The sequence below is a fragment of the Teleopsis dalmanni genome, chromosome 2 (genome assembly GCF_002237135.1).
Source record: "Teleopsis dalmanni isolate 2A chromosome 2, ASM223713v2, whole genome shotgun sequence".
In the NCBI taxonomy this organism is placed as follows: Eukaryota; Metazoa; Arthropoda; class Insecta; order Diptera; family Diopsidae; genus Teleopsis; species Teleopsis dalmanni.
In genome coordinates this window covers 77,949,854-78,021,942 of record NC_051847.1, presented here as the reverse complement: position 1 = coordinate 78,021,942, position 72,089 = coordinate 77,949,854, and the positions used below count along the sequence as shown (strand labels likewise).

Here is a 72,089-nt window from a genome sequence, read left to right as displayed (position 1 = left end):
AGGAATTAGATAATAACAAACCTAAATTGAAAACAACTTTTAGTTTCTTTGAAAGAAAAAACACCAAATTTTTATTAAATAATAGTTGTAAATTAAGAGATATGTTTTTAAATTAAAAATACTGTATAAAAAATTTTTGATCAAAAATAAAAGAAAAAGGTTATGATATAAAAACTTACAGTTGTATTCTTTAGAACTGTTTAAATTTTCTAAGTTGTCAGCTGCTCAACTGCGAGGTGATAGCTAACAAGATATCTTACAAAATGTCAAAACAGAATAGATTATAAAATCATTTTTAATTTTTCTGACAAATTTGAAATTTAACTGTCAAATTGTCAGTACTACTATTACTGATATTATTATGATTTTCAAATTTCAACTTCGAAAAACTACTCATTTACATGATATAAAACGTTTACACACTAAACTTTGTACATATATCGATCACATAAATAATGAAGTCTAAAAACTACGAGTTTAAGAATATAGCAAATTTTTTTCGCATGGATATCCAAGTAATACTAAACAAGTTATTACATCTGAAGTGAAAGCCTTTCATGATGTCAGTGCAAGTCTTTTGAACAGCTTCTGCAAGCATAACTCGTTCTGCTTCGATCTCCGAAATCAATCTCCCAAAATGTGTATGTAACACTATACCATATCAGGTTAATGCTAGAAATGATTACCTACTAAATTTTTTTTAGCGTTGATAGGTATAAACTAGAACGCTAGTTGACTCTGGGGAGATACGATACTGTACCTGGACTTTGTCATCGATTATAAAAATGTCAATGGTAAAATAGTAAGATGGTAAAAATTGACCCACCTGAAAAATTTCATTGCATAATGTATAATTGCGCCATGACTCTTTAGATTGATTTTAAAGGCCACCACCAACTCAAGAGGATCAACATTTTAATAACTTTTTTATTAATGTTATAAAAAATAATAAACATTTCAACAATAATGGCTTGCTCACGTACAACTTCATTTAATAAAATTGTTTTTTGATACTGATAGAAAAATGGGTTGTTGATTCAAAAAATTTTCGTTATATTTCTACAAATATAAAAGAAATTTCAAGCTAATTCTCTTTTTATTTTAAAAGATATTATATACAAAAAGAGGGCCCCCACGAATTAATGCGAAAGTGGTTATGTGGAGGAATAAGTATCACCGAAGAGGGGATGTTTTAATCCGTGTAGTACATATTAATGTTAAGTATTCGAACAAACCTTTCCAACGACTGTCGGTTTGATGGTGCATAAGGAATTGCACCTCCGTACCATTAAAAAAAAAATTATATTCAAAATGATTGCATATGAAAGAATTTCTATAATATTTGTAATACACAAACATTACATAAAATTGATAAAAATAAAAACTGTGCAGAATAAATTCAGGATATTTAATTTTCAATTAAATTAAATTCAGACTAGTTAAGTCTGTGCATTTGAGCACTCTTACTCTCTATTAACTGCGAACTTTCTTTATTATCCCTCTCTACGACTTGACTGGATTATTGTTTATTGTTTACTTCATCAGATTAAGCAATTGTTTATTGTTTATTGTTTACTTCATCAGATTAAGCAATAACTGATCTCAGATCTGCATACCTCCCCGAGGAGCCTGTAACCTTTCTGAGATTCGATAAAGCGGAGTTGGTAAGCCTGGCAGTAATGTTTTGAAATATTTAAGCCTATTAATTTTAATAGAAAGAATATTCTACCATTTTGTTTTTAAAAATGAATCTGCATTGTGACTTTTAAAAGTTTTGAAAAAAAATGTTGAGCATATAAATTATAATATAACTAATGTAAAAAAAAACGCTTCATTTAGTGCAGTGTGAACAGTTGGTTAAGTTAATCAAGACAAATAAATATTATAGAAGAGAGAAAATATTGTGAAAAATCGTTGATTTATACCTTTAGAATTTAAGGCATACTAATTTGTTTTTAAATACATCAAATAAAATATACTAATATATGAAATTTTTTTTATTCGTTTTATCATTTAAATAAAATTACTTGAATATTTGAGTTATTGTAAGTTAAATTCATTTATAACTAACACGCGATGTAACAAAATAAAAAAAAGATTCTATGAAAATTTAATAATTATTATATAAAGTAGTTTGACTAGGAAAACAATTATATAAATTCTAGAAAATATTAACAAAAACAACCCATAAAGATTATTTTAAATTATAACAAACAAAAATTGTGTAGATAAAACAAAAGCTATTAATTTTTCATTAGGAAAAAATCATTTTCTCAACAGAATTTTTACATCTTAATTTTCCTTATAGCTTTCAGACTATAAATGACTGTAAATGATAATTACAGTCGCCCTTTAAATACGAAATATACTGAAATCATTAACTTTGTAAAAAAATATGAACATTTATTTGCTAATTATATTTCAATTTTCAAATAAAAGTTAAATTTAACTCAAATTATGTCTTAAATTCACAAACAAAAGACAACAAAACGATTCTATAAGCGTTTAATTAACTTAAAATTAAAAATATTATTAAGAATTATTTCTAAACAAACTAAATATGAAGTAAACAAACAAATGATGAATTTCGATTAATTAGTGTTCCTTAAAAAAATTAAAATTATATTAAAATATTTTTCTGCACGCGAATTCAATTAACGTGAAAAAAATACTTTACGAACTCCAAAATCTGCTAACAGTTTTAATAGTAAAAAATGGATTGACTGTAGGTCGTCATAACCATTCCATTTTTAATGTTTTGCACAAGCGTAACTTTTGTTGATTTCCTGAAGGCATCAGAATTTATAACAGTTCGAATTACATGAATGATATGCGATTCTCTATATTGCCATTATACAGAAGTATCTTCTCTAATGATACGAAACGTACATATGACGAAACTGCGGTTCATCATTACTCGCATTGTTAACTGAAATAAATTATTTATTTTTATCTTCGATGGGAACAACTTCGAAGCATTGAAGAAGAAACCTAATGAATTTAAACCGAAAATGGTTTTTTGAGTTATTTACGCTTCATTTAAAACTTAAACCAGATAAAGCGCGAAAAAAAACTATAAAAAACAATTAAACGTAAATCAATCAAATATAAGACGATCTTCAAAAAACTTTATTTTACGAATATAAATATTTGCATAGCAATTTTGTGTATATTATTCGAAGTCGTAGTTAATATTGTGCGGAATTCCAAATACAAGTATTATTAATTTGTTCACCACAATTAAATAGTTTTTACAAAAAGATTAATTTCAATTAGAGCTTTTGATTTTACTTTTTTCTCCTAATTTATTCAACAGCAAATAAACAGAAATTTTGATTGAAGCTACACTAGTAAAAAAATTAGTAATATAAGTTAGAAGACATGATATTTGTATCCAATCAGAGATGAAAAGGAATTTCAGATACAAGTATCTTCATAAGTCTTTTAGTCATTCGAAATCGCATGCAACTCACAAGGAATACAGTAATCCCTTCCTATAATGAGATACCCTTATAACACCTTTTCATATTACACGATTTCAATTCCCCGTATAACACGAGCATTACCCTATATACAGTTCCTGAACAGGGATTTGTACAGTTCTTAATTAGCTTCGCGTTCCTTTGCACATTACGGGGTATTCGGGAATACCCCTATAACGCGGAACCAATCTACTGCGTTATAAAGGGGATCACTGTAACTTATTTTAATCGAAATGTTTATAAGATGAATAATGATTGACACTTAACCGTAAAAAAGTAAAGTGTTTCGAATGGCAACTTCAATATATATTATTATTATAGAGATATTATGATATCCCTATAATTATGTGAAAAGAATCTTTTAGTTGCGTTCTATTGTCATAACTCTCTATAACATGAAATATAAAAATTTTTGCAGGAAATTCCAACAAGCAAATCATGACTGCTAAGATTTACCCATAATCATTATGATATATTAAAGTAATAATTAAACTATTAATGAAACTATTAAAACAAAGTAATAATTATGGACACAAATTATATTTAAATTTCCCAAATTCTATTTTAATATTTTTACAAACAATTTCTTCAGATCTTCTTGACACATGGAAATAATTTCAAAATTGCTTAACATGTCAGAGAACTATTTTTATCTTCAAGATTGCGTGACAAATGTGGAAGTAAAATTGCTTCCATGTATATTATATCTCTACCAGAAATAAAAATTACAGTAAAAACATTTTAATAGTTTAAATAACAAAATTTTCAAGAAAATATTACCTAAGTGAATGAACTCAACATAAACAAAAGTAATAACATTTAATAGATCTACCTTTAAATAAATAAGCAAATATGACATAAACACAAAGTTACTTTGTAAATATAAAAATTAGGAAAATTACTTAAATTTTATTAAACAAATTTAAACATTGAATTTATTTATTTATTCAGTTGGTTAAACGTAATTCGAAAAACAATTTAAATGAAATAAGTGCAGTTAAAGCTGAGATATTAAAATTTAATAACCAATAACATATCTTCAACCATTAAATTAAATTAAATATTAAAAATGAGATATTGTATGTTAATATTATTGTTATTACTAGGAAATATGTAATTCATATTTGGAGAAAGTTTACCAATTTAAATTTATATTTACCAAAAAGATATATTTTAAATTCATGTCAGTAAATTAAATATAACATTACAAATTATTTTTTATATCTGTTATTATTTAAATCAAAAATTATTAATCTTTCAATATAAATCCAGTAAAATATAACACTATAACACTAATATAACTTTAAAAAATTTTTATTTATATTTGATTATTTATATTTGAACAACTATATGGAGTAAAAGATCAGCTACTAGAATTATCTTTAATGCTGCAACCGAGAACTGGATCTGCTTCAAATTGATCCGCTTCAGCAGTTTATCGTACAAGAAAGTCAGAATATTTAAACAAATGATTCCGAACAAGACATAGTTAAAAACAGTTATCTCAATTTATTGTAAATATAAAAAAAACATGATTAAAAATTAAGTAGGCAAATAGACATGATTAAAAATAAATAAATAAAAATCAAATAAAAATCAAATCTTTTCAGTTATCTTCATTATATATTTTAATGGAGAAAAAAATATCCACATATGCACAAAATGTAGGGACTGTTTTGTAGCGACTTTGCTAGCCAGACAGTCATGGTCACATTCAACTGTTGTGGTTTTCCAACTAAATGAAAAATATGAGAAAGAGAGACGGAAGGTAATTTCAATTAAACTTAAATCTCGATGACGAAACTTACTATACCTCGTCTTATTGGTCAAAATAGTATAGTTCAGTAATTGATTTCTTTACTTTTAGGAGTAGATCTGCACACATATGGTAATGTCTCATAATAAACTGGAATAATATTTCCCGTCATGTTTGCACTTTAGACTCTACATTTTACAAATATTTTTCTTTAATATGTGCTAAGTAAATATTGAAGATCTAAACTAACAAAACAAAATATCTTAATAAAGTTACTTAATTTACTATTCTTTAATCATTATATTTGTATGTGTAGTGGATAAGGAAATGTTGGTAACACATATTCACTATATTTATTAAAAAAATAACGCCCTCTAAAGTTCGAAGAGGATTCTTCAATACAAAGAGAAAGATTCCTCTTCCTCTTGTAAAAGGATTCCTCTTATAAACGAAAAGTTTCATAATAGAGATGATCTATTTTTTAATAATTACAAAAATCTGCTTAATTTAATTTTCTTTATTCATCATATTTGTGTAATGAGTACGTTATACTTTAAATATGATAAAAAAAAAAACAATTCGCCACGTATATTTATAAAACGGTTAAAATGAAGACATTGTTATTTTTGTTAAGCCTTTATCTTTTCTCCATCGTTAAAGTTGAAATTGGCCTTCAATTTTAAGTAATTTTCCCACCCATATGCTATGTTAAAATTTAGAAAATTAAAATAATATTTAATTACTTCATTAATGAGTCTCAAGATCATTGTAATTACATTCTATAAAATTTCAAAAATATAACGGTAGCCACTGAATTCATAAAATAATTCTCATATAAATATACAAATGCTTTATTACAATTCATTATAATTATAATATATTTTTAAATATTTCAAATTATTTTGCTTCTTATTAATCAAAAAGTTAACCATTATTCATTACAAAATTTTTATTTTAATTTTTTTGTAAAAAAATTTTGTTAATTAAATCGTCACCTTTACATTTCGCATTTATTAATTCAAATTAATATTCATTAATTTCAGCTACAAACGTCTTTCATAGCAATTAAAAAAAAAAAAAGAAACGACTCAAATATATTATTAAATTAAAATGTACGGGTGTATAAAAGCAAAAAAAAAAGAAAAAGAAACTTTTACACATTAAAGTGATTATTCATGAAATACTCTTAATTTTTGACAAAGTTAAAAAGATATAAAAATGTTTATGACCTTCGCATTTGCAAAGCAATATACATATATATATGTGCGTGTATTAAACACATAAAGTATATTAAATATATTTCATAAATATAATATATAATAAATTAAATTACACACATGAGTAGCGAGCGGTACATGTACCTGTTTAACCGAAAATGGGTTAATATCTCACTAGGCATTGTTCGTTGGCGTTGTATGCGTTATTGTTGCTAATAATAATACTGATGATGACTACCATAGATACACCTTATTCTTCAACTGCTTATTTATGTATCTAAGTTTAGATTTCTTTTGATAGCACATTAAACACACCCTTTACTTGTCATTTGTGATTTGTGGTCTAAAGGAGCCCTTATTCCAGTTTGAAAGCTTATAAGGTGTAATAGAGAAGGTGTGAAGTATATTGATTATATTGTGTTATATGTTAAACTTTCATTTCTTAAACACCGACTTAGCATATTTATGTGCTTTTAGATACAAAATATTTAGCGCAATGCAATAAATACTTTTTCCCAGTCACTTATTTGGAGCGAAAATACTCCATACTACAATTTGACCAATGTACTTAGATTTTTTAAATGCCCAATACAGTGTCAAGGCTATCGAATTGTACGATAAATCGCTTTGTACTGCTTTCTTAACTGTAAAGGAAATCATGCAGTTTGTATTTTTACTTCCCTTACCGCAATATATATTATAAGGTGGCAGGGATATAATATTTAATTTATATAAAAATATATATTTTTCACTGACCTGCTTAAATTGTACTCAGTTATTGTTAAACTGTACACCAAAATTGCACAAGTCTAAAAATATTTTGCTTATATTTTAGATTTTTTTTAAAGACAATAAAGTAAAGGGCTACTTTATACCAAAACCTCTTCATACCTCTACCAAAACTATTTTTGTATCATATGCAAAATTTTGCAACAGAAATTTAATAAAGAAATTTTAAAATACATTAATTATAGTCTATCAAATATACTATATGGGCTGTAAACTTAGTACTTAGTATTTCAGACCTTAAGTAATTTTCTATATTTTGCTGTAAAGCAGTTTGCGTGTTTAGCCGTCATGGGAAAGGCTTAATAAATTAATCTTTATTACCTTAGATATTCGCTAATTGCAGAGAATTTAAATGAAATTAGTGAAATTATTACACAATAAAGTTAAAACCTTAAATTAAAATATTTTTCACATTTTTCGAATTTTATTTGCATAAAATTTTCATATAAAATTGTAATTAGTTTAGAAATTTTTTAATTATACAAATTTAAAAATTGATTTTCATTGTATAATACAATTAAGTGTCATCGAGACTATATGATTCATTTTCATCAAATTAAAATTGATTGCCTTTAATGAAATTAAGTTTTATTGAAGCAAGTGCATTAACAATATTAAAAAAAATAATAAATTAATCACACAATTGAATTTACTTCAATTTAAATAATAATTCTAATATAAAAAAATATATATGTAATGAATAATAGTTACTGCTTTATAAGTAGTTTTCACAAAAAGATACCAATCAGTTGAAAATTAAAATGCATTATAAGGGTAGATGTAAAATATATTCGAGGCATAATATGCTTAGTCACTTCCGCCAAATCTATTACTTATTTAACATTTTTGGATGTGCTATAATTTTATTTCGTAATATATGAATATATAATTTAATTTGTAAAAAGTTGTGTTCATCAAATATACAAAGTTTATAATATATTTAAAATATTCAAGTATATATTAAAGCAGTATTAACAAAAATTTTGTATAATCTTTTTTAAGTTGTCCAAATGTAAGACAAGTACCTTATCATCGTTGTAATAGTCTTCAAATACAATAAAAATTTGAGTTTACTAATATCCAGTTTAAGGAATAACGAAATTCTATCAGTAAAGAATAGATAATCAAATAGAAATTTAATTATTTAAACTCAAATTTAGAGTCAACGGTTTAATTTATACTCTAGAAATATCAAGAAACAAACAAATTTAATTTTAATTTTAATTATTAGATATAATTAAAAAATTTTTGGATTCTCCTATATTTTTTTTTTGGCCTATATATTTTTCTAAAATGATATGCGTATATATACAACAATAAAAATTCATTTTTTATTATTTTTATTCATTGAATTTTTGGCTAACCATACAAGTTGTTTCGAATACCAGCTGTTGCCAAATACCCATCATCAGTGGTCTTAGAAATATTTCATGTATTTAATTATTTGTATATAATTTTTTGAGACTGCAAGTACCAAGCGTTAAACTCGTACCCTGCTAAATTTATAGCTCAGAGTCAGCACGCCTTAACCAACTGACCCAAAGACGTACTTGACTTTTATGTTCGCACATAATATTAATATTATATTAAAATTAATTTAAATTAATATTAAATTGAAATACTTTTTTAATACTATATTAAAAGATTTGTTTAATTGAAAGTGAAATAAATATTATATATTGAAAGATTTCCTAAACAAACGCCACGTAGTAAGGCTAATGCAACATTCCCTTTACTAAAACATAAGTTACTTTGTATGAAAAATGAAATGTATGGATTGGAAGCATTGCATGTTTAAGAGACAATAATGTTCGATAAACGATACTCGTTTATGAGAACCTCCATTTAACAAAGATTTCACTGTGTAAATTTTAAAAAGCATTCAATTATAAAAATTACATTTTTAGAAAATACTCGTTTTATTAGAACATTTAATGAATTTAACTTCATTTTATGAATTATAATAAGTATGACTAGTATTTGTCGAGTTAATTATAGTTTATGTTACTAACACAATGAATATATTATAATAGCCTAGTTCCTGACTACCACATAAGCCCCCTAATTTATCGCTACTACTATTCTCTTCTGATAGTAGAGATTTAATAAACTTTTGAAAAAATTAAAATAAGAATATATGTACTGTGCATATCAGTAGACAGACTATGTCATAATAATAATGTGAGAAACATCTGACAGTCTACGCAGATAAGATAAGATATTTTTATAATTTAAACGATGTCAGTAAAATTTTATATGCTTCATAAAAATTTTTATGTCAAAATTTTAACACTTAACACTTTTGTAGTTAATAAAAAGAAATGATTTTATTACCATAAAGTCATGTGTTATAAAGAGGATGGGCTAATGGGATGAAAACTTTTAGAAAATCATAATTTATCGACTGTTTTCACTAAGCAAAAATGAAAGAAAAGTAAAATAATAATTTTAAAGTATTTCAGTGACTTAACAAATTAAATACTGACCAAATTCGCTTTAAGAAAAAAACATTTTAAAAAAATTAAATAAAATTTTCAACTTCACTTGATTGGAATGGTGAAATGGCCTAGAACACGTATGCCACAAAGTAAAAAGTCATAAATTATATGGTTTTTTTGGACTGACCAAAACAGAGGAGCTCTTGGCAGTTCAATGCTGTTGGCTTTAAATTTTGCTATATCATTTCGGTGAAACTCAGTACAACTTGCGATTTTATTTTGCTACTGTGTGTAGTACAATAAGATTTCCATAAAGTTGATGGCAATAAAAGATATTGTACAAAAAACACTATCAAATAATTTATCCATGACCTTGGCAATAGAAATTCAAATTCAAACTAAAGAAAATTACGATTTGAATTAATATAAGAATAATTTCTTTATACTAAACAATATCGCCGAATCTATAGAATCCACTAAAAACTTCATGTTCTTTTGTAATTTAAATATTTCATTGTGTTTTTACTGATGAGAATCTACTTTAAGAATTCCGAAAAAGTGGGTTAACAATACCGATGTAAATAAAGTACAATTTTTTTGCGCTTTTGGTAGAATTGTGTTAATGTTTATAAATACGTGATAAGAATCTTAAGTAGTGGCTTAATTTTATGTATAAAAAAATAAATAAAAAAAATTTTTATATTTTTTAAATTCAAAAGGTGATGAAAACATCAGATTAAGAAACTTTTTGTGAGAAAGTAATAGTTTAAGTTCTAATAAGAACTTTAATAATAATTACAGTAAAGTACAAGTTCCAGTGCCAAAGGAATTTCAATTTACTTTACCTGAATATACTTGAACTCGCACACGGCCTTAATAAGAATTTGAGAGTTCATGATTTAATTTTCAAAAGACAAGAAATTATAAATAATTTTGTAACAATTAAAAATTTATCTAGTCTCGGTTAGGTTTGATTCCTTTTATATGTAAAATATTAAAATCACTCGATTTAATCGCTTTAAAAAAAAAGTACTTACCCTTTTTTAATGGACCTCGAAAAATATATTAAGTTCAATTTTTTTGCACTAGCATTAAAATTTCTTCAATAGTAATAATTTGTTTATACGCTTTTTAGCAAAAAATTCATATTTTTAGAATTAATGAACAAAATCTCCAGATACCATGAGCGAAGTTCTAATAGTAGTTAAGCAAATGTTAGAACAAATCACTACGTTAATGAATGTTCTTGTCACGCTGACGACTAAATTATGTCCGACAGTGAATTAAATATAGTGCTCTGGAATGCGAATGGGCTGTCAAAACACTGTTTAGAGTTACAAGAATTTTTAAAAGATCAAAAAGTAGACATCATGCTAATATCTGAAACACGTTTTACTTCAAAACATTATTTTAAAGTACCAGGCTATGACTTTTACCACACTATGCATCCCGATGGAACGGCTCATGGGGGAAGTGGCATTTTAGTTAAAACAAATATATTACACTTTGAAATGCAACAATACCGCACTGAAGAGATTCAAACAACCAGCATATCAGTAAAAGATTGGTGTGGCTCAATCACAATAACATCAGTATACTGTCCACCAAAACACGCAACTAAGACGGCAACATATAAAAAATTCTTTAGAACCTTAGGTAACAGATTTATTGCGGGGGAGATTTTAATGCTAAACACGTTGAATGGGGCTCTCGGCTTTCAACACCCAAAGGACGACAGATGCTTGCGGCTATAAGAAGCGAAAACCTTTCAACTATCTCGTCTGGAGAACCAACTTATTGGCCCACGGATCCCAAAAAAATGCCAGACTTGTTAGACTTTTGTGTTACTAAAGGAGTGCGACAAAACGACACTTTCTGTAAATCTAGCTTTGATCTTTCATCAGATCACTCGCCAGTATTATTACGGATAAAATCGAATATACAACTTAAAGTTCAAAAATGTTATCTGCACAACAAATTAACCAACTGGGATGCCTTTAGGCATACACTTAAGGCATTACTTGATGAAAAAATGGCGCTTAAAACAGACGAAGAAATTGCGCTTGCAACTGAACATCTTATAAGGAGTATTCAACAATCAGCCTGGAGATCCACGCCTTCAAACATGCAACAATTCGCCACACCATTATGTAGTACGACTCAAGAACTTATAAGAGCCAAAAGAGCAGCCAGAAGGCGCTGGCAACAAACCAAATCTCCGAAAGATAAAAAACTTTTTAATGTGCTGATCAAAAATCTAAAAGAACATCTGAAAACAACCAGAAATTTGGAAATACAAAGAAATCTCCAAAGACTAGACGCAACTACTTCCACCAACTACTCTCTCTGGCGAGCAATCAAGAAACAGACAACAACGCACAATGCACCAGTAAAAAACGAACTTGGGCAATGGGCCCGAACAGATACAGAAAAATGTAAAGTATTTACGGACCATCTGTCCTCAGTTTTTGTTCCAAACATTAATGAAGCCCCAAATAGTATATCTGAAGAGATTAGAGAGGTATTACTGCAAACGCACCAACTGGACCTTCCAATACAAAAATTCTCCATTTTCGACATAAAATTTGAAATCAAAAAACTAAAAATAAATAAAGCACCCGGCTATGACCTAATTACTTCAAAAATATTAAAGGAATTACCGGATGAAGCAATAGTACTGCTGCGAAACATTTTTAATTCTATTGTCACAAAAGGCTTTATCCCTCCCCAATTCAAGGTGGCTCAAATCACCATGATACTCAAACCTGGAAAAACGGCAAAAGATGTTAAGTCATATAGACCAATTAGTCTTCTACCGGTTATGTCAAAGTTGTTGGAAAATTTATTTCTTACCAGATTAATGCCCATTGTCAATAGAAGGAGACTAATTCCGGAATATCAATTTGGTTTTAGAAAAAAACACAGTACAATGGAGCAAGTACACAGAGTGGTTAATGTCATACATACAGCATTTGACAAAAAGAAGTACTGCACAGCAGCATTTCTGGACATATCCCAGGCATTTGATAAAGTTTGGCATAACGGCCTATTGTTTAAGCTTAAAAAGATGCTCCCAATTAATTACTATATTTTCTTAAAATCTTACATCGAATCACGATATTTCTTTGTAAAACAGGGGGATGAAATGTCAACTTTGCAGCCAATTCAGGCTGGAGTGCCACAAGGCAGTGTCTTGGGACCAGTGTTATACTTACTCTTCACTAACGACTTGCCTACCACCGTTGGTACTGAGATTGGAACTTTTGCCGATGATACTGTGGTAATTGCTACAGACGAAAATCACCAGTTAGCATCAAACAAACTCCAGCGAGCGCTAGATAACATTTCCCAGTGGCTTAAAACCTGGAGAATAAAAGCAAATGAGACTAAGTCTTCACAAATAACCTTTACAATGAGAAGGAAAAATTGCCCTCCGGTACGACTTAACGATATCTTAATCCCTCAATCTACCCAAGTGAAATATTTAGGAATACACTTTGACACAAAACTAACTTGGAAGCACCATATTTTTACTAAAAGAAAAGCACTTGGCATCAGACTGCGGGAGCTCTACTGGATACTGAACAAAAGTTCAAAGCTTTCCGTGGAAAATAAACTTCTTATCTACAAAGCGATACTCAAACCAATCTGGACATATGGCATTGAACTCTGGGGAACTGCTGCATCTTCAAATATTGAGATTATCCAACGTTTTCAATCAAAACCCCTTAGATTAATCTTAGATGCTCCTAGATATATAACAAATGAATGTATACATCGCGATCTCAACGTTCCTGTAGTTAAGGATGTCATAAAAAGCCAAGCCAGTAAACACAAAAAACGTATGTTACATCATCCCAACCTCTTTATGAGCAGAATTATAGCAGAAGGAAGAACGTTCACACGCCTCCGCAAACAAACGCCATTGGAACTTTAATGTGTCCGACTTCAACAGACGGATGTGCTACTGAGCTCAGTCCATTCAAGCTCAAAATGGTCTTTTAAGTATTTAGTAACTTTTAAATATTGTTTATTGTCTACTCTGAATGACAGATCGCAATAAAAGAAAATAAAATTAAAAAAAAAAAAAAAAAAAAATGAACAAAATTTCTCCATTTCATATGCTATTTTAAAAATAGTACTGTAGAAATTTAAGAAAAAAAAATTTCAAAGCTTTCTTTCTTAACAGTCATAGCATATATATAAACTATACAGATGAATTTATAACACATTGGTAGGAAAAGTTGATTAAATTTAAGTATCTTATTACACACTTCACTTATATTGTGTTAAAAAGATATTTATATCTTAAATATTAAATTTATCAAATTGTTTGCTTCATATCAAATCAGTCTTTGGAAACCATACAAAGTACATCATTCTAATATAATAATATAATATAATAATATAATATAATAATATATTAGTTGGTCGGTTTGTTAGATTCTGATTAAAACAAATTGAATATAGCATATATACTTTTTGAAAGTGAATTTTGAGAATTTCTTAGAGTTATTAATATCGATTGACCATATCGCACAGCTGCAATATGAAGTAAATAATTATAGAAAATTTTTCGAATTTATTTGAGTTTTTATAATAGTTTTTATATATTTTTTAATCCGCTATAGCTCCCTTTTTGTTAAATAAAACAACGTTTAACATTTTTTATTATATAAACCGAGCTAAGAGGATCTTGTTTACTTCCATCAGTTTTTGTTTGATATTTGATATTAATAAAAATCATTAATAAAACGTTTGTTTTGATTTTCATTCACACCTTATTTTATTTGGCTATGTGTGTATGTATATGATTCTTTTCTACTGGGTGTTACCTAAAGCCTCTATTACTCGTTTAAATTATAATGTACATATTATACAAACAGACGATGTAATTTCATGAATAATTTACACCTTTTTATTTGTATTCCCTAGTTCTCTGACCGTGTAACCATAAGCTAAAAGACTTGTGAGTTTCACCTTGTTGACGGTCGAGTAATAATGATTAGATTTCTAAAAGTTTGTCCTGTCAAGCCTAATTTGCATTTCTCGTGCCACCAGATGCTCAACATTCGTCATAGGCATTGATGTACAAAAGTCTTTATTTTTGACTAGCTTCTAGTGGTTCCGCTCCATATTCTATTTTCATGAGATATCATCGACTTTATGTTTGCTTCAAATATGCGAAGTGTTGTAAGAATGGATATAAGTCTGTACTTTCATATATATTTAAGGTAAATAAAAATATATACATAGAGCGAAGATAATCGAGCCATTAACAAATCACTATTATATCCATTAAAATCGACTGTTTGGTACAGTTTACACGCTGGCAGCAAAATCGGTTCTTATTTCTTTTGAAATGAGAAAAGAGCTGCCTTTGCAGTGAGATTAGCATTTATATGATAATTTATAAAATAGTTTGCATTAAATTATCTTTCAAAATATAATAAAAAAAACTTTCATTCCAACAATATAATGTCTTGTATTATCATTTTAAGTTCTCATTTAGCTAAAAACACACTCCATATTATATCAAATATGAACCCGATTTGAATCTAACTCAATATTTTACAAATATAATAATGTGTTACAAGAATATCCTTGTTATTATTTTATAGAATTAAAAATTTTACTATTACTGCTTTTCTCATCATCATTTCCGATTTGGCTGGAATTTCTTTTGTGATCTGCTATAATAAAATTAAAAAACTCATATATAGTAAAAGAAATTTCAAATTATTTTCTTTGGAAATAAACTTTCTTTTGTTTTTTAATCAAATTAAAAAATATTTTCCTAAGTACTTTTATTATTAATAATGAAAGAGGCTATAATATTGTCTCATTGAACTTGTACTTTTACTCAACATACTAATAAAAAATTTTTATTAAACTGATATTTCAATAAAAAAAATGCTTTGTTTACCTTAGATAAAACATTATTTTCATATAATTTCGGTATAATACTAGAAATGGGTTTGCCCTCAGGTTAACTTTTACAAATAATGCTTAAAGAATACAAGAGCCGGCATATATGTGACAGATAAAATATTTTGAACTGTGACGTAAATTTTTTATTAATCAATGAAATTTCTTCCTTTCATTACTTTAATACAAATGACCGAAATGAAGAAAGTAATTTGTTATATTAACTACAATAAAAAGTAATTGGAACAGATTGCTTTTAACTGTTTTATTATAGATTGATATATAAACCGAAAGCATAATAAAATAATCATGTGTGCTAAAAATTACACAAGTCATTGATAATTCATTAAGAAATAAATATAATTGTTCTTTATATTATTTTACAATTGTTTCGTATTTTATAATGGAATATTTCAATTGACGAACATGTTCACATTTTTTAATTATAATGAAATCATGCAATTAAATGTTATAAACAAATTTTCCACTGTTGGGAGATAAATTTGTCTTTCACAACAATTATAAATGTGATTCATAAATTCATGTACTAAGCAATATCGAAAAAATTATATTTTTCATTCATGAAAAATGAAAACAACATTGTAATTGTTTAAATTATCAATTAAATTTTATTGAGTAAACTACAGAGTAATTATTTCTATTGAAATAACCACAATTATACTCCAATCATATTAAATATATTAAGTATTGATACAACTTAAAATTATAGAGAATTTACTTCTTTCATTTAATATTTGAAAATATGTTTTTATAATAAAATTTAAAAGATTAAATAAATAATATAATAAATAAATCAAATTAATTTCAAAAAATTCATTAAAAATATTATTAGTTTTAGAACCTGTTAATAAGACAATAAATAAACTCTTTTAATGTTATTTACTAAATTTATTGAAATATTACTGTCATTTAAAATATAGTCTTTTTAACGATTACTAACTTAGTGCTGCTATTATTGATTTAGTGCTGTTCATTTATTTTTTATTTTTTGATTTATGTCAGAAGTACATTTAAAAATTCTTTCTTAAACATTTTGCTTCTAGGCAATATTCGAAAGAATAGAACTAAAGAACTTAGATTCTTCTTTGGAAGTATAGTTTTTAGTGATACGAATTTTTTTGTTGTATTAGGTAAGCATATTTTTTCCTTAATTTTAATCAAACTCTATTTGTCATACCGGTACAAGTTCTTCGTTATTTTCCGCAGTCCCAACAGTGTTACTTTTAATCAACTTATAGAAGACTTTAATCTTTTTTATTAAAGAGCTATATTTTGTTCATAATAACAACCTCATTTTATACTTACTAATTTATTTATTAATTAATAAAGGTGGGAAGAGCGTATTATAATAATCTCAACCAAGGTTATCATGGAAGTCTTCAAAGGACTTAAAATTATTTTACCACTTTTAATAAAACTAAAGTTACCTTTTGAGGTGAAGTACTGCTGATGACTAATATTCTTTAGAAAATCAATAACCAATATCAAGGTGATTAGGGTAATCCAAACCAAGGTTATTATGGTAATTCTAACCAAGGTTATTATGAAAGTCCTCGAAGAACTTAAAATTATTTCAACTATTTTAATAAAACTGAAGTTACCTTTTAAGTAGAAGGTGGATCCTCAAACGTGTTTTGTAGGTGTATGCGCCATTTTTAATCTCTTCTTTCTCTGCACAGACTTTAAGTTCTCTATGTAACTGTGTATTAGTAATATACCATAGTGCACTAAGTTACTCAAATGAGCACAACAACAACTAAGCTATCATGCTTTATTAGTTTTAGCCAAGATAACGTTATACATTATCTTATTAAATGCAATATTGCTTTAGCTTGCAAAATACTTAATTTTTCACGAAATTTTATTATGAACAACCGCTGTAGTTAAAGCCAATGATACCATTTAACTCAAGAATTAAGATGCTCTTTTATCTGCAAGCCTGTGTTTAAGTTTGGCGAATAGAACTTATCAATTATAAATTGTAATAGTAATTTTTTATATTCACCTTTTATAGCAGCACTTTTATATAGAAAAGTCTGCTACATTTCTTCTTGTTTTTATTTTTATATCTCTATTTATTAACGTTTTTAATTTAATAAACTTGGTTTAAAGTCTATTCACACAGCACAACAAACCGTAATCTTGTTTGTAATTTTACTCGTTAGGTTTGCTTCGCTAAAAACGTGTTCACACTGCAAATTTTAATTTTGTTAATTTTATGTTTTTTTTTTTTTATAACTGAGCTTTTAAATGAAAATAACGAACATTACAGTAGTATTTTGTTTTGTTTTACTTAAGTTTATGACAATAATATAAAATATCCGTGTCTATGTATAATGTTTTGAAATTAAATTTATGTAATTTCAACTTGTAAAATTGTAATTTGTACAAAAAATTTCAATTATGTCTTCCGGATTTTTGTTTGGAATTGGATTGCAATATGAAATAGATTTTAAAACAAATCGAACCAAATCTTAAAAATTACGATTACTTTTACTATATAAATGAGCTTCTTTATCAATATTTGAACTGTCGGATTTTAGTTTAAAATTGGATTCTAATTTCAAATAGATTTTAAAATGAAACGATCCTAATTAACAAATTAACTATTACTTGTACTGTGTAAATCATATCTTATATCTTTTTTTGTTGTACGGTAGATTCATTAAAGATAAGTTGAAGTATGGAGCATGTAAGTCTCCGTTGTATTAAAATTATTTAGCGTTTATGCTGCATCAGTTTGTGATTAAAAACGATCATAATTAAAGTTTGAAACCTCAAAAACCTCCAAAAGTTCATAATATTTTTAGTTTCATCTAGACTTCTTCTAGATATATACAAATATCTTAATATTATGAATAACATAGTCATCGCAATTGCAAATACATTTCATATATGAATAATATGTAATACTCGTATATTAGATTTTTAAAAAAGATGATTAACCTTACTTTATGTTATGAGATATATGCATATATAATAATATATTTCAGTAGTAAAATCAATTATACAAATAGTTATGGTTCCTAAAGTGTTACGCAGTCACTAAAATTTTTTAGTTGACTCAGTCACTATCTCCTTTGTAACTACCGCATTCAAGATAAAATCTGTTTAATCATAAATCTCATTTGAAGAGACTCTGTAATTTTAAATATGACTCTACAAATGCTTTTTCCCTATACAAAAAAAATAAACTAATATATTTTTAAGTAGTTTTTGCTTATGAATCATAATGAAATAAATCAAACATATGTCACACCTCAGTTTAAGAACTAAGTTTAATCAGTGCGTATGTGCATGTAATAGATAGCACCTTTCATTATATAGAAGACATAATTTATTGCTAAATTTTTAAATTATATTAATTATTGCCTAAATGTAAAATATTTTTAGTTATGACACTCAGTAGTGTAAACTTTTCTCGGAACTTCTGTAATAGGCTGCATACTACAATAGCATACATCTTTGTCAAAAACATTTTCGATACATATTTAAAACCTATCGATTAGAATTTTTAAATTTCAATTCCAAATAAATTGTACAAATTTAGCAGATAACAAATATTAATTAGAACAATGATATGTGTATATTTCAAAAAACAAAAAGAAAAAGAATCAGACCCTCATCATTCATTGTAGTCTTAAACAGTTAATAACATGAAAGCCTTTGTATTTATTTAATAAGAATTTCTAATGCTTCTCCAAATCCTTTATTTCCAGAAACATATAATGACAAGTGTAATTCAATAAAAGTAAACTACGTAGTACTAGTATTTTCTGCGACTTAAAATATTTACCAGACGAAGAAGGTGTATCAACATAAGTAATATAATATTTTAAGTGATTGCCTTGAAGTAATTAAATACATTTTTAATGCTGCTATTAGAATCAAATGGAAATATATTAAAATATTGAAGAACCTTCTTAAAAATTAATTAGCAGAGTGCATACGTTCAGATAATTCTTAACTTGTGAAACGTGATTCTCACATTATGTTCGCTACTGCGAAAAAAAAACTGTTAAGTTATGCAGTCAATTTTATGAGGAATGTAAATGTTAGAAGATAAAAACTTTTATGTATTCATGCACATAATTGAAACATTGATAAAAATAATTATTTCTCACCTTTGGGTAGCGTATAAGTGACTAAAGGTGAAGTTCAAGTAACGCCTTCAGACGTGCTTCCGTTGCAATTAAGAGCGCGTTGAAAAGCTTGGAATTAAAATGCATGATGCATTTAAAATTATCCGCAACGGCAACAAGGCGTTGCTAGTCGAATGTATCTGACCGCCATCGGCAAATTTGCTGCCAGCATGTGTGATGATAGCATTGAACTTGAACATGGTTTCGAGGCGGTAATTTCGATAATGCCAATTATTACTCTGAAATAAGTTATTGCAATAATTCAACAGCCAATAAACATATTAAGATAAATTGTTTTGCTTTCAACAGAGTCAAAGATTACCCGGTCACCTAATAACCATAGATTAAGTTAATTATTTTTGCTATTTATTTTTCATATTGTTAATACATATTTATATAATAATACATTTTATTAAGCATTAGTAAAATATTGAAATGATTACATTTGTATTCATTTGTCATAAAACAAAATATTTAGTTTAAAAAACATTTGCTTCATTTCCTAACTATGTAATTTTAGTAGTTCTGAAATGTTTTCAATATGATATAAAACATTCCGACAAAGACGTAGATAAGTCGAACTAATTCCTTAAATTTATTTTAATGACTTTTTAACTATTGTTAAGTTTACTTATGCTAAAAATGTGTATTCACTATTACTATTGAAATTCGTCAATTAAATTTATAATATTCCCTTTACTTTCAACTTCACTGAAAAAATCCTTTAAATCTTATAGTATAAAATTGTTTGAAATAACATATTTTAATAGAGTTAAAACCCTAAAAAACTTTCTTGTAGACCTATTTGGTTTCGATACATATTCTGTCATTTTGACAATTTTTTAACAGCAAATCTAATAAGTTTGTATTTTTTTTCTCCAATATTTACTAAAATAGGATGTGTTTAAACTTTGTATTTATATTTAAAAAAAAGCATTTTGCGAAAAAATCCCAATTCCAATAGCTTAACTTTTATATCAATTTTAACTATTAAGAATCATTTAATTTGATGCTTTCAATATCTTCTGAAGTAATGATACATGGCTTCTGAAGTATTGGTGTTTCCAAAATGATATGTTTGAAGACTTCTTTATTATATTTGAGATAAACCTTACTTTTCCCAAAAGTTTTAGTTAATTTTTTATTTATTTTTTATTTATAAGTACATTTTTATCATACAAAAATATTTTGTGAAAACTTTTTTTCTATTATACACCTTTTTCCTCACATCATCTCTTGAAATACAATCATCCAATTACCAAAAAGTAATTGGTTATGCACTTCAGAGAACGATTATGGATAAACCGTTTTTTGAGGTATTTAGGGGTTTTTGATTCATACACATCTTCAAATCTATTTCTGTCTTGATTATTAAGATAGTGACACGAAATAAATAATTTGAACTCTTATAATAAACGTAATAACTTAAAGGCTAAATCATTAACTAAAGTTTTTAATTAGTGGCAAATGTACTATCAGGTTTAGATTCTTAATGAATTTTTAACTATTGTATTAGAATAATATATACTATACAATATATATGTATATAACTATTGAATTAAGATAACATACAATATCTAAATATTCAATAATTTTTTACCAATAAAATATAGAAGTTAATTAATAATTAAAATATTCTTACAATTCAAAAAATAAGCAAATCGATATATTTTTCATCTCAGCATATGTTCTAAAATAAATAATGGCTTTGGGTCAGTTCGTTAAAATGCTCTGACTCTGAGCTTCAAATTTGGCAGGACACGAGTTTGATTCCTGGTACTTGCAGTCTCAAAAAATTATTTACGAATAATTAAATACAAGAATCATTTCCAAGACCACTGGTGATGGGTATTTAGTAATACTCAAAATAACTGTATGATCAGCCAAATTAATTAAAATAATATATGAATTTTTGTTGTTATAGTTCATCACTGTTCGAAAAACCTCTTAATAAATAAATATATAATATAATAACTTCTAAAAAGTGCACAAGCCTTAACTCAAATCTGTATTAAAATAAATAATTTGAACATGTAATAACCGTAATTCAAAAAAGTATATATACTTAACGTAATGCTTAAGTAATTTTAAAGTCATTTTATATAAAATATAATGAAATTACGCATACGTCATGTAGCTCTCATGTTTGTTGATTTAGTAGACGCGCAGATTCGTTAATTATGTATGAGAACTCAGTTAAGTAATTTATATGATATAAAATGAAAACTTTATTTGATTTAGAATCCGTTAAAGAAATAAATCACATATATAAAACGTTTTGCTTCCTAAACGTGACTTGTTTATTTTTAGTAATTTATTTGTATAATTTTGATTTGATTTGAGCAGTTCTGTTTGATTTTCACATCATTAAAAATCATCTTATTTACATATACAAATTATTTTATTAACATTTAAAAATACAATTAAAAAAATTGTAAAAAAAGTTAAACATAAAAAAGTTAAAATTTATATTTTTATGCAAATTAGTTGCACATCAGTCATTCTTAATCAATCTTTTTGAAATCTAGTAAGCAAAATGTTCAAATCAACCCACACCAAACAAGCCGCTAAGATATATGGTAGCTGGCATAAATGGCTTTGCACAATTTATTTCCTTATTTTATTTAATATTTAAAATAATTATTCTAATTAAATAAATTTACTGCCATGTATATAAATTCAATATCTTTAGAATCATCGCTAATTTTTTAATTATTATTATTAATTTCCCTGTGCATTATCAGTATAAAATGCTTTGATATAATTAATACACCTTTTTTTGGGATTTAACTAGAATTATATTTATATTGGAATGTGGAATAATTATCACATAATGATCAGAAACAATTCCGCAAATAAATATTTTATAAATTTAAGTGATTCTGGCGTAGAGATATGGTAAGCACATGGCGCTATTTAATCTTGATTTTGAGTGTTTTGACATCTGTTAAACGGTTTTTTTTGCCTGTTTATTATCTTTTCCTTAATTGACTGATTACAAAATAAATAAATATATAAAATAATATATTATTTTGGTTGAAATACGAACACTTCGTAGTGTGATATTTCACATGAAAATGCCAAAAGCGTCATTGATAAATTAACTACTATAAAAATTTTTAAAATAAAACTTTATTTAATGTATATAAAAAGAAATAAAAATTGTTTAAATGAATACTATACATATAAATAGAAATTGTTTTAGGCATTAAATATTTTTATGATATCTAAAATTAATAATAAAAAAAAACGTAATTGATTACTTAGTTCATTCACTTTATGAATAACAGCGAATTACTTAACAAATATTTAAGAAATACTTTAAACTATAATAAAAAATGTAAACAAAAAAAAATAAAAAAGTTTCTAGAAATTATTTTTAATTAATAAATCACTATCAACTTAGAGTTGCTAATAATAGAATCCAAAAATAACAAAAAATTTATTTTAATAAATAATTGTGAAATTTATTTTTATAAATTTAATTTATTTATTTAATAATATGAACTGTTTTTTGGACTTAATATATTAATAATTTTTTTTAATCTAATTTTTTTTTATATATTTAATAATTTCCAATATACCGGTATAAGATAATAATGACAAGACAACTAAGGCAAATAATTTATATATATAATACATACTTAACATTATTATATACCCTAAATCCTCAAGGTTTTATAAAAACAAATATTAATATAGTTAATAATTAATTAGTAATAAGCATTTACATTAATTTGTTTTATTAATACTCGTATATAATATATGTATATTTACAATATCATAGCACAAAATATACATATCACTAAGAATATATCTAAACGTTTTCTTTAAAAAATGTTCATTTAATTTAATTTCTGAAAATTTCTTGACAGTCCTAGTATAAACTTATATAAAACTGATAATGTAGAATACTTATTATAAAAATATGAATATGAATATCAATATGAAACGTCTTTACCATTAAAATGATATATTTGATACTAATTCATTATATGAGGACTGTTATGGTGATTGTTTTATATTGACTATTGCAGTTGTTTGAGTTTATTGTGGAGCAAAAGTATACTCACCCTACGATATTAAAAGGACAAATTGGGATTATGGCGATAAAAGGCGGGAATTAATATATCATTTTGTAAAAAAGAACAAATAAAGTTGAAAATTATTGGAGACATTATATGTTTCAAGAATAAATAAGAATTTTGTGACATCGGTTAAATGTAGCTACAAGTCAATCAATGTCAATCAAAATCATGTGATAAAAGGATGAGTCATATTATTAGGTTATAATTAGTAATTTGGTAAACTGAATTTCAAGAACAAACTACATTCGTGTAAAACGCTGATTCCTTTCCTTTGTGTTTTCTTTTTCATCCCAGGAAGCGACAAATACAACAGAGAGATTAAGTTTTACTTATTGTAAAACCATATGCAACAACATGATATTTTATACTAATTTTCTTTATTCGAACGGTAATTGTAGTTCTGTTGTTATAATGATTTTTCTGAGAATATACAGAGACATACCCAATTCACCTTATTATAATATTGTGAGTTAGTAAAGATAAATATAGTTAATGGATAGGATTTTAGATGGGAAAATAAATAAAATGGAAAATATAATCGGGGATCATAAAAATCGCATTATAAATCTAACCTGCGTCAAGTGTCTGGTGACAATAATAACACATCAACCATTGTTATATAAATATGTACAATAAGCCAATTGAACAGATAGGTGATATCCTGAGGATATAAGCAGTAGTTTGGGGAACTGATATCCTTTTTGTTGTAAGCTGAATTTCCATGCATAGCGAAACTCTTAGAATACATTATGTCAGTGTGGAGTACTGATATCCTTGAACTGTGTTTCTTTTTTCTACTCTGCGGCAGTTATCGATGAATGCAAAATATGAATGCTAAAAGTGCTGAAAACAATATAAAGAATAAATTTTAATTATTGTGATACCATTTAGATATTTATCTGTGTGGTACATGTGGAAACAATAAATAGTTTAAAGGTTAAAGCTCATCACTGATGATGAGCACTTGACAATACTCGAAACAGCATTATATGGTCAGCTAAATTTCAATAAATAAACTAAAATTTTTGTTGTTGTCTTTTCATTTTTATTCGGACCCTTCTAACTTTTAAATAGTTTCTTTTCGCCATAAGGCGCGTTACTTTCGATAAAAAAAATAACATTAATAAATTGTTTTGTTTTTAATTAAAAGCAATTTTGATTAATACGACATACGATAAATATAAAATTCAGAAAAATAAGTAATATTTTCTGTATAAAAATGTTTCCTCAAAACGTTTTAAATATGAAAAAGAAAATTAAGAAACAGTTTTAATAATAAAAGCAATATTAAAAATTATTTTTATTATTTATTTCCAATACTTAAATGTTAATATTTGATTAAAGTTAAAGAGCTTAAATTAACTATTTTATACCAAATTATCGTTATTTATTTAAATTCACATTTATTTAATGAAATTAATTAAATTAGTAAATGTTATTACTTTAACAAAGTAATAATATATTAATGATTACAATAAAGTCATTTATATATAATTAAATAATAATATTAATGTAATTAAATAGTATTAGAAGCGAAAGCAGGAAACAATCAATTGATATATATAAATTAGTACTCTTAATACATAATATAATTGATATTGTATTAATTTAGTTTTTAAATAAACTAACTAAAATAATTTTTTCTTAGTAATTTTGTATCAGAATTCAATCAATAATAAAAATTCGAGTCGGTTAATTTCTATATTAAAATTATCTTACTTTTCACATAGGAGTGTACCATATCATTTAAAACTGATATTACGTAGGCGATTTTTAAAAATAAAAAAAAATTTATATATTAATAACATTGAAGTACCACTTACCTTGTGCCATTACCATATATTACTATTGTTTTTATCAATACCTTATTTTATTTATCTTTAACTAATCCCACAACTGATAAGACGAACACTTAACATTATCACAGACCCAGAATTTAGAATTTAAATAGCGAACTTCTCAACGAAATTCCAGTAAATAAATCATTTGGTATATGTCATTATCAAAGACGCTATCAAGCAAAAAATACGTAGAGCTTTAAGTTATTGAAATACTTTAAAAGTTTATTACAAATATTACGATATATACGTAATATATACTATTTTCATTAATGCCTTTTTTTGAGTGCATTTTAACTTGTCTTAATGTCAAATGTTTTGAAGAGTGGCGTTTAATACTACTATTAGAAAAAAGTGAAAATAAAAAAAATAAATTTCTATCAATAATATCTCATTTTAAAGTTGTTACAAAGCGTCCGGAACAAATATAATAATTACTATATAAGCAACAATTAATTAACAAGTTAAACTCAACTGAATATAAATGTTTTTGGGATTTACTTTTATTGAAGTGCAAAGTTAAATATACATTAAATTTTCACACTAACTGAACAAATAAAAATCTTAAGTATCTTGTATCGAATGATAAAAATTGCATTTAGTGGACTGTTGCAGTTTATCAGTTGTATTAAAGCTCTAAACAAGTAGTGTCTGAATTTCCTATATAAAATATAATAAGAAAACTCAAAGAAAATGAAAATTGTTTTGGAAACAAGAAAGCCAAAAGTAAACGGTAATTATTTGTGTCTTTATATGCGAAATCAATTGAAAATAATTTTATATATACGTAAAAAAGTATTACTACTCTTAATACTTTTAAGCATTAAAATATAATTAAATAAGGATTTCAAATAATTTTTTTTTTTTAGTTTTTAATTATTTTTAGGCTTTGACTAACCATACAACTGTTCGGGGTATTGACAAATACCCATCATCAACAGTGTTATAAAATTTTTTTTTAGATTAAGTTGTTTATATAAAATGTTTTAAACTCCAAGTATAAAAGTATAAACTCAAACCCTGCCAAACGTGAAATACAACATACAGATATTTTAGACTACTATTTTCAATATACCTGAACCAATCGCATGTTGACTTGATTATCTACAAAGTCTATACATGTTCATTATATCTAATTTATATAAGTATTTATTCAATATTATTTACCAAGAAACCTAACTTATATTAACACAACTTATTGTCGTAAATCAAATTCATAGAAAAAAATGATGGTTTCAAGATATCATCAATTACTATAGAAATTTGATTAGACATAATGTAATGACATATTAAGTAACATTTATCAATGTACTCATATCATCTATCTTGAATTCGATTATAGTAATTTTATCTAATTGCTACTTAGAATTTGTTAAAAAATATTTGTAGATGCTTTTACTCAACATGAAATATAGGTTACTTTCAATTTTTTTCTCTTTTACTTTCTAACACTAAAATTTTTATAATATAATAGATAGGAATTATTAAAGTTTATTATTAAAGTTTATTTTGTATATGAAATGCTGATCTATTTACTTTGTATTTAGGTGTGAAACAGTTGAAAATAAAGATACAATGTAAACTTTCATCTACACTACATTACGTTATTGCTTAGCTTAAACTTTGTGAATACAAGTATTTCTCTTAAAAAGTAATGAGTGCAATATAAAAATTTTAAAATAGAATATTTTTATATAAGAAAAGCAATGAGGTTTTCATGGTTTTGAAATTTTGAAAAATCAAAAATGCGTTGACTAAAGTGTGTCCAATCAGTAAGATAGCGCGCATTCCTACCATCCAAAACACCACACCTTTTTCGTGCCTGAATATATATAATATACTCATCATGGAGACCATTTGTTCCACTTCTGTGAGTGGCATTCGTATTAGAATAGACCCCCTTGCACTGTTTTCGCTATACCTGATGATCCACAACACCAAATGTTTTCACGACTTACATTATATAGTTCCTATGACATTAACCTTTTACATACAAGCTTACATTCAACATACAACCTTAACCTTTTACATACAAGTTTTAAGTCAAATTATCAATAAAATTTCTGTGTGACAGTCAAATTTTAGGTTAAAATCAATGAGACTGAGGACGTATTAATCTGTAATTGATTTATTATATTTTTTATGACAAATCTAGCGATATTTTAAGAATTAAGAGCATCTTCATATAAAAGTAGTGTTCTTTTTTTTTACAAAAAAAAAACAATCATAAAACAAAATTGTTTTTTTAAGAAAACAAAATTGTTTTTATAAGAAAACAAAATTGTTTTTTTAAGAAAACAAAAAGGTTTTTATCGATATACAAAAAATAATTATCTGAAAGGAATAACATCTTTAATTGAAAGTCCATCTTGGGAGCTTAGAAGATTTACATAGGAAAAACTGCTTTTTCAGATATCTTTCAGCTGTTCTCTCTAGTAAAAATTTAATAACTTTATCGCCAACACTTACATTAACATGATTTACATATAATATTTAATTATATTTTTGTTATTTTGATATTATCACCTTTCTTATTGTATCTACAGCTTAACCGATTGCTAAGTTTATTAGCATTATGAATTACGACAAGTTAATTAAGTTATTTAACTGATTTTGATGATACTAAAATTAAAGAGATCATATTAGTTATCTTATTTCGAACTTATTCTGATTATTATTCTGATACAATATACCATTTATCATAATTTTTTCCCACTCATTAAGATTATCGTGCGAATCTAATTATCAGTTCGTTTTTTTCATTAACAGTTTTTGTTCATTTGTCTGGTGTAATATAAATTAAATTCTAATAAGCAAACCATAAAGTATAAATTTTAGTACGAAATCGAATATAAAACTAAGTATAGCTCATTACATACTTCACACAACTGAATAGATTTTAACATTACAGATTAATGTCCCAAATATAATATAAACATATATTATAAAGTGGTTTGTTGTCAAAATTTTAGTTGGTTTTAGAACAGAGCAATATCGTAATCGTAACATATAGTACATGAATATTTATAAAAATAATAATATCTATTTTTAATTTTTTATGTAGTACATATATTTATTAAAATTTTAGCAAAATATATATCACATAGTGGGGTGTCAATAATTGTCGTTGTCATGATTCGATGATACAGATGCGTTATATAAATTTTTTCAGATTTTTCTAAATGGTGAATATTACTAGTTTTAAAGTCTACAATCTTTTAAATGTTGTAATATTATTAAGTAATCATTAATTGTGGCATTTTTAAATAACTGATAACGAAACATTAATAAAAATATTTTTATAATATATTAATAGAGAAGTTTCGAACAATGGTGAGCTACAGCAACAAAAATTATTTTATATATTATTTTAATTAATTGAATTTTTAACTGACCATACAGCTGTTTTGAATATTACCGAGTAGCTTTCATTAATAGTCTTGGAAATATCCTTGAATTTAATTATTTGTAAATCATTTTTTGAGACTGCAAGTACCAGGAATCGAACTCGTGTCCTGCCAAATTTGAAGCTCAGAGTCAGTGTTCATTAGCCAACTAACCCAAAGCTGTATTTGACTTTTATCTTCGCAAATTTTTCTGGAGTTTCGTTAATTTGCTGCGAAAATTTTATTAACAAATTCACTTGCTGTGTTTATATTAGAAAGAAATTAAGAGCCAGCTGTAGAATAATTGAATTTATTAATTATATATTTTTATTTTTAATTGTTAAATTTTAATACTATACTGTATATTTTTGTTATATATTGATAAAATTCATACTGCTAATTATTACTTGCAGTTTATAAGCGAGATTAATTTTTATTTTACTTAAATTTTTAAGCATATGATTTGATTAAACGCTAACATAATCTGTACTTAAATTAAAAATATAAATAAAATTTTGTTCAAGAGTTAATCTTTATTGTATTGCGAACACATTTAGAAATGTTCTATGGTTAATGGCAATAACTGAAAACTAAAATAAAATCTTTCAGTTAAATTATTTATTTTTAGAAACTATTTAACTTGCCATTGTTTTTAATCCTTAAATAATTTTTAAAAGAGAAACAAATTATTTTAAAAATATTAAAAAATAAATAAAAAATGTTGCAAATTGTTTTTTTTTTTTAATATTTTAATTGCTCTTTTAACATAAATTAATATTTTTTTTTAAATGAAGCAAACAACTTTTTCAATATTTGACGCGCACAAATTACCGTGAGAAAACCATAACTAATTTACTCATCTGTCAAATGTTGATGGTGACTTTAGCTATACACTCGCATATTTAGATACATTGTATCCATAGACAATTTGTCAACATAATAAACATTAAACTTGACATTAAAATGTGTTAAATATGGTTTTGATTGATTTGCTTAAAATATTTAACTCTCAACACAACTTTGTAACTAAAAATGTAATAAAAAATAAATTTAAAGAAATACACTTGTGTTAATATTAACTTAAGTATATATATAAATATTGAATAGAAATATTTTTTATTTGGTATATAATAAAATTTGTTTTAATACAAATCAAATTTGACCTTAACTAAATAAAGTGTTTCCTTTGTTTTATCTCAATCTCTTACAGAAATGTCCAAATTCGTCGGTGTCTCCGATATAACAGAAAATAAGAAAATCTGGCGCGCACTGTTGGGTGAGCTGGTGGGCACATTTTTCTTGGTATTCATTGGCGTTGGCAGTTGTACTGGAGGAAACGGTTATACACCTTCAGTGCCACAGATTGCGTTCACCTTCGGCTTGACAGTTGCCACAATGGCACAGGTAAGCAATAATGAAATCAAACAAATCATAACAAATACCAAATGTTTGCAGAAAATAAATGGCATATGAAATCAAAGCTCATAAGTTAGTAAAATAAGAAAAAATTATCACAAATAATTTGCAGTTTCAACAACTCAAAAACAAGGTTAAAAACACATCGAAAAATTAAAAGCACATTTATGGCATATTCATCATGAGTTATGCGTTTTAACGCATTTATGAGAAGCCTTCGCACGATTTCTTACTATGAAAACTTAACCATAGAACCATTCTAATTTCATTTTAAAAATCCAGTAAATTGAAAAACAAAAAAAAGATTGAAATAACTTTTAGCTGCTAAAGTGGCGACTTGAACTCCATTTGAAATATCAGTCAACAGCCTACAATATGTGGTTAGTAAAGCAGCATATTTAGGCCTAAACTGCATACTCAAAAGACATTGGCATTTACTTTTATACTTGACAAACGAGTAAAATCATAAAACATAAACTTAAACCAATATGAGATATAAGAAAAAAAAAACTAAATATTTATACTAATCATAATGATAAATAAAATTTGTATGCGCAGAAAATCCGTGAACAAATTTACGCACATGAATTATAATCCAAAGCAAATCTTAAATATTCCAAAGTCATTGCGTGCGCATGTGCAACTTGCAGTTTGCACTTTTGCAAGTGTGAATTGCAATTTTTCATTTGTTTATTTTTTCTAATTTTTATTTTGTTTATTTGCAATTGACTGATTTACAAATTAACGCTTGAATAGAGCATATCTCAACAATCAAAGATATTCACAGTAGGATTACGCTATGCAGTGCAGACACAAAGGCGGACGGACGGACAGAACGGATGTTTAAACATTCATGCCAGTTTGATTGCGGCTTAAAATCGACTTGAATGCAATTTAAATTCACAACTTAATATAATAAACATTTGCAAAAGCAACTGAAATGCACTTCATCTAAGTCAAGTAACGCACTTTTCAGTTGTACTCCATGATTGGCTTACACTGCATCTTGTGGATAATTACTATGAGCTGAGCAATGCGTTTGAGCTATAATTAAAAGCAATCAACGCTTCAAGTTATGCAATTAGTAGTTATGTTTTTTAATTATTTGCGTGGCGTTTATGCGAATTTAATCTTTTTTCTTGCCATTTAATGGTAGTCATTTATAGAACCCCCCCAAAAAAACTGTAATGAATAACAAACATTTAGAGTTATAACAAAAATATCTCAATGAGCTATTCATTTTTGATTTTATTAATTATATCAACCTTGGTAAATTACAAGTACCTTTACTCATTTACTTAGTATGAAAATAGAAGCCTCACTAATTTGAATAAAATACATAGTTGCATCACTATGTATATTAATTATCAATATGAATCATTTGTATATAATCAACATACTATAACAAAAATATTTAACAATTAAGAAAAAACATATAGTAAGATTATTTTTATTGATAAAGAAAAAATTCGGTTTTCACATGTTCATAATTTAAGTCCTTATGAGACTACACTTTGCTAACATTACTATCATGGAAAGTAACATAATGCTAATGATTCGTAAGAGTCACATCGTACGAATAATATTAATCATTTTAACTGGCACAATTATTTCTATACAAGACTTAATTGCATAAGTTAACGTTTTATCCCTTTAAGGAAATTTTAGCACTGCCTAAGAATAAAAATTGTTGTTCTAAAATTATAAATATGGAAGCAAAAAAATGTAGTAAGGTTTTGCTTGTTAAATGTAAGCTATTCACAAAAAATTTGCTCCGAGAGATTTATCTATTCCACAATAACTACAAACCCAACTTATTTATCTGGTACATACCTCAGGTTAGATTAAAGTGGTAATTTTGTACATCAAACCACACTTGAACTGAAATAATGACCCGCTCACATACCAGGATTAATGTTGTTCGTACACAAACAAGAAGGTCCCTGAAAGGATCGTTAAAAAGCATAACTTCCCCATTTAAGTGAAAGTAAATCAACCTGATAAGTCTACAAATGTGGCTACATCACTAATTTTACAGTATAATAAGCACAGTAGATCAGTAAGAAAAGTGGTCACAAAAATTTTTAATCTTCTATTGGTCAGAGATGAGTATCAAAAACGAAGGTGAGACATGGACTTCTACTCTTCTTCAAAGCCACAGCCACCACAAAAGCCATTATACGGTAAATCAAGTATTTTACTATGTTTTATTAGTACACAGTGACCTATCAGCATTGCCAAATTAGGGCTGAGCTGATTTCGCTTCAGTTGAAACACCTGACTAGTATGTTTTTTTCTTGAGTTTGAACCAAGAAAATCTTGAAATTTGACAGAATTTTTTATTCGACCAAAATTTACTTTTACCTATATTTCAGAAAACAGATTGCTTACTCTATAGTAAGTCCAATGCCCCTGTTTGCAGATACCCATTGAGGTTGTATCGTTAAAAGAAGCCCAGCATTCTGAAACTATTAAGCATATACGTATTAATGATACATAGTTCTTTAGAGAAGTAACACACAAAGTTGTAGTAATATGTAATGTAACCCATTAGAGTTCTTAGAGCAACCCTGTTTGGCGAATTATACTTACTTGATATTCTCTTTGCTGGGATGATATATTGACTTGTTTGTCGTTGGCCTACACTATTCAGCCCATGGTCTACAAATTTATGTTTCAAATTTATATTTACAAATTTATGGTACTTTATAACAATATTATATCATTATTTCACATTATTGCTATGTAAAATTAATTACATAATATTTAAAATTAAATATATTATTGGCCATACTACCAATATCAAGCAAGATATTGGTACATATAAGTATAAAGTATAACTTCAAGAGGTTTATTTAATTTAACTTGTTTTTTATCCCTTATTTATTCTTCTTCTTTGCAAACTTATTTATGAATAATTATTCCTATCTCATCATCAATTCTAAGTCTTATCATGAATATGATATATAATTTGCATTGTTTAACTACACGCGCTGGTGGACGGTGCGCTGTCCCAACGTCCCACAATAAGTACTCGAATGTCCGTCAAAATTGAGCAAACAGATTCTTGGAAAATATTAAGATCTGAAGCATTTTCTCTTAATCTAAAATGTCGTGTATTCATAACAGTTTTCTATTAAATATTTCTTTGCAATACTTGAACACTTTGAAAAATATAAATTTTTTAATAATTCAATATATAACTTTTCAGAACTTAAGATAAACTCCTTCATTGTTAAAATCATGTTCTACTACTGAAGTTGATTGACTTAATTAGCTGCTGTAAACAAACTAATTGACAGGTTGTACTCATATTTTATGAGATAATTACATACAATGTCACCAATTTAAGATTTAAAAAAAAAAAGAAGTTTTAATAATCATTAAGATGGACCTTCTAAATTACACAAATTATGTTAAAGACAGTTGATATAAATTTAAATACAAAGCATTTTTATATGATCAATTAACATTTGGTTTACATTAGTAATGAATGTTTACATTAGTAATATGAAGCTTTTAATACAAAAATATAATTCATTGCTTTAAATATTGTTTCGAGTCTATAATTATTTTCGAGATTCGAGTCTATACTTGATTTTATTTGTTTAAAGTTGTAGTAGCAAAATATTTTCAAAACTATGCTGTAAGTATCTTAGAATAACAATAAAGCATTCAATATCATATCTTCACATACAAATTTTCTCAAAGAAAACACCCATATTGTTTGTGTAATTTCTTAGTGATTGTCGATAAACATGGATGTTTGGTCATTGCGTATTATAACACTACGCTAGCTTCAAAAAATTGACAGAGCCAAGTTGTTTATAATAAAAGTATTTTTTTCAGGCTAATTGGTCAAATTTTTTTTCAATGTTTTTAAAATTCACAATTTATTTTACAACAACTTTTATTTTATCGATATTTCGACTTTAGTGTAAAGTCTTCATCAGGAAACTAAACAGATTGCAGAAACATTAGTTTCCTAATGATGACTTAAGACTAAAGTCGAAATATCATAAAATAAAAATTATTAAAAAATAAATTGTGATTTATTTTTCTTTTATTTTTATTTTTTAATAACATTTAAAAAAAAATTTGACCAATTAGCCTGAAAAAAGACTTTTATTAAAATCGTTTGGTTACAAAATAACTAATATTTAAATTAGTTATTTATTAAAAATCCGATATAACCATTTCATTGCAAAATTATACATAGTACTATACTTCCTAAATTAAAGACATATTGGTGACTAATTTAGCGTAATTGCAATAAGATATTTTCTGCAAATTCATTACAAAACTAAAATGAAATAATATATTTTAACAATTGATGGCAATTTATTTAAAAAAAACTATTTTTACATAAAATTATGAAAATTTTTACAGATTTCTTTTATTTGGTGTGAATATTATACATCATTTTTCGTAAGCGAAAGTAATTATTGAATAATCATAAATTATTATCAGTGATAATCGGGTAAAATTACTCTTATGTTGCATTTCAGTTTGCATGCAAAAATCATCTGAAGTGAAACCTTTCGAAAGTGAAAAATTAAAAATTATTCGTGATAATGGTAAATTGCATTTTAAATTCATTTGTAGATAAAGTTTATAGATTTCATGCCAAATAATGATTGTTGCCAACAAATGATACACTAATTAATTCTGCAAACACTGATGCCAACTCAAAAATGCCGCATTTGTATGCAACATTCTGTTGCGGTTTGTCTATTTGAAAACTTCATTTCAATGCGGAAGCTAAGGTTGTTTCTCTTCTCTAATTTGTTGGATTGCAAATGGGTTTTTTTTATCGCCAAACGACGTGAGCTGCATTCTGATGATTATACTGAAGTTGACGACGACGACGACGACGACGACGACGATGACGATGACGATGGGTTTGCCATAATAACACACATAAAACATATATAAACATATATAAAACTATACTAAACAATTGCTAGATTGGCACAATTTTTTTAAGATAACCAACAATTTATAATGGAAAAATCTTAAAAAGGTTAAATATCTATCTGGCATATAATGCGAATATTGTAACCACATCAAATTAATTGCGGTTGTAGAGAATTTAAGGCATGTTTAAGGCGTGTAATCTAATAATAAATAAATTTAGTTTACTACACCTGTTACGAATGGAATAAAACGTATTTTTAATTTGATTTTTGCTAAAGTCAATGTATTGTTAATGGCTCCATAAAGGTTTTTCAAAAGGTTTCAATCAGACAAATCAAGCGGAACTAAAAACTGATACGTCGATACAAGATAAACGAGTAAGGGAAGGCATAGTATATCATAAATATAATATATAAAATACAGGGTGTTTTGTATCACAAGTGCAAGTGCACTTGAGCACTTTAACTCTCTATTAACTGCGAGGTGTCTTTAAAACCCCTCTTTACGCTTTAACTTCATCAGACTAAGCATACCTGCATACCTCCCCGAGGAGCCTGGAACCATTCTGAGCTTCAATAACGCGGTGTTGGAAAGTCTGTCAGTTTTCGTAAATAATTTCAGGGTTTTATCTATTATATACTTTTTGATCAAATTAATATTGAGGTTCCTGAGAATGTCAATCGTCCTAATGTACCATTTTCTTTGTTTATAATCTCAAGTTTCTAATATTTGCAGGTTTTGTTTAGGTTCACGAATTTTATAAATTTTAAAGTTTGAATAGGCCTTAGTAAACAAGTATATTGAATTAAAACACAAAGTTTAGATTTTATATAAATTTGATATTAACCTCAGTTATAACGGTAGTGACTCTTTTACTGAATATAAACTAATGTATATAATAGAAAGGTTTCAAACAATAGTGAATTACAACAACAAAATGTTTTTATTTTTAATTAAGTATTGCCAAATAAAAACATTTTTTCAATTGATTGATATGTTCCATTTTTTTTGACTTTTTTCTCAGGGCATATGAGTTTAAAAACTCGAACTTTTAGAAAAGTATTGGTGCTATAATTTTTTAGCTAATAAAGAAAGTATGGTGATACCAGACACATAGCCGCGTCCGGGCAGCTTAAATGCTACTGAAAACTTGCCTTCGAATATAGTGCTGCAGTAATGCACAATTTGCTTTTCACGCTCCAGCTAATTGCGTTCAAGCGCATACAGAGCTCTGCTGTAGTAAAACTATGCGAAAAGCACAAAACAGTATTGACCTTTACATACGGCACACCGGTGATTTTTAATTATCCTCAACACACTAAAGCAGAATAGACAACTCGTAATCAAATTGAGTTATTTAGTTGACCCATTTTAGGCATATATATTTTAAGGGTTCCTGACAGGGTTTTTTTATGCAGTTTATTTTGTGCATTGTAACTCGATAAACATTGAAGATTGATCCCTGCTTTTTATCCAATTTTTTCATTTCTGGGACCAAAAAATCACCTTTCCACGTTGAGACAAATTGGTACAAGATGACAATATATATAGCTTATAAATATATGTATATATATATAAATATATTACATATAAGAATGCATATATAGCATTAAAAATTTGTACCTAATTTTTTTAATTTCGAAATGTTTTCAAATTATTTATTTTGATCTATTTAGATTACGATAAAAAATTATAGTATAGTAATTTATACAGAAGCTAATTAAAATAGTAAAAAATGAACGACTTATAATTGGTTATAAATTATGAAATTTATTTAATTACATTACTATTTATGTAAATTAATTTAACAAGTAAGGTGAAACCTCCATTCGTATCAAGGTACAACGTACAAGATCAATAGGCTTCGTCTTTTACAATCACCAATCGCGGTTTGAAACCATTCAGCAATAACAGCAAGAGCGGTATTCGCATTATATGTATCTTTAATTAAACCAGAAAACTGCATACGCCTCAGAAAATGTCCAAATTGAGCTGGGCCAGATCTGACACTTAAACGAAACCACAACAGAAATGAGAGCAATAAAGTCTTTATAAGCTATATCCGTTCAACGAACTTGTTAACGACCTGCAAATAATTTGAACATATATAAAACGTAAATATATTTTTATGTAAAAAATAATGAATTTTATTTATATGCCTATATATTTGTGCAAACACATACTACATATTCGTATGAATAAAAACAAACAAGTAAAAATTTAGAAAATTCGTGTTTAGACAAAAAAAAACGTTAAAAACGAGACAATAAACCAAGTTGGTTGGACTTGAGTATTGCTCCAAAAAGCCACAAATCGCAAATCCGTAAAGTGCCATTGCCAACATTTCTGCGCATTAGAGCAGACCTAAAGTAGCCAACTTGACGCAGCATAAACCGTGCGTCTATAGTAGCTCAATTGAAAGCTGAACTAAAAAGTGCATGCGTTAATAATATATTCAAGTCTGACGGGCTGCGTTGCCAGTTGCAATTCTTTGAAATAAACAATTTGGCTTTACTGTATTATAAGTAATATATAGACATTCCTTTTACTGTTGGCGGTTTTTTTAACGCTTTAGGCAATTTTTGGTATTACACGCATTTAACAACTTCAAATGCATTTCAATTAGATTGATGGAGTAAGTGCATGACTTTTAATAGCAGCTTATTCAATGATGAATGTTTGAGATTATAACTCGATATTAATGTCTTTAAGACTGAACTATAGAAAAATTAGTATAAATAAATAAATGTTCACATTACTATTTTTTGGTTTTTACAATGCACCTTGCTCTTGCTATTCCTACATATTCATGGTTTTGTTTTCAGTCAAACTCGGCCTAAATTTCTAAATGTTCTTTTTTTTTCATAATAAAAAATTACGAAAAAAGATTTTTGCATTTCCATCCACAAAAACACCCTATATTATATCAATAGATGATATAGATCTGAGCATATATAATACAATAATGTTCCAAGAAGTATTCCTAATCATATATATTTCTATTATAATGTGATTGGTTTACTGATATATAAATTACCTGCAAAGGTATAAGGATTTTTTTGAGAATACTCTGTAAAGTTTAGAAAAAATTCCTTGGTCTAAGATGAAGTCCATTTCTTCCATATATTAAAATGCTGGGTTTTAGGAAAAGTCCTCATAAAAAACGTTCATACATCAAAAATGGTTTATTCAAATAGTTGGAGTAATATATCACTTAGTTCCTAAATATCATTTAACTTCAGATGACTTTTTCTTTAAATAGGTTATTATAGGTATAGGAGTTTAGAATGATTCAAAAATAATTTCTCTAAGAAACTTTTTAAACATCTGTATGAAAATTCTCAAGGACACTAGAACTCTAATCGACTAGGACTCTATGGCCTAAATTAGATTAGAGGACTGCTAGAGATTTTCTTGGTTTCAGCAAGCCTGCGGTTCGTTTGCTAAGTGAAGTAAAAACATGGATTATGCTATTGTGCCAATACTTCTACGTTGGCGCATTAGTGGACTATGCAGAAGTTGGCATTATAAAAAAATAGTAGTATATTTAAATCACTATTTATTGGAAGCTATTTTCTCACTAATTTGACAGAATTCCTATTCCTATGCGGCTCTATACTACTCCTAGGAGTTAAAGGAATTTATATTATTATGTTGAACCTATTTGAACCAGTGCACTTGAGCACTTTTACTCTTTATAAACTCGAGGTATCTTCAAAACCCCTCTTTACGTCTTGACTGGATTATTGTTTATCATTTCATTAGACTAGGCAATAATTGACATCAGATCTGCATATAACAGTCTACTTAACGGATCTAGATCTGGAAACCCAATTGGTTTAACAAGAATAACACATGAAACCATATGAGTTATTATATTCGTTAGTACATCACGCAACTTTAGGATTATCACAATAGGCAACAGTTGTCTTCCAGTTAGGTGTTGATGTTAGCATCAACACTCTAATTTTAAACCTAACTTAATCCATACTTAAAAATTATAAAAAAAAGTAGCTTTATTATGCTTGTAATGTAGTATCTTTTTAAATGCTGTAAATATTTTAATACTTTTTTACAATATCGGTTATTAATATATCATATATTACCACAAGCATTTAAAGTAGTGAAATGACTTCATTTAAGAAATCACTTCCATATAATCTATTCAATACACGAACAATGAATAGCAAACAATGAATTCTTTATTTTAGCCAATCAAAAATATCTATAACTACACCCTAATTTAGATTTAATTTTAATCTTAGTCATGTTTAAAATAAGTTAACTTTAAATGCGTAGATTAGAATCTTATGTTTGGACACTGGTGCCATATTATGACCATTTTTTCAAAGCCAATTTGAAGGTGGCGGTCAAACTAAACGTTCAATAAGCATTTTTGAGTAAGTCTATCTAATATACGATAACATATTTATGAACATACACAGATATATCATTGATTAAACTGGGCGGAACATACAATCACTCTGTCACTAAAATATGATACTTTTCGCTGCTGGCAAGACGAGGCTTAGGCCTAACTAATTGCCAGCCAGAGTCATGGCTACCGCAACTAATTTAAATGGCTGAAGCAAACATTTCAAATGTGATCATAGCTTTTATGTAATTTAATTAAAATAATTTTAAATTAATTAATTTTTTTTTAATATTTTTTGCACATTTAATTTAGTAGCGAATGTGCGATTGATTTAGTTTGCACTTAAAATACGCATTTGCGATTTTGCATGGTCCTAGTTTTTGTTGCATTTTAACTACTTTGACCGCGTCAAAGACCTTGTATATTGGCATTATTTTATTTTAAAATTAACACATGCGGATCACATCTTCAAATTAGAAAGACTAGAATTGTATTCCTTACTATAAAAATAATTTATTGTTTTTTTTAATCTAAGCTTGTTTAAACTTTTTTTTTTTTTGCTTTTTTTGCTTTTATAAAAAGTTGCATCTAAAAGTTGCGATGTAATGATATTTCTTAATAAATTTTATATGACTAAGATTTGTTTATGTTTTTTATGGGCTTTAATAAATAAATTTAAATATTTTTTTTTTATAACAAGTTACTAACAAAGTAAGTCTTAAGTTTATCAAATTGTTGATAAATATTCTTTGTTGAGTTAATGTGAGAAAATGAAGATTTGACGAGTTTATGCGAATTCTACTCCTCTACAACACTAAAGACTTACTTCATAAGTTTTTAATATATTATTAAACCATTGAAATTATAAGCAAATGATGAGTTAAAGAAGGTATGGTTATAAATAAGACATTATGCTAAAAATACATTCGTAATTTTTAATTTATTTTTTTTAATTTTTTTTTCTGAAATGGCATTTAAACTGTTTACCGCCTAACGCATTTACATAAAACGTTCTTTTAAAAGAAGTCAAATGCCAAGGCTATTTTACGTATACGTTCAAGTGCACAAATTTGTAAGCTCACAGTTTCGGAAATGTAAGAGGCTATGCAATCAGAATTATTTCTAAAATATTGTAATTATATAAACTTGACGATGATATCGTAATTTGAAACGCTCAAAAGCTTAAAATCAAAAAATAAATATACTAACAACAAAATATAACAATTCACAAAGATTCTTGCAATCAACCCAAAACATTAATATATATAAATTTTCATACTCAATCATTGTACCTATTAATTTAATTATTAATATTAAATTTTATTAAAATTATTTGAAAAGCATTGATTAATAAATTTTATTTTATTGCTAATAAAAATTATTGTCAATATTAATGGAATTAAGAGGAACTAATCATATTAATTTTATACCGCTCTATTGACAATATTGTTTATCGCGGTGTAACCAGTTTCAGAAAGACGTTTTATTCTGCAATTCGGAGTAGTAAACATTGACAAACATTTTCGTTAATATATTGTATATATTATAATATATCAAATGCCTTGTTACATCAGCCCTTTCTTTTTATACAGTTAGCATAACTTTGATGCAACTGCTAATCCAACTGGTAAAACCTATGCTTGAAAAAACACCTTTTCAATGGTGCAGTAAATTACTCCTAAGTCTTTTTGTGATTTCATTATTATAGAAGAAGAAGAAGAATAGATAGAATGCCTTCTTTATGACCAAAATAATCGGTTTATTAAAGTTAAAATCTAATATATATATTTATGTCTCTAATGCACTCGATTGATTATCTAGCCTTAATAATATATCTCCTAGTTGTCAATGAGCTCAAAAATTTACATATTAAATTCACAACTCCTAAATTCCAAATACGGGGTAAGCTATATTTACTCTGTAGCATATACGGTACACGATATTTTATTACCATCAGAAGTGTTTGCACATTAGGTGGCCTTCGCACCATATCTATTTATTATGGACTTAGATTAATACAGAGCTTGTGTTTTAAATAATTACAATATTAAATATATATTATCTTTAATTGAAAGGTCAACATCATTCATGGGTCAAAGGCCAAAAACATAATAATACTTCTAAGACAAAATTTTAATTAGAAAAGTAGTATATTATGAAGATTTATAAAAGTTTATGTATATATATGTATATATATTTGAGGATGTCTAAAATGGTTGTATGGTTACCTCAAGAATTTATTTGAGATCAATATTTTGTAGTTATTAATATTTCCTCATTAAATGGAAAACCATTTCAAATAAATTTTTTCTCGTAAAACAAACAGTTCTTAATCATAAATATTTTTATATAGTTGTTGCATGTATCATAAAACCTTATACTGCCAATTTTTTAATTGTCATTCTCCGTTAGAAAAGTCTCTTATATAATAAATCCCATATAATATTAGTTTGGTTTTATAACCATTCAAATAAAGCCACTTAATTTATATTTAAACTGACTTGTCTATATCCATAGCTGTCAACTTAACGCAATACTTAACTAATCTTTGCTATCCTACAGTGATAAATAAGTGCTTCTAAATCAAAACCTAACTAAACCTAATAACTAAAAGTATAGTTTAAGTGAAGGTAAATATTCCTTTGCAAGATCGGTTAGACTTCTTATCTAGCCAAACTTATATTTTATGTTGATGAGCGTATGTGATGTCAAAATTAAACATATTGAATATCGTCTGGTGCAAGATATCTTATCCACCAGACCGCGAACCGCTCCGATAATTAAAACGATGATTTTGTGCTCTAATACCTAACCTCTTTTTAGTTTTAAGGCTATAAGTAAATCAAATATATAAAGAGGTTTCTCGAACAGTAGTGAAACTACAACAACAAAAATTTCATTTTATATTATTTTAAATAATTGAATTTTTGGCTGACCATACAGCTGTTTCGAGTATTGCCAAATACCCATCATCAGTGGTCTTGGAAATAATTCTTGTATTTAATTATTCGTAAATAATTATTTTTGAGACTGCAAGTAACAGAAATTGAACTCGTGTCCTGTAAAATTTGAAGCTCAGAGTCAGCGCTCCTTAATCAACAGACCCAAAGCGGTGCTTGACTTTTATGTTCCCACATTTTTCTGGAGTTTTGTTAATTTGCTGTGAAAGTTTTATTAACAAATTCATTTGCTGTGTTTATATGTTATTAGAATAATTACCTAGTATCTTTTAGAGGTGCATTTAATCAAATATTTTTGATAAAATATATTCTTGAACTAAACTTTAATCACTTGAAATTCTTCGTTCATACCTAATTATATTCTTTAAATATATTTTCTCACAAACAATCCGAAATATTTGTACTCGTAATAAAGTTGTGGGAAATGTTTAAATTTTTTAGATAACCAATGTGCCACTCAATGATAGATGCAATAATGTTTTTAAGTATACAAAAATATGAACTCATTTATTTGAAATATTTTGCAAAATATTTAAAATGCGTTAAGTGCGCTGTCGAAAAATTTATGTCAGATACTTGCAGAATTGCGGTCCAATAGCGACGGCAACTTCAACTTCAGCTTCAAACAGCCTACAATTGATGAACTTTAAATGAATTCAAGCATGAAATTTACGTAAATCAAATATTACTAATTTTTTTATTCGCATTTGACTAATTCCAACGCATTTTAACCCAAAAACTATTTTTTTGTGAAAAAATGAAACAATCAATCTTAAACGAAGCGAGTCTAGACCTGCGCAAGCGCACCTAAAGTAGACAAATTTTGCAATTCAAATTGAATTCAAATTTATCGAAATTATGTTAGCAATTTTTTTGCTTCTTAAGTTGAAATTTGAGTGAAGTGTGCTTGTGAAATTCGCTTGATCACCATGGAAAGTGTTTGGTGTACTGTAAGTCAAAGGTGTAGGTGAACGGTAAACAACAGCGATTAAAAATTGATTTCCAAAACTGAAGCCAAGATTAATGATTTGAGACTTTATGTAAATTATTTCATTATTTTTTATTTTTTTCATTTACAGGCTTTTGGACACATTAGTGGCTGTCATATCAATCCCGCTGTTACCATTGGATTTTTGGTCGTGGGAGAGATGAGCATTCTTAAAAGCGCTTTTTATATCATCGTCCAATGTATCGGTGCTATTGCAGGTGCTGCAGTTATCAAAGTAAGTCCCTTTCAAAATAATTTACATGCATGTTAGAATTACGTTTTATTAAAGATAGAATTATAGATAATAGTCAATGGAAAAAAAAATCACACAAAAAAGATAGAATTTAAATAAAATAGATATGAATATAATTTTTTCTGCTTTAACAAAGATAATACCACAAAAAATAGCACTAATATTTAAATCTTATTAATGTTAATAATAATGCTTTATTTTAATTACTTAAAGACTTAATTTTTTAATTTAGTATATATAAATAAAATAAATTAAATAAATTATATGTAATATATATTATATAGAATTATTTATATATGTCCGCACGAGTGACATGCTAAGAGACCTCAGAATAGATCCGGTCAAAAAATACACAAGGGACAGAGTCCTGAAGCTATATGCTGCCCTACATAGTACTATCTAATCTCAGAGTAATCACTAACCGCACGGACCGGTACGCAGATGTTAGAACAGTCATTGATTAATCACGAAGCTTATGAGGAAAACACAAATTAATCAGTGAGATGGGTGGGACTCTGCAGAAACCCCCAGTTAGCTATCAAGGAGTAAAAGTGCCCTAACTCGGAAAAGCTCAACTAAAAAGAAGAAATATTTTACATTTATTTTATTTATTTAATATATATTTTTTTAATATACCAACAAATAAATTCTTTATACTTGTTGAACTGATTTTTAGCGATTTTTTGATGAAAGAAACTAAATTCTTAGTATAAACTATTTTCAATAAAGGTTTTTGTCGAACAGTAGTGAATTATGACAACAAACATTTTTATTATATTTAATTAATTAAATTTTTGGCTGACCACACAGCTGTTTCGAGTATTGCCAAATACCCATCATCATTGGTCTTGAAAGTGTTTCTTACATTTAATTATTCGTTAATAATGTTTTAAGACTGCAAGTACCAAGGGTTGAACTTATACCCTCCCAAATTTGAAGCACAGAGTCGGTGTTCATTAGCCAAGTGACACAATTTTTTTAACTTACAGAAATTATATCTCCATCCGATGATTACTTTAAAATTATATTATTATTTTCTTTAATTTCTTTATTGTTTTCTTTGAAATAAAATAACAAATGAGTTTTCATAATTTTCATTCCGTTAAGATGTAATTATTATAAAAATTTTTCAAAAGTGAAGCCATTAAAGGTAATTAGCTTTGACTCATGATTCAATGTTTTTCAAACAGATTATTTTGGTTTATCTTAAAAATGTTTATTTTTCCTGCTATACATTTTTTTCACCTGTATTTTTTAGTTTATATAACATACCATAAATAGTGCTATATGTCAGATAAACAAATTTTCGATAGTTAATTTGTATGGGTACTACCTATTTCATCCATTAAAAGATTTCATAATTCACAATACCCTTGTTAAAAGTTTTATTCCCTTAAAAAATCAATAGGGTGGTAGACTCTTTTTATTAATAGATGTTTGAACTTTAATGAACTTTAAAGATCTTTATGAGTTATTTTATTTAAATCAATCAAGGTGATAAAGTGGTTAGGAAGCTGAAACAGATTATCACCAATATGCCACGCATAAACCGATTTGTATATATATTATTATAGCGATTTGTAGTTATGGTTGAAAGAATTGGAGTGCTTTTGAGGACATGGTGTTGTATATGCAGACGAGTTCAATAGTTACATTCTTGATCCGCTCTCTTGTTTTGTATGATCTCTAAATTGGCAAAACCAAAAATATTCATAACACAGTGTTATTAGTTCCAACAATATAACATTTTCTCCTTAATATTGTCTTAAGTTAAGTACATTTTGTGGAGATGTCACTTTGAGGGTAACCAGTGTCCTCTAGGTGTGGGATCATTATTCTGTAGCCAACATATTTCATATTAAAAAATAATCAAACAATATTTTTGGTTTTCAATTGCATTTTTGATCTTATTTCTTCTACTTTCTATGTGCTCCGTTCGTCTATAGTTTACGAAAAACTCAATAATCTTTATAAAAGCACCCTCCTTAAATGTTGATAACGGAAAACAATTAATATTCTTAGTATTAGACCAGCTTCTTTACCACCTTCTTCTTATTAACCTTCATAATATTAGACTAGCTTCTTCACCAGTTTGAATAACCTTAATTATTACTGGAACTTTCTACAGATTATCAAAACCTTACGTTCGAAGTAGCTTTATCTATTTTATTGAAAATTAATTATGAATCGGAAATCGAAATTAATATAAACTACTATATTAAAACTAGAAACTAACAATTATTCAATAAAAGGTAAAAAAGGAAAATTTTATTTTATTTATTTATTTTATTTGCTTTTATTTATGTATCTTAAAATGACAGAACAAATATCATTCATAACAAATATTACTAATATATGTTAATTATTTATTATTAATATATACAATCTAAATCATAATTAAAGTGAATTTCAAAAACATTTTTTATTATGTAAAGCAATATAATATAAAAATTAAATTAAAAAGTATTTAAGTTCGAATATTAAGTTTTAAAATTCAAATTTAGAAATAATACTGCACTATATACTATATACATTGTTTAAAAAGTACTTATACCTTGACTAAAATTTAAAATCAATATTTAAAATAAAACAAAATTAAAAATTAAAATATAAAATTAAAAATTAAAAATATTATATGATTTCTCAAGGCTGCTGTTACAGAACCACTTGCAGGCCTTGGACTTGGCGTGTCATCGTACTCCGATAATTTATCTGCTGGACAAGTTGTGTTAATCGAAGCATTGATAACATTTATTTTGGTATTTGTTGTAAAAGGTGTATCTGATCCCGGACGTCAAGATATTAAAGGTTCAGCACCTTTAGCTGTTGGTTTAGCAGTTGTAGCAGGACATTTGTGCGCTGTAAGTGTTATAGACTTGAACTAAGTCTATCTTATCGCATATTAATTTAATTTCTTTATATTAGATTAAACTTACTGGTGCTAGCATGAATCCAGCACGTTCATTTGGTCCTGCTGTTGTACAAGATATGTGGCATTCACACTGGGTCTATTGGGTTGGACCAATCGCTGGTGGCATTGTTGCTGCCATTATATATCGTTTAATATTCAAAGTTCGTAAAGGCGATGATGAGGATAATTCCTACGATTTTTAAATTAATTTCGAAATTAAATTACTTATTAATTAATATGCTTAAGCTGAAACTCAAATTGGAAACGAGTTGTATTGCAAATTAATTACAATTAATTTACATACATAAAAATAGGTCAATTCTTGAATTTAATTGAATTTAAAAATAATTGCCTTATAAATATTGACAAGCTTTGAGCAAAAATTTAAGGGATATTTGTAGATTTACTAATATCCTTAACTGTTCATCACGAAATATTAAAAAATTAACACACCAAAAATATTTGTTTAACTTTAAAATTGAAAATTTTAAATTCATCTGAATTTTCTTACAAAATTTCATTTTTTATACGAATTACATTTTTATTTGTTGAAAAATAAAAATTATTGCTATTATGTTTAAATATAAAAATATTATTGTTAGCTTTTAATATTAAGTGCAATTTATTGAAAAAAATCAAAAAAAAAGTGATTGCTTCAAAAATTTATTGTTATACTTATTAAAATAGCTTTAACTTTTTTATTTAATAATTAAAAAAACATTATCTCGAAATCAATTGCTTTTTGAAATTGATATTAAATTTATATATATAAATGTATGTAATACTTGTTAAGTACAAGAATATCATATCACAAATTTTATTTAATATAATTATGTTGAGATATATTTGTATATGTGTAGTTATTATATGTCATAATTATAAATAAAAAAATCAAAATAAAAACTTTTTGTTTTAGTTATAAAATATGATTATTTTCTATTTCAGTACCTCTCACATAGGAATACTAGATTCGGTTAGGTTAGGTTGGTTTGGCGGCATTGTACACTAAAGTCCACTTCAGCATATGTAATATACAAGAGGCTTGAATAATGTACATTGTTATACTACGGATAAAACAAGAATAAACTCTGAATATTTTATATAAGGTGAGTAATTTGTGAACCAAAAATAAAATGAAAAGGATGAATATGCAATACAGTGGTTGGTTATCTTGTAAAATTATCCAGTCAGTGAAAAATTTCAAAAGGTTCGATGATTTAGACCTACGACGTAGAATTGTATACTCTAAATAATTTGCTTTAAGTAATTATAAGTATGTATTATTATTAATTTAGTGAACAATTATCTAATTACCTATAGAAATCAATTGCAATCAAATAAAATATGAATATTTTTTCTAAAATATTAAAATATACAATATAACCAAAAATAAATATATGTGGATATAATACATACTCTAACCTCGTTTTTAAAAGTTTTAGATCTACACGTTTTTCAACGTATTTTTAATAGTCTTAGGAATTCTTATTAACTTAAAACAATTTAAGTACATATATAATTTCTTCATCTAAGTATGAATGCAACCAAATAATTAAAAAAAAAAAATAAACCATCTAGTGTTGTTAAGTGAAGACCCTCATTATTCCATTTATATATTAATTGAAAATAACCATTATTGGTTATTCGTTAAAAAAAAACAAAAGATGATAAATTACTTATATATAATTCTGATTATTGCTGCAAACGATCAATAATGGAATCTAATGGAAAATAAATATACTTCATTATTGGACAGACACTATGCATATATTTATTATATATCTATATTTATACATATAACCATAATAACAGGAAAAAGAAATAATATAATTTTCTGAACCTATTTGATGACTTTGTAAGCAACCTAAGATTCTTCCAATCCCATTTAAGTGTGTGTTTAAAACAGATTTCACTATATCACAATATTCATTCACCGCGAAGTTATGACTTCATCTCGAAAATTGAAAAATTATTAAAATAATATGACATATATTTGATTTATTTTATTCAGAGTGCAATGTAAAAGTTTCAATTTTCAGCTACTAAGGAAAAAACATCAACAGCAATTTTTTACTAGATTAACAAATAAGTCCGAAACTTAAACATAGGAGAGGAGAGCAAAAATCATATGTGCGGCTGAAGTACTGGGACGACTTCCCAGGTCATAGATAAAGCAAAGCACTGATAAAACCGTACTCCTACAAAAAAATTCTTAAATTTTCAAAATATAATTTAAGGTTGATAAGAGGTTTCATTACAGGTCATTATGGCCTGAAAATACCCCTTTATAAAATACGATTATTTGCTAATTCGAAATGCAGTTTATGCCTCAAGGATAAGGAAACTACTATGCATATTCTTTGTGACTGCCCAGCTTTAACAACGCACAGAAGGAACTTGTTTCATATGAAATTTCTGTCACCAGAATAGATTAAGAGCTCTTCTGTAGATTTATTTTGGACTTTGTTCACGAAGCTTTAAAAGCTTTTGTGTAATCAATAGTAAAATTGGTACAATATGACTCTTCTAGCTTTAGTACTGGCTGTTGGGCGATTTCGCAGCAAAACTTTAATAATAAATAATAATAAGTCCGAAAATTATGAAAATTGTTATTGATACTTTAGTTATAATCAGAGGGTCTTTAGTGTAATTTTATAAATTCGAAATTAGAAAAAGAATTCTAATTTCATAAATTTTATGGAAACACTGCGAATTAACTATTAACAACATAAATCCCTTAAATCCAAAATGTTATATAGACATTTTTTATTTTTAAAAGGAAAAGTCTCTATTAATATTCCTATCCGCTAAAAAAGAATCACCACAAGTTTTCTAGAACGTGTGACTTACAAGTTAATAAATATATTTATTATTTTATTCGAGTCAAGTAAAAGTTTTTTTTAGTTACACGGTTTTTTGATCTATATAATTTTTATTAGATATTAACTATTTTTATTTAAAGATAGATTTTTTTCAATTTATATTGCGGGTGAAGTTCTTTGACTATTCCAGTTTTTGGTTTCTGGACCGCACTGATATATCGGTACTTGCGATATTTAGTTTTGAAAATCTAGTTTAATGTTGATAAGAGGTTTCATTACATTATTATTGCTAAATCCCTTTAAATACGATTATTTGCTAATTCAATGTAGTTTCGTTTCAAAAAAAATACTATTCAATTCTTTTTATGATAACAACGCAAGTATGCACTTGTTTCTTATGAAATTTCTGTACCTGAAAAAAATATGCTTCACTTATTACATAAATATTTTTATTTCATAAAGCTTAAAAGTACACAACAAATAAAAAGTATTTTAAAATTTTTAAAATATTAATTTTTTTAAAAATTGTTAAATTTTTTTTAAAAAATAAATTATTTTTTAAATGTAATTTTTTTTTTAATTTTTTTTAATTATTTTTTTTAATTTAATTTCTTTTTTAAATTATTTATTTTTTTTTAATATATAGGCCTATTAACATAATAAAAGTCATGCAGCTTTAATCAACAATGCCACTTCTTTGCTATTTAACTGTGAAAAAGATGGTTTAAATTAAATAAATTTTTATTAAATAATAAAATCGAAATAAACATTATTAATAATATTTTTATTAATAGTTCAATCCAGAAATATTGCTTACCGGGTCAAAAATATGAAGAAAAGCTATTAGTATTATTTCTTAGTAGCTTATGCAATGCTATCGCCCAAACAAAGAAAGCGGCTCGCGTAGCAGGTTGTCTTAGAGATACTATATGGCATCGGACCTACATCGACGTATGCCATTGAGACAAGAGCCGATATAAAAACCACCGATCATCGCCTAGCCAAGATTGCAATGGTAGAGAAACCTGTCGCGAGATTACTCGGTCGACAACCGTGGATATGGCTTGAATGCTGGACTTCTGAATCTACACAAACAGAATACCAATAATATTTTGATATGTCAAAATTTCACATAAATATATCCAATGCAACTGTTGTAACAAAACAGAATTTAATCCTATAATAAAGAAGAAGAGGAAGGCAGTTGTACAGAGGTGTTTAGCAGAGAGTATTACAAAAACAATATTTCAAAAAATGCTATGAACTGCCTATTTCCGCTTTAAAGGTATTGTTTTTCTTATTGCTTGATAGGAATAATATACTTCATTATCATATCACAAATGCTTTTTTTTTTTGTTTTTTTTTATAAATTTTTTTTTATAATTTTAATTTTTCTTTTGTATTTTTATTGTTGTTTTTTCTCTTGTTGTCATCATTATTATTGTATTTATTGCATGATTTTTCTTTATAATCCGCTATAAAAATGTGAACATCCTATATTTTGTGTAGTTTTCCCTGAAGATGACTATCGAAGATAGTCGAAATATCGGAAATAAAATATAAACGATTTTTAAATATAAATAATAAATTAGTTGTCTTTTTATTTATATTAAAATTTGACCAATTAACCCGGTAACAAATTATTATAACAAATGCTTTTATAAATAGTTTTCTATAAAAATCGCTTTTTATTGACACTTTTATTTCTTACTTTTTTGTCCTTTAATTCTTTCGATGTGTGCTAACGTATCAAGGTAAGTAAATGCAAAGTTAACTGTAAAATCGAATAAATCGTGTCGGATACTTCTGTTATAGTTATATTTAAGATGTTTCGAATTTATTGTATTTATAAAATAATTTATTATATTTTTAAAATAAAGAATCATATCAAAGGAAGTATTTTAGCTTTGTAATGACTAATTTTATCTTTATTTCATTAATCGTTTATGTCATTAGGCAAAAACAGAAATTAACTTCAGGGTGATGCCAGATGCGAGATGGGCAATACTTTTCTTTACCAATTTATCATGTCACCATGCATTTGTAGTAATAAGATAAATGTAAACATATAGTCCTTTGAATAATCGTGATTAAGGGGAAAAATCAATGCCCCCTTTGACTAACTGCATGACCTTCATTATGTCTGAATTTTTTGACTCCTTTCCTAAAATAAAGAAAACAGTGTTGTTGTTTAACAACAAATACACATATTTTTATCTAAAAAATTATAAATAAATATTAGTTTTGAAAACACATTTCACTTAAATCAGTACAATATATTAATAATTATTTGTGGATGAAGATACGTTAAGGGAAGTCCCTTAAATAGGAATTTTAATATTATAATAGCATTTATTGGTAAAATAGATATCTAGAGTACCACATTACATTACTTTAGCTTAAATTAATATATAAAATGAAAAATTTAAAGTACATTTATATTTTAAATACTTTTTGTGATAAGGATGGTCACCTATTTTATGTATTGATGGCGAATACCTTCAATATCAGTAATTAAGTAAACGCTTTAAAAATGTGTTTTGAGATCTACGAAGCAAAAACAACTGCAAGCTTATCAAGAAAATTTGTGATCATCGGAGAGTAAAATATTAACAATACCAGATGTAAAAATTAATTATCTCAAATAGAAAAATTGCAGTTGAAATTAATGCAAAAGTGTTTTTAATAAAATTTTTATTGAAAAGTAAGTAAGGTTTTATAAAAAAACACTTCGAAAAATAAAATGTTTCCAATAACTTTACATCTTATATAGAGTATCTTAATTGCTTGCCTGCCAATAATATGTATTAACACCTCCAGAGGACTTTACAGATTTCACATCAGCAATTTGCGGTTAAGAACTATTTTTATGAATTATAAATAAATAATTGAATTAATATATTAATATTAAATTTTATTTTTTATTATAAAATAATTAATAATTTTATAATTATTATCAAATTACCAACAAACTATTACAGAACCACAATGTAAAATTAATTACCTATAGTCGAGAAAAAATTAATTACATAAAAAATTGTCATAATAAAATTATGATTAATAAATGGGTCATGAATTAGGTAATATTTATAGTCACGACTATATAATCAACAGGTTATTGTAATAAAAGGAAATATATTTTAATATTTAAAAAGCAAATCAGTATACAAACTTATTAAAATAATCAGTCAACACTTGAGTTGACTCGTTTTTTTTTTAATTATCTAATATATATACAATAATCTTTGTGAATGCATTTAAAAAATGAAGCAGAAGTAATTTAAACGCAAATTGTTTGTATTATTAAAAAATAATAACAGATGTGTATATTTATTTATTTATGTATTTATTTAATTGGTTGAGTCAAGCAAGAATTATTTAGTTAATGGGAATTGTTGTTGAGATGTACTCGGAAGTGACATTTTATCAAGTATTACTCACTCACATTAGTCAAAGTCTACATTACCAGAGTAAAGTCTCAATAATATCTTGCAATTTTCTTAATTTTAGTATATTCTAACTAAAGCAATGCCTGAAAATATTGTAAGCTTTTAGTTAATAAAAGTGTATACGACGGTGATAAACAAGAACACAAAAATATTAATTTTAAAATTATTCCTTAAAAAGTGTAAAAATGGTAAAAGTAATGCGAATATATTATTTAAAAATGTATTTAGTAAAAATTTAATTTGTAGCTAAAAATATTTTTTAAATTAACCATTATTATCGTCGTGCTACAAATAAATTCAGCACAGGATTTTGAACCAGACTGGTTATCACCTTTTCCAGGAAGGACAACGAATAAGCCAATAATAACAACCACAAGTGCACCAACCACAAAAACTACTTATTATGATCTGAAACCAACTACACAGCCAACATGGAGAACTTCTACTTATATTCCATACTGGAGAGAACCTATGACTAAGAAAACCACTCCAAAGCCAAGATGGGGAAGTGATCCACAGTGGAACATTTTTAACTTTAACTGCGATTGTAACTCACAAAGTGGGTACAGTTTAATGAGATGGATTTGTAGTGGTATGTATTGACATAAAATATTAAAGAAATTTTTATGAGTGATTATAGTTTTTATGAATTCTGAAGACTGCTATTAACATGTGTTAAAGGTTAGGAAAGATAAGGATCAATACCCTTTTATAGTGATATAAATAAGTTATACTTTAGAAACAAAAAATATTAGTTTCGGCACGAATATTATGGCGTTTTTCTTTCTTTTCGTATTATAGTTCTTCTTTCCATTTTTTGCTTTTTTGACAGCTGTCAAATTAATTACTTATAAGTGAATATTTTATAGGGTAAAATTTGTTCATTAGTCCATTATTTTTGCTGAAGTTTCCTTTGGTGCACAAGGCTGTCACATTAACCCAATTTAACCCAATCTACAATTCTACCATAGAATAATGGAAGTATGCACTACAAGTAAATAAAGAGATTTATAATATTTGAAGTGAAGATATTCCACCACAATCAATTAGCTTAGAATTTGTTATGATCTCTGCCGTACTATTTTGCTGGTATAGAATGTACATGTTAGAATGTTTACAGCTGTATTAGTTTTTCCAGTGTTAAATCCCGGAAATTAAATGAGGTTAAATTGGGGTCATACTGAAAGTAAAAAAATTGTAATAATAAGAAAATATTTTTAACATCTGTGAAAATCCCCAACTACTTTTCGTAATCTATCAATAAATAATAAATAGGTGAGATGAGGTATAGAAACGGAAAATTTCCATGCATCTTTATAAACTTTCATATTATATATATTGTTTGTATAGAATTAATTTGTATTCTGTTTTCTTATCGCTCCCATGTGAATGAGTGATCATACGAGGGCGGTTTGATAAGTCGGCAAATAAACATTTTATTTTTCTTCATAATCACCTTTTAGCTCGATACATTTAGTCCAGTGTTTTTCTCATTATCTTATTCTCTCCAAATAATAGGTTTTCTCAAAGCTCTCAAAATACGCGTTTGTTTTGGTAATGACTTCTTCATTCGACTCAAATCTCTTACCGCTCAGTTGCCCACTAGTAGATTACACGTAACGGCAGCACTGCTGTATTTGGAGTAACTGCGCGGGAAATTCAAAACGTCACTGACTTATCAAACCACCCTCGTATTTCTGTGCATTATATAATTATTTATTATAATAAATTTATAAACAAAAATAAATTAAAATTAGTCTGTAATATTAATAATAATATCAGTATGTTATTATATAAAATGACATAATCAGTTCATCACGGTTCAGATAGATTTTGTTATTATAAACTGAAGCATTGGCATTGACAGGGTTTCGCTAAGGAGCATATAAAATGTACTTATAAAAATATTTTTTTAAAAAGTGTTAGTCAAAAGGGAGACGGGGAAAGAGTACAGTTCAAAACAACTTGGAAAACTTGAAAATTCACATTGTGTCTTTAGATTTCTACGTTATAATGCTTTAATATATTTAAAAGAATTTGTTTTCGGTTTGAAGATCAATCTTTACCCCTTATAACACTCCTCTTAAATACTAAATTCCTACTTAATAAAAATTCTGTCCTGCAAAGTCAATGCAAGGTACACGAAATACAAGAATGGTATACTAAAATTGCAAGAGTGCGAGTATTGCAGAATTGCAACATCAAAATGAGACAGCTGTTTTTGGAGATATTAAAACAGCTGTTTTTCCCTTTTTTGTTTCGTTACAAGCATATATACATGGGTTTAGATATGGCAAGATTGGAAACAGCTGCAAGAAACTTTGAAGCTTATGAGTTTGCAAGACAGAGGGAATACCTTTAATGTATCTTGGCTTACTACTGGCTACAGAAATGCAAGCTGACATTTTACACACTCCAGAAAAGAGAGTTCGCAGCAGATAGCTACATCGCACTTTTTCTCCATCAGTTCACCATTAATAAAAGAACTACAATATAAGATTTTTGCTAACTGTAGCTTGGAACTGTAGTATATGCTAATTTCAAAAAAAAAAACCAATAAGTTTAACATTTTACACTTTTTCTTAAGAGAGTAAAACAAGAGCAGAAAATTTGCGCTAAAGTTTTCTATTTTGCCTATTTTTTGTAAATGACTACAGCATAAACTAATAAAATAGCCTGAGTATTTGCAGGCTATCGTAATACCACGATTACTCAATCAAATGAATTTGGTAGTGTTCGAGTTAAATGATTCATGTATGATTATTACCGGCAGTAAATTTTTTCTATTCTATACCGACAGACAACATTATTTTGAAATTTATTTCACTATTAATTTCATTAAGAGATATCAAAATCATACCCATCACAGCAATAGAGAAATTGTTTATTAAACCTTTATTAACTAAATATTAGATAGAGAGGTTCCGAAAAGTAGTGAACTAAAACAATATAAATTATTTTTATATTATTTTAACTAATTGAATTTTTGGATGACCACACAGCTGTTTCGAGTATTGCCAAATACCCATCATCAGTGGTCTTGAAATTATTAAATTATTAATATTTATTATTAACTATTAAATTCAATAAATAAATTGATAATATATTTTGCATTTTCTTAATTATTTAATTTCAGTATCGAACTATATGACCACATATCGTTGTTGTAACGCTTGTACAGGCTATAGGCCAAGTTGTCATCACAATGAGTATTCAATGAAATCATCAGAGGAATATTTAGATAATAATTATTATTATGATTATGATAATTATTATTATTAACAAATTTTCAAAATCAAATAATTAACATAAGTTATAAAAATCAAAATAATAAAACATAATTACAATATAGATCATTCATATTTGTAAATATTTAGTCCAAATTATAGAAATTTCCAAAATGCAAAAAACAATCTTTAAGACTTTGTTGACACTGACAAAAATCAGGAAATGGTGGTGCCAAAACTTCATACATTATTTTCAATAAATCGATATATTTATTTAAAGCCTTTGAATATTCACCAGTATCATAAAGACGTTTTGCGGTACGTGTCATCATTTCAGTATCCTAAAAATATTTCATACATTATAATATTATCATTATAATACATATTAAATAATATATATTATTTTCTCACCTGCATAACCTTAAGGCCTTTGAATATATTTGTACATTCACCACAAGTAACGCACTTAACCATAAAATCATTACATGTTGCTGGGACCTCAATAATTGAGGTACATGTATTAGGTGCATCGCAACGGAAACGTATAACATCAGTGGGTAAGTTTTCAAAAGTTGGCCAGTTCTCTAAGCAAGCATCACAACTACAATCGAAACAATATAGATCTTTAAGTTTAGATTGTCGTTCTTCACGCGATTCTTGTGTATACATAGGACCATAATTTTCTGATATGGGCAGACCAGCTTCAATTGGACGAATTGTATTGACGTGTATTGTGTTGCCACGGAAAAATCTAAATTTGTTTATAAAGATGATTTCGTTAATAATATTATTTTATATTCTTATTAAGTTTGTCACCTTACAATACCAGGATCACAAGAATGATTGAAAAGTGCTAAATTTGGATACAGTGCGCCACCAATAAATATAGTCTTTTCATTGCCATCTGATTGGTATTTGTGGAGTTCTGCCACTTCGTGTGTATTGTATTGTAGAAGCTGAAGCGTATAAAGCAAAAGTCCACTAATATCCAAAATATTACGTTGACTAGCCTTCTCTTCAAAGTAACCGCTTTCTTGTAGACATTTGGTGAGGAAACGTGCCATCAATGCATGTTGAAAGAAATTCGATGATGTACGAGTATCTTCATGACGAACTAAATGTGATATGCGATGAAAATCGTCTTTAGGAAGTCTGAAAAACAAATAAAGTAAGTAATAATTTTATAATTTTTTTTTACATCCTTACTTTTGAATTTCCTGTATCGTAAACTGCTTATTAACGTCATCCTTTATTTTAAGAAAATAATCCACAGACTTACTAGCAAAAATACGTAATGCCATATGACAGTTAATGGATGCACCAGAACGCCATATTAAAGGTAATATTCCACACTCATATTTATGATATGTTTTTGAAGCATGAGTCTGACACTCCTCTGAGCAATATATAACATCAGCACATTTAGGACAAGCAACGGGTATAGCAGTACTATTTTAAAAGAAAATAAATTGAAATATGTTGTCAATATATTGTCAAATCTTTTATTTACCGTGAAAAACAGTTTTCACAATGCGTTTTTGCATATTTCTCTAGAAGCACCGCTACGAATGGTTTCTCTACAAGAATTTCTTCCCCCACTTTTATATCCGCATTAGCACGTGCAAAACGTCCTTCTTCTCTATTCTGATCAAAGCGAACTGTGGAACTAATAAATTCTTTCTCTGCTGGTAAAGCTAAAGAAAGTTTGACTTCACCCATTTTCTTTTGTTTCTCAGCTTGTTTAGCAGTGCGATTATCTCTTTCTAACATTTTAATCATAGTCATAGCATCCAAATTCATTTTTCCACGCTTGTCACTTGGTAGATTGGAATCATCCAACGCCGTTATGCATTTCCTTCAAAAAGAAACAGTGCGCAAATGAAACATTATATATTATATTTACTTGTATTTTATGCACTTACTTGAAAGCAGCAATCGTACAGGGATAGTTCATTTTAGCCATATAACAACGTGCTTGTCGCTCGTATAATTTATAAAGCAAATCTTTTGGATAGCCTAGTTCCATTGATCTCTTTATATCAATCAGGCTCTCATCATATTTCTTCATGTGGTACAATGTTGCCGAACGATTGGCCAATGCTATTGCTTTATCAATTGCTACAGTTTTAAATCAATAGATATAATGACAAGATATATATTATATATAGCTGTACCTATATGTAACAAATATGTATGGGTATTACCTTTCTCCTGTGGCACCGCAACATAGCTTTTGGTATACAACATCATAGCTTCCAACCATTTTTTAGCTTTAAAAGCTGAATTACCTTTTTCTTTTAGATCAGCCGCAATAGCACTATCCTTTCCATTATATTCACGTCGTACTCGTAGATCATCATCACGTTCTTTCACAAATGTCAATTGATCAACAAAAGCCATGCGCTCGACATCATTGTGACATTCCGCAATCTTTTCAATTTCTTTATCAAAACTTGATAAATTTGAGTTCTTTAGGTTGAGATAATAATCGGGGAAGAATCCAGATTTTTCAGTTAAACCCATTTTTAGTTTATTTTATATAAATAAAAAATTTTTAATTGTAATTAATTATTTTTCAATATATGAAAACTTTATTTTTAGAACGTTTCGTGTAGAAAACTGCAACAGAACTGAAGGAAATTTCAATTTTCTTCTGATGTGGTGTGTATATTTTTTTAAATTTATTTTTAGAACTTCGAAGAGAAATGTGAGGTAAGAATTTATAGATCTCTTAAGTTTTTACCGGCGAATGTAGTTTGTTTATTTCAATTGTTTACAAACAAATTGTAATGTAATAATAAAAATATATATGAAGCACAAGTAATAATATTGAAATTTGAATTTATTTTATAAAAATAATAAAAAAAATTAAAATAGAACCATGTTTTATGGTTGTATCTTAAAGATATATTAAAGATAATTTGACAGACATATTTCAAGTACAGTCTGGGTGAAGCAATATGATTTTTTAATTTAGGTGTTTAAGAGAATGCATTTGTGAATATTTAATTGGTAACAAAAGACTTACTAAAGTAATCTATGCTTTTGTGTAGTTTTACAGGTAAATGGAGAATTCCTATACCACCTACGGAACTTCTGTGACTTATTCCATAATTCTAACTACCCCAATCGTTTACGCGCATCTGAATCTACGACATCAAAGCCAATATATCCTTTTGACCATCAAAGCTAATATGTCCTACTGACCGAAAGAAATAGTTCAGTAATATTTTTTTGCTTAAGAAATATTTTTTTTGATCTTTAGTTATACTTCAAAAATGACAATGTATAAAAAAATGTTCCAAAAATTAAAACGTTTTCTTATAGCAATGGATATAATTATATATTATTTTTAGTGATATTATTATAAAATTTTCGATTGATTTTCAAAAATTAGCTTTTGGCAAATTCCTTTTTTATTGTCAAAAATTTAAACATTCTGTTGAATCAAGAAAAAATTATCCGATATGTATTAAAAAAATAGATTGACAAGATCCCAGGCTCAAAACTTGTTTGCAAAATTTCGTTCCGACAATTTTAATATTAAAGATGCACCACATTCTAAAAGGCCGTTAATTAATGCAAACCGACGAATAATAACTCATGAGATCACTGAGATAAAAAAATTTATCGAATTCGACCAGTTCATTATCATTTGGAACCTCTACATTTCATCTCAAAATTAAAGATATGGGTTCTACATTTCTACGGAAATCAATTCTTGCTATTGTGATGATGCACTAAATGGATTCCCAATAATTATATAAAGTAAAAAAGGTGAACTATTTAAACCACTTTAAAGGTCAATATGCTTTCATAATATCTTCGTAATGTGTTTTCCATGAAACTTTTTTTTGAGATTATACTGATTAACACAAGGATCAATTCTGAAGTGAACTTTTATCAAATAGATACTTATAGAAATAGATATTAGAATAAATACTTCATTTAAACAGTGTAATCAGAATTTATCAATAGAAAAGGTGTAGTGTTCCACCAAGATAATGCCAAGTTTCCACCACAGAAATTTGGAAACTCACCTAAATCTTTTATGGCTTGAATGAGTTATACTGCCACATCCACCATATTCTCCAAATCTAGCACCTTTTGATTAAATATTTCTGTCCTTACAAATTTTATAGATCATCACCTGAATCTGGTTTTTGCATTGAATTATATTAATGACAAAATATATGATATTTTAACTTAATCGAAAATCATAATTCCAAATATACCATATTTCTTACTATAAGAATATAACTTTCAATTTCATAAAATATAAACGATATTTTGTTTTCGAACAATTTTATAAAAGCATGGTTTAAACAATAAAAAATTAATTGTTTTTAACAAATTATTAATTATACTATAAATTTCTAACTGAAAAAAATTGCAGTTAAAGATTTCCAAAATCCTCTTTCTGAATATTAATTAGTTTACAAGTTCAAACCTCAATTTAACCAATAATATTATTAATAAATCTTTAAAGTCGAAGATATAAAGCTTGAGCTAGAATGATATATATACACAGATATATAGTTATACCAACCTTAGATATTAAAAAAATTGTATCAATTCCATTATGCCTCCTGTGAGGATTGAACTCACGACCCCTGGTTTACAAGACCAGTGCTCTGCCACTGAGCTAAAGAGGCGCTTTGAAGCCTCTTTTACGTCAAACATTAAGTTTTGATAAAATTTTAGAACAAACTCAAGAAAAGATAAAAAGTTGTTTTAAAAAAGAAAAAAGTTTAAATATTTGTTTTTAAGTTTTTTTTGTTTAACATACTAAACAAATGTTTTGATAAGTGACTAAAAACAATAACGTTTCGTTGTGTTTTCGTATTTTTTAAATTCTTTTAGATTTAAATTCAGACCCATGAGTCAACATTTTTAAGTTTAAACACTATATATTCCATTAAAAAAATAATTATATTAATGATTTCTTTTAATAAAATGACTTTATTGTGTGTTTTTAATAATAAAGAAACATAAGAATATCTAAAATATACATATCCTGATAATAATATATAATATATTTGTGCGTATATGTTTTTCTGGAAATATAACCCAAGCTGATAAATACATTATTAATACTATTTTCTGATATGTATCTAAACTACTATTTTATATATATGTATAAACTCATATATTTAGATCTTATACGGTGGAGTAGTTAAGTGAGAAACCTTTCAACTGCTGATATCTTCTAAGACCTCTTTCCTCTTAGTTTTTCTTTAAGATTTTGGTTGTTTGCGATTCTCTGTTAATTTTTCCCGAAATATTTGTTTTAATTCCTCTGCACCTGTACGATTTATTTCATCATAGTAGGGCAACTCAGCTAAACGCTTCATCCAAGCTAAAACTTTTGGAAATTTATATTCATCAATTGGAGCTACATCATCAACAGATGTTACAGTAGCGACACAACAGAAGTCAGCTATCGTGAGCTCTTCACCGCAAAGATAAGTATGTTCTTTTAAAAAATTCTCTAAAATATCGTAACATTTTTGTATATAAGCGATTTTATCTATTGAGCAATCGGTGGAACCATAGTAGAGTATAGGTTCATATAACATACGTAGACGAGCAAATAAATGTCCAGAGTCCAAATGCAAACGTGCATCGACTTGTGCACGTTTTACTAAATCCTTGGGATAAAGTTTATCATCTTTGCCATATTTTTCCACCAAATAAGAGCAAATTGCATGTGAATCAATAATAACAGCTTCATCGTCGATAAGAGTTGGTATGGTATGTTGTGGATTAATTTTTAAAAATTCTGGAGTGAGGTGTTCACCTTTGATTAAATTGATTGGACTGGAAGAAAAAGAATTATAAATTAATAAATTTAAACGTTGTAAAAAATGCGTACCCATTATTTTTGAAAATATATTAAAATAAAGTACTTATATGTACCTATATATTAAAAATAAATTTTATGAATGAAATTAATTTAAAACTAATATAAAATTTTAGTGATATTCAAAATAAAAATATGTAAACTATATAGAAGGTACATGTGAGATCGGAGTACCGATACGTTTTGGGTACTAAGTTCTGTGATACGAAATGTCAACGTTTATAAAATTTATTTTTATAATTTAATTGCTTAATATTAAATTAAAAAATGACTTTGAAAGTTTAGGTATTATAATCTAAAATCTCATACTTTTAAATAATCTAAATCATTTCATAGATATTTCCCAAATTTTTTTTAAATTTGTCCTTTGAGCCATTTACGTACTTTCTTAAATTTAATTCCATATTATATCTACACTAAATTGTGTTTGTAAATGAGTTTTTACCGTAGCTCTAAATCCAACTCCAAGGCCTTTGCTGTTAACATCACAGCTCGGGATGGTGGACTTAATGTGGCATAGTAAAGTGCAAGTTTTGGCATTGTCTGAAAATTAAAAAAAAAAAATAATTAATTTTGAAAAATTATAAATAACTTCACAAATCCAAAATTTAGCAAAACCTGAATATAAATTTTCGTAGAGATATATTTATCTAATCGGACCGTTAACATTCTTAATGGTTCGAAAATGCGGGGCTTCTTCTAACGAACTACATTAGTTTATAGTAAGAATGTACATTTAATGTCACTATGTTATATATAGCTATGTATTTTAACATACTAAACTCAAAAATCATATTTAAAAAAAAATTAATGTGTAGGTTTTTGAGATATAGGGCTTTAAAAATTTTTTTCTTTCTGAAAAGCATATCTCAAGTTGTGAGCGTTCGATTGTGTATAACAAGATATCAATAATCGTTGTATACATAATTTTCTAATCGATTTAGTAGGTCTAATTTTATGGAGATATGTATAACAGTATTTAGTTAGTTTAGCGTGTCATTGCAATATATCTGATAACAAGCAGACGAGCTTGCCTGGAAAGGCACGCTGCTTTCTTTCATTGTTTACTTGAATATTAATATCTCATTTGCTACGATTAAGCTGACAATTAAGAATAATATCTAAATATAACTAAAAACAACCTAGACAGATTAAAATTTTTTTCAGACCTCAAAATATACTTGATCCAAAGCAGACATAAGTAATTGTCATGTTTCACTTTAACTAAAACATAATCAGTTTTGTACAATGGTATCGGTGCTGACAGATCACTGTGTATATTACACACATGTATTGAAACTTCGTCTACCTATAATAATTTTTGTTGTCAGTATGACTCTGAAGAAAAAGAGGAACCTTTACTAATGCCCATTTTTGATGACTTTGACCAGTTTAAAAATATTTAGAGTGTTTTCTTACCGACCTGCCACAAGTCATGTGTCATCTTTTAATGGGTTTAAAACACAGCTCATTTAATATTTAGTAACAAAAAAATGAATCAGTTAGTTAAGAACCTCTGTATACTGTGCCTAACTAATTTATTGCTTTAGTTTGAAATAACAACTAAACTAAAAGAAACTTTTGTACTATGTTAAAGTATTTACTTTCTAATGTTCTTTTATAGTATGTTCCCACTGCCTTCATTAAAGCAGTTTATTTGCTTGAGGTTGCTAATAAAATTTGATTAACCATACAAAGAACTTTCGTGCTTTTTAACTTTGTTAATAATTAATCAAGGGAAATTACATCAAAAATGTCGAACACAATTTTGCAAAATATATTTTCCAAAAAGGAAAAGATCGAAATTGACATATTTGATACATTAAAAAAAATGTGAAGAAACGAAAAACAAAGAACTCAAATAAACTAGAGGTAAAATATAAAATTGATGTATAAAACTACATAAATGAGTTTATATCTAAAATATATATATGATATCCTTATATATATCATATATTTTTTAAAAAAAAACATATTCATTTCAGCAGAACTTTTCTCCTTCAGATGCATAAATTAAGTTACAGTAATGGAAACGACCAAATCTTAATACGATTCACAGTTTTGGCTGCAGTGGGAACATGATATTAGTCAACTACAGAACCTCTATAGATTAGTTTTAAGACCTACAAGTTTCTTAGGTTCACACAATGAGCCAATAGATGTTTGGGATTGCCATTAGAATTTAATCTAACCTAGCTACTGTATAGTGCTAATTTAAAAACGACTTAATTATTTTTAATAAATTTTAATTAACATATTTGTTTACAACGCAGCAAACGTTGATTTGCAGTTTTGTTGCAAGAAAAACTTTATGTATCAAAATGTGTTACTAATTTTTGTAATTAATTTATTTAATGTTTTCCGTAACATTATTCTTAATTACCAAATAAAATTTTAATAACTTAATAACAAAAAATATAATCCAAATATCATTTAAGAAATTTTATATGCTTATATGTACACTAAACGGTATCAACCTTACCAAAACTGTAAACAACCTTTTTCCTTTAATGTATTATATTTCATATAACCAATAACATGAGGCTAATAAAGTTTTTTAATCCATTTTGAAAAATGGTTTCATATAAAAAATATATATATATATATATACCTATATATAAATCCATTTAATAATAAACACGTAGATATACACAATACTTAATGTGCGTATAGAAAAGACATAATAATGATTACCTTTAAATATGTTTGTTGAACTAAATACATACGAATATATACTAGCGTGCTAGACTACAAAAATGAGTATACCCTAAACACAATTAGGGCTAATATTTATAGGAAATACATTTTAAACAGAGACTGTCAGTATGTAAATTTTGCGAATACTGTAAAGTATATGGGGTGATATCAGACATCAATATTTGTCATCGTATCTTCTATAAGGAACATTTATAGGCAATAGCGTAAGTCATAAATACAAAGTTATGTGATGTACATATATTATAAAATAAATAATACATAACTAATATTAATATATTACTATAGAATTAATAAATACTCGCTCATATATAAAAATAAAATTTCGTATTAAATTGATTTGTTTAATTTCACAGATAAAGTATTAGCTACTTAAAACAACAAAATAAAATAAAATATTTTAAAATATTGTAAACTGATAATAGTAACTTGTTGATTGATATAATATATAAGTATTTAATTAGTAACACAATACAATGCCTTGATACTAATATATATCACAAAGTTATATCACATAAAATCAAGAGGTCTTAAGTATGAAAAAATAATTGTAATAATAAAATCGACAATAGAATTTATTTCTATGTTCTAATCAGAAAAGAAACAATGAGGTTTTGTATGGATATAGAAAGAATAATCAATAAGTTCATAAAAAAATAAATATGAAATAGTTGATTCTAATATTTTCTGGAGATATGAAAATACGAAATCAATAACTGACAATATCAAATCATTTTACCTGTAGTAGTTGTTAGTAGTTATAGTAGTTAAAACTTGAAGATTAATAAAAATAGAAATACAACTTTAACTATAAGCTATGACGCTTAAACTATACCAAAAAATATTAATACAAGATTAATAATTAATAATAATACCTTTTTAAGATATTTACGAAATATTGAATATATATGTAGATATCAACATAACTGATCATTTTTTATATATTTTCTTTAATATTAAGATAGAAATACTTCGAACACAGTTCTTACTAGTGCAACAATACCAATCTCGTCTCTAATATCCTCTATCATCTATTTCCATAGAAACGTTCTATAATTTTTATCTCTCTGTAATATCTTATATTAAGTGCAATAAATTAATAACTATTTAGTTGTTTAGTTTAACACAATACCACAAGTTGTCGAAAACTTTTATTTTATCAAATAAATAACAAAAATTCCAAATATTTATATGCAAAAGTCTTTGTTGGGATTTAACGTAAGTTAAAGATAACTTCTACAACAGTTTTATTTTCAAGACATCTTTAACATACTTCACATATATATATACATCACTATAAGTTTTATTTTATTTATAAGGAAATATTAAGGAATGACAAATCGAATCATTTTAACAATCATACATAAAAAAACCTTTCAAACATTTTATAAGTGGAAACTATACTAGCTCATTATCAATTAAACTTTATCAAATCAATATAGATATACATATATATATGTAGAGCTTTAATTAATAATTACATTGAATATAATAAATTCATGATGCCCCACAAACACAATTCCTAATCATTCACACCAAAATGGTAAGCATCCATTTTGTATTCATTAATTAATACCATACTTTAAATTTTATAATTCTCATTTAGTTAAAATGTACTCTTGCTAAGAAGTATTTTATGTTATTATTAAAGTGCATAATTATTTTAATGAAAGTTGTAATGTAATAAGATTTTGTGAACCAAATTATTTTTTATAGTGTTATTTTTTTATAGGCTAATTGGTCAAATTTATTTATTGTTGTTAAAATTAAAAAAAAAAATTAAAAATTTCACAATTTGATTTTTCAATAATTTTTATTTTTCTTCGATATTTCGACTTTAGTCTAAAGTCATCATCAGGAAACTTAATGAAAGTTGTAATGTAATAAGATTTTGTGATTAGAGTAGTATGATTTAGATTTAAATCCAATTTCGTTTCAATCATAACATTTAGTTGAAAGTAGAAATATATCATTTAAGATTTTAATAACACCATTCGTCATCAATATTTTTATTACATAAATTTCTTGATATTCTCAATTACTGCGTTTAAATTTTATAATTTATATAAGTATAAGTGCGAAGAAAAAGTTTTGTTTTTAATATAAGAGAAACAGAAGGTATTAGTATTAGAAGGTATTAATTCGTTATCATTTCTCAATTTAATTTTTACGGTACAGCTTGAAAAACATATAAGAAATTTTCATAACATCAATATTTATCACCAATATTTTAAACATTTAAAATTGATTTAAATAACGATAAATATTACATCAAATATATGATATTCATAATGTCATGTCCCCATAATCACAATTCCTAACGATTTTATCTCCTATATATAATGCTTATTAATATCTGTAACTGTTATTAATAATTCCTTTAATTGCAACAAAATTATGAGGTGAATCAATGTTTATTTAGTAATCATTGGAAGTTGGCTATATATTTAAAATATCTAGTCTATACCCTTGTTTATATTACATAGTAAAATGTTACATATTTAACTACACGTATTTCTTAGAATACCCAAACAACAATGACTTTTCATGAATTCTTACTTTACAGTTAATTTATTTAATATTAGTGTTATCTAATGACCTCTAGTAAGCCCTTTGGAACTATTACTTTTCGAGTTTTTTTTTCTTACAACAATGTATAACAAATTTGATACATTTTTCAATTATTTACTTGTAAGGTTTACTCTTAAGAATAGTTTGCTCAACTATTCTTTTGAGCAGTGATACACGGGTGGTTTGATTTCTAGTAATGAATCTCTCGTGTCCACTTCTGCAAATATTCAAAAAACGCTTATATCTCTTACTAAGAATGCTCAAACAGTAGTCTTATTCATAGTATTTTGCATTTAAGGATTATCTTCGCGACGTCTAGCAAAGTAATATAATACGGTATAGCAACTAAGTAACTAATAACGAGAGATACTTTACTTTACTTTACTGTAATTGTTTATAATAAAAATGCGGATGAGCTCGCAAGAATCACTTTAGAAACAAAATTCAACAGTTCGGTACCTTATTGTAGAATTATTCATTTAATTTCTTTAGTTCTTTGTGGAATATAGGATATTATTATTAAATCAGATAGTTCATTACTAATTGTCTAATAAACAATTTAATAAATGTCGAGAGGCGTCGCTACTACTAACAAATTTCAACAAATTACAAGCTATAAACTTCTACAGTTCGGCGCCTTATTGTACAATTATCGATCTACTCAATTTCTTCAGTACTTTGTGAAATATGGGGTGTCATTGTTGAATTGGTTAGTTCATAACTAAAACCCTGATAAACTATCGAGACGTTACAACTACTAACAAATTTCTAGGAACCAACAAGTTAACGAAGAAATTAATTCTGTTGCTATAAAATAGTAGCTTTCCTTAACATACTGTCGAGTTTGATAACATTCTAATATCTTAAAGTGAAGGAATTGTCTGATGTGACAGAATACACACATTTTGTGTGATTATCCAGTTATGATCTACTAGGAACACTATATTGAGCATAAATTTTAATATTGTCAGCAAGTAAAAAATTCTTAATAGGTGACATTCTAGATTCCAGTTAACAGACAGTAACCTTTCTGTTTAGTTAGATAGTTTTTATAACGCAAAAGATTTGTTATAGTCGCAGACATTTGCTCTTAAAACTAGTACTCTAATTTAATTAAATATTATTAATTAAACATATAAAATAAAATAATAGCTAAATCTGATATAATGATTATTCGGAAATATTATACTTTCAAATGACCGAGTGTAAGTCAACACAAAATAATTTTACAAGAGTTCTAATAATTCCTATGGGCTTTGTTTTTTTTGCGAACACAAAGCAAAACATTCAAAAACAGAGGCAATCGCGTTTAGATAATTGTACGATATGACATAGGTTACAAAATTGTTAAAAAATACTATATATGTATATATTTTACTTATGTATGTATATCAATAATATTGCCTGTTTAATAATTATCTGTTATGCATTTAAAAATAATAATTTAATAGAGTACCAGTACTTATACATATACAGTGTTAACTTGATAAATTGAACACGTTGTTATGTACATTAAAATAATAAGATAGTCTTATATTCAGGTTTCATATTTAGTTTTAATTCAATGTACTCGTAATATTGTGATCGATTCAAATAAGTATTTGTACTCTATAAAAGATACAAATCTTTCAGTATTTTTAAAAGGTGTCTATATATACATCTGACTGAATTGATTATTGATCATATATTCCATAAAACTCATGAAAATTAGTTATGTAGACAAACGTAATTCACAGATTATATACATTTTAATCACTTAAATATATACTTTACTTTTTATTTAAATATTTTAATTTAAAAATTTATTGTGTACCAAATCTGAACACTTATCACAAACTATTAATATTCATTTTATAAAATTTCCACTGTAGATAAGTTAATTATATTCGTTAACTACAAATCAAGTTTATCTCAGTTACTTATTATCATTCTCCCCTTCCATATAAGTATTTTATTTACAAAACGAACAATAAATTAGAATCAGAGGAGGAACTGAGATATTATTTGTTTTTTGATATAGAATTACTCTTTTGTTTATTTTTCGTTTATATCTCGAACACTTATGTATGTATATATGCCGACAAACTTAATTATTACATACAAGTATATACAAATAGTTTATATAATTTGCCGAATTAACATAAAAACAAACTGAGCGACACAATCAAACAATCACACAATGCACAAGATACATTCACCACACAATACTTACAGATACTAAATTTTCACAATCGAAACCGCCGGATTTCCAAACTCGTTGTTTATAGCGCGACCGCCTGAGAGAGACTAAATGAAACTATGTAGATTCTACACTACAGAATATAAATTGTATTTGCTAGAATTACTGCAGCGTAGGTTTGTCGGTAGATATGTTTCTCATACATATTGACACTTCTTACTTAAGTGCACAAAGTTGCTTAATTCGAGATAAAGTTTTTAAAATAAAATTAAAAATATTGAACTGCTAGACGGCTTTAATTAAAGACTATTAGAAGTCAAATGATTGAATATCTGCTATAGGTGTCAACTCAATCAGCACTCTTATTACTGTATTCGTTAATGCTCATTGAAATTGTATATGGAATAACCTATCTAAATAATTAAAAGTCATATCATTTTGAAACATTTTACAACCATATTTCAGTCTAGTAGCGAATACAGAATTGTATATTCTAGTCTAACCTATCTTAATTATTAAAAGCTATATTATTTTGAAATATTTTACAATTTTACAATTTCAGTATTCCTTAAGTAGCGAACACAGCATTGTTTATTCGCTGACCACTACGATCGTTTTGGGCGCCATCTAGTTTGCGTATGAACAACGCTAATCCGTAATATCACAACGGACCATTTATTGAAGTCAAATGCATTTTAGTGCACTGTAGTAAATAAGAAAACCGAACGTACTTGAATCCTAAAAAAGAAAATATTTGACAGTCTTCATGCAATCTTGATAGAGTGGAGTTTCGGTATCGATAGAAAGACCATTAGACATTCTTCAATAATACCACATATATAACTTTTATAATAAATTTTACTTAAATATGCAAAGACAAACATTTTAAATAACACAGCACAAGTCTCCAACCACTCCAACCTAACCTAAGATAAATTACGGATATGAAAGACATTTCTATTTTTTGTATAAAGAATAGTCGACAGTTTCACAACATCTAAAGCGTATCAATTTATGGTTTTAATTGAGCAGCACTATTTCAATGACATATCAAACACAAGAATCAACCAAAGTATCCTACGCTTAAAGGTTTACTAACACGATCAATATTAACACACACCGTTTAACAACCGCTAAATTTCTGATAGAAATAGCTTGATTACAATATATTTTGTAATGCAATTGAAGATATCCCTGAATGTATCTCAGAATATAATAAGGGCATACGAACCGGAATCGGATGGACCTACATGCCGTAGCCAGTCGTCAATCTCCATGACCAAGTGCAGTTCATCAACCCCAAAGATATTTAATAAGCGGATCCCTACAGGCTACAACAACAACAATCGGACCCGATAACTGTGTATTGTGAAATAATCATGATGCCGAGTTCAAGATCAACTAATTTCAACACTGATCAACGCTTATATTTTTACCGATAAAGTATTAAGTAAATTCGTTTAGACTTTTAACACTTTATTATTTTATCTAATACTTAGTTACTCAATACATCAAATATAAATTAAATCGATTTTACTATTACGTGCAGAATGATAGTGTATAGTTAGTTCTAAAATACTCCACTTCAAAATTAACCACGTCTGAGTAATATAACCAATACTAATTTTATTATTTGTGAAAATTATAACTGGATGAAAATATATGTGCACCAGATACAAGTTTCTAAAATCGGGCTGTTATATACTGAATATAATATCGTGGAATCATTGATTTGACATGTATAAATACAAGCGCGATCTCTAGAGATTCTCCTTCGATAATGGATCATAAATTGCACACAACACACATCAGTCTCACTTGGTGCTTAATGGTCTTTAGAATGGTCTTAAAATACATTGGTAATATTAAAAACATTGTCTATTTGTCCTCAGAATTGTGGAATTAAATGTAAAATATATATATGACAGCCATTGCATTCTTAAATACCGAACAGTAAAGCGGAAATAGTTAGAAATGTGAGACTTTGATTTTGAAGCTTTCTCAATCCACACCACATAAATTTTGCAATTAATTAATGAAATGATTCACATATTTAAGGTTTGATCTGATCTTCAAGAGTATAACTTTTAAAATTTATGTTGCAATCATATAGTGAAATCTTTTTCAATATGTTTTATATATTTTTAAATAAAAAAAAATGCACAAATATACATTTTTATATTAATTTATATTTATATTTCTTTATATTAATTTATATTAATCAGTAATAACCTTGACGTGTAGATCCATAATAATCTCTGTTTAAAAATCTTCTCGTTTTAATATAAAAAAAAACGAAGCAACTTTTATTATAATACAGATAATTCCTATTAGACATGCTTTCACTCTGATTAGATA

General features: G+C 26.7%; 4 protein-coding genes, 1 long non-coding RNA gene and 1 other non-coding gene across 6 annotated transcripts in view; 2 read left to right on the top strand and 4 right to left on the bottom strand.

Annotated features, from left to right (window-relative positions):
- Positions 1 to 299, bottom strand: part of LOC119686184 — a 642-nt gene extending 343 nt beyond the window's left edge. Inside the window, exons 1-2 of the long non-coding RNA XR_005252891.1 lie at positions 180 to 299; positions 1 to 21 (exon numbers count right to left, since the gene is read on the bottom strand). The exon at positions 1 to 21 is cut by the window's left edge and continues 51 nt beyond it. This is a non-coding gene — a long non-coding RNA (uncharacterized LOC119686184). The remainder of the gene's footprint in view (positions 22 to 179) is intronic.
- A 26,065-nt stretch (positions 300 to 26,364) lies between these two features.
- LOC119683758 (aquaporin-like) lies at positions 26,365 to 47,354 on the top strand. The gene is made up of 5 exons (XM_038097599.1): positions 26,365 to 26,432; positions 30,296 to 30,489; positions 43,833 to 43,976; positions 46,643 to 46,855; positions 46,920 to 47,354. Exons 1-5 carry the CDS (start codon positions 26,393 to 26,395, stop codon positions 47,106 to 47,108), a joined length of 780 nt encoding a protein of 259 aa, XP_037953527.1. The 5' UTR covers positions 26,365 to 26,392; the 3' UTR covers positions 47,109 to 47,354.
- A 5,785-nt stretch (positions 47,355 to 53,139) lies between these two features.
- On the top strand, positions 53,140 to 56,478 carry LOC119683274. The gene is made up of 3 exons (XM_038096915.1): positions 53,140 to 53,364; positions 53,423 to 53,768; positions 56,313 to 56,478. The coding sequence occupies exons 1-3, from the start codon at positions 53,362 to 53,364 to the stop codon at positions 56,456 to 56,458; spliced, it is 495 nt and encodes a 164-aa protein (XP_037952843.1). The 5' UTR covers positions 53,140 to 53,361; the 3' UTR covers positions 56,459 to 56,478.
- A 64-nt stretch (positions 56,479 to 56,542) lies between these two features.
- Positions 56,543 to 58,926, bottom strand: LOC119685637 (SET and MYND domain-containing protein 4-like). The gene is made up of 7 exons (XM_038099981.1): positions 58,608 to 58,926; positions 58,326 to 58,521; positions 57,914 to 58,258; positions 57,610 to 57,852; positions 57,220 to 57,555; positions 56,815 to 57,154; positions 56,543 to 56,744 (listed from the first exon to the last, which is right to left on the bottom strand). Exons 1-7 carry the CDS (start codon positions 58,924 to 58,926, stop codon positions 56,550 to 56,552), a joined length of 1,974 nt encoding a protein of 657 aa, XP_037955909.1. The 3' UTR covers positions 56,543 to 56,549.
- Positions 58,927 to 60,986: 2,060 nt separating this feature from the next.
- On the bottom strand, positions 60,987 to 61,058 carry Trnat-ugu. The gene has a single exon. It is a non-coding gene; the product is annotated as a tRNA-Thr (tRNA).
- A 354-nt stretch (positions 61,059 to 61,412) lies between these two features.
- Positions 61,413 to 69,867, bottom strand: LOC119683751 (glutathione S-transferase 1). The gene is made up of 3 exons (XM_038097583.1): positions 69,765 to 69,867; positions 62,712 to 62,809; positions 61,413 to 62,223 (listed from the first exon to the last, which is right to left on the bottom strand). The coding sequence occupies exons 2-3, from the start codon at positions 62,804 to 62,806 to the stop codon at positions 61,641 to 61,643; spliced, it is 678 nt and encodes a 225-aa protein (XP_037953511.1). The 5' UTR covers positions 62,807 to 62,809; positions 69,765 to 69,867; the 3' UTR covers positions 61,413 to 61,640.
- Between the last annotated feature and the right edge of the window lie 2,222 nt (positions 69,868 to 72,089).

Coding starts and splice junctions, on each gene's coding strand:
- LOC119683758 (XM_038097599.1), top strand. CDS start 26,393: ATGAAAATTGTTTTGGAAACAAGAAAGCCAAAAGTAAACG. Junction 30,490..43,832: donor CAGTTGCCACAATGGCACAG/GTAAGCAATAAT, acceptor TTTCATTTACAG/GCTTTTGGACACATTAGTGG. Junction 46,856..46,919: donor TAGCAGGACATTTGTGCGCT/GTAAGTGTTATA, acceptor TCTTTATATTAG/ATTAAACTTACTGGTGCTAG.
- LOC119683274 (XM_038096915.1), top strand. Junction 53,769..56,312: donor AATGAGATGGATTTGTAGTG/GTATGTATTGAC, acceptor ATTTAATTTCAG/TATCGAACTATATGACCACA.
- LOC119685637 (XM_038099981.1), bottom strand. CDS start 58,926: ATGGGTTTAACTGAAAAATCTGGATTCTTCCCCGATTATTATCTCAAC. Junction 58,522..58,607: donor TGCGGTGCCACAGGAGAAAG/GTAATACCCATA, acceptor TTAAAACTGTAG/CAATTGATAAAGCAATAGCA. Junction 57,155..57,219: donor TGTGATCCTGGTATTGTAAG/GTGACAAACTTA, acceptor AAACAAATTTAG/ATTTTTCCGTGGCAACACAA.
- LOC119683751 (XM_038097583.1), bottom strand. CDS start 62,806: ATGCCAAAACTTGCACTTTACTATGCCACATTAAGTCCACCATCCCGA. Junction 62,224..62,711: donor GAGTTGGATTTAGAGCTACG/GTAAAAACTCAT, acceptor TTTTTCTTCCAG/TCCAATCAATTTAATCAAAG.